Raw genomic sequence first — 69,121 nt, 5'->3', positions numbered from 1 at the left:
TCCCTCCTCTTCTCCCTGAGCTACCTCCATCCCTCCATCCCTCCATCCCTCCACCCCTCCATCCCTCCACCCCTCCATCCCTCCACCCCTCCATCCCCCTCCTCCTCCCACTCACCCCATCTCCCTCTTTCTCTTTAACTCCCTAAGTTCTCTTTTTATCTTCTTTTCACCTCCCACTTTCTTCTCCCTCAGTTTCTCTACCATTCCTCCCCTTCGTTCTCTGCTCTCTCTCCCTCTCTCTCCCTCTCTCTTCCTCTCTCTCCTCTCTCTTCCTCTCCCCCCTCCTTCTCCCCCCCCCTCTGAGGGAGTATTTGCTTAGCTACAGAGCTCAGAGGCAGCCAAATGCTCACAACCAGTGTCCAAGTCAAATAAAGATGGCTATAAATTTTTGAAAGACGCAATGAATAATTTCTGTTATTGTGTGTGTGTGTGTGTGTGTGTGTGTGTGTGTGTGTGTTGTGTGTGTGTGTTGTCTCCATCTCCATCTCGTGTCACAACTGTGTAACTGTGCCCCTTTCTACACACCTGTGGCTGGACCGTCGGCAGTTGGTCGACCACCTGACATGTCACAGCCAATCGCATTCAACCAGGAAGCGCGGCTGTGATGTCATCGCGGCGCCCGGCTGGATCGGATTGGCTGGTCTCTGGATCGGCATCACCGCTTCGAAGTCTCCCTCCAAGACCCAAAGACGTAAGTCGAGTGTTCTGGATCTTCTGCTGTCAGACGAATGTGCTTCGTGCATTTTCGCGGCGCCGGTGGATGATGGTGGCGAGGAGGCGAGAGGCTGGTGACGGTGAGAACGCTCCCTGTCCGCCCGGCTTCGCCTCCTTCCACTCAACACCTCCGCCGTGCGCACTTGTGAGCGCCACTTGCCTTCAGTCGATAGAGGCGCATGACGACAGCTGCCGCGGCTACAAATAGCGGCGCGAACGTTAGCAGCTCTGTCCAACACGTCTGGACGGAGCGGATGGAGGACGCAGGTAGACGCGCTCACGGGGTGTGAGGCCGACTCGGGGCCGTGAGGGCTAAAACAGGGGTTAAGAACAACATTTCAGGCAACAGGTGTCAGCTGACTACGACCTAAACATTCACATCAGGCACAAACAGGCGCTTTAACAGAGTCAGGTTTGTTCTTAAATGGACGCGGTCGCTGCGTTTCCTCGACAGACGGTGAGTCTCTGACCTCTGACCTTGGACCTGGGCCACTTCTGTTACCCTGGTAACTGAAATTGGGCAGAGAGCGAGGCAGACATGTTAGCGCCGGCTTCGTCCAATTAAAGTCTGATTCCTGATTCCAACCATGAGGTCAAATACCCGTTAGCATGAATGCTGCTGTGGGTTTAGCCCCAATCTGCCACAGGATCGACTCGGTGGTGTTAATTTTATCTGCGAGGCTGTTAGATGTTTATACGCTGCCTCTGTTTCCGCCCACTCTCTTTACCTGTGACTCAGCAAAGGCCTGAAATAGCGTTTCCGCGCCGTCTCTGAAGGCGTCAGCGGCTCTCCTGCATCAAAAAGGCTCCTTTTCTGGTGAATTTCCACAGAAGGCTCCACCGTCTCCACCTGTTACGGCCGCCCTGGAAGGGAGCCGGAGCGAGGAAGGACGGGAAGTGTGTGTGTGTGTGTGTGTGGGGGGGGGTTCTATCAAAGCTGATCAAAAATCAGCTCGGCGCTTAAGTAAAGAGGTTAATGTCACCACTGGGGCTGATGAAACTTTAGCTGTTTCCAGCGCTCAGAAACTATAACCTTCGCCGTTTCCTCTATTTTGCACCCTCAGCACTCCCTCATTTGCTGTAATGAGGAGTCGTACACACACACACACACACACACACACACGCGTGCGCGCGGAGTGTTAATTTGACTTGCCAGGAAGGAAATAGTGTGATTCGCATGAGTAGGTCCCTGGACATGAATCCAAAGACAGTGGGGAGCATGCAGAGCAATCAAGTGATAAAGCTTATTATCTGCCAGGAGCTATATTCTAAGACTTATTATCTACCAGGAGTTAAATGACTTTCAGGTCCTCGAAGGCCCGATGGCCTGGTTTGACTTGGGAGCCACTGTTGGGGGGGGGGCAGGAAAAACCAGAGGCCACCAGCGTGTTATGGGCAACCAAAGATCATCGCCGGTGTGAAGAGTGATCACTCTCCTCAGAGATAAGAGACATCGTCCAGAATTAGAACGGCGGCTCCTTTCATCAGGTCGTGTTTGCTTTAGTGCTCGTTTGGGAAGAATCACGTCCATTCCTCGGGATTTATTTTTGGACCGCGTTTTTATAAATATCACTTATGGAATTAACAAGCTGGTGCCTCCACAGCTCCCAGAATAAACAGTGCAAATGAGCAGACGGGGCCGCGGCGTTACCCCGCTTCCCTCCTCAAACATCCAATATTGACCCAGCTAATCCAGGGGGGGTCTTTAATGGACCGTCCTCCTGTGTGAACGCCACACCTCTGCACAGGGCGGCGAGTCTTCGGGGTCGCGACCTCTGCGGAGCCAGACACAAAACTACGACAGGATCGAGCGGTTGATTAAGATTCGTCTTTATTATGAAGTGCCACAAAATGCTTTGTGTTCATTGTGCTTACATTGTCTGAATTCTGGCTCAAAAAAAACCCGGGAGGGCGTCTCGCCGCAGCGGAGAGCCGGGCCTCCCGAGGTAAGGTGTGTCAGGTATCGCTTACTCAGCAGTAAAAACGTCTCAGTCCGAAGGGTCCGTCACAAACCCTTCCAATAGTTCTCATAGGTTAACGTCATTTAACTCGGAGATACAAAAACAGAAGAGGTCAAGCTAATACAAGTTGGTTTTTTGAAATCATTATTCTCTTTAAATTCTCCTCTACCTGAATTCTAGTTAGTTTCATTGTGCTACGTTCTTTAAGATGACTAATGGAAGTGCTAGAGAGAACAGACCCGGAGCTCGCCTGGAGACGCGCTCGGAACCACGCGCTCGGAACCACGCGCTCGGAACCACGCGCTCGGATCCACGCGCTCGGATCCACGCAGCAGAACCGGCGACAATCGTGATGCAGCAGCCTTAAAGCGAGGAACCGTCATAACCGTGTTATTGATCATTTATAGGTGAGTAAAGGTTGGGTCTACGGCAGCGGTGCCACTCTTGTGCTTTTAGTCCGTGTTCTTGTGCTCAAACTTATTCTGATATGTACCTAAAGTGGTTTGGGAGGGGGGGGGGGGGGGGGGGGGGGGGGGGGGGGGGGGTGCTGATAGGACCAGACAAAAGCCCAAATTTAAGATGATTTCCTTTAAGCTCTGTGACGAATCATCTAATCAAACTCCAAATAATCGCCGCGCTAATTCAGTCTACACATCAAGGGGGCGATAAGGCTCCCAAACTAACCTCCCCCCCACCCCCAACCCCCCACCCCTCCCCAAACTCTAACTCCCACTTTTTAGAAAACATTTCAAAGATGTTTAGAAGAAGAAATGACTTCCAGATCGTATCGTCTTTTCGACAAATGTTCCTTTATAACGACGGTGGAATTCAGATCTCGCCGCCTTTGACGGCTCCGCCGCTTAAACCCCCACCCCCCCACACCCTCTCACACCTCCCCCCCACCCCCAAATTCATCTCTGAGGCGCAAAGGAAATCTGGTGAATGGTCTGTTTATCGGTCCCGGCTGTACTTTGTCCCTCTAAGTGTTTAATATCTGACTAATCTCTGGCCTGAGGAAGCCGCCGCGTCACATCTGAATGTGAGACACACACCTTGGCGACGCTCTGCGTGTGTGTGCGGAGCTATTGTGAACACGCGCCGCACGTAAACAATCCCCCTTTCGACGGTGGTCGGGTGTCCGCGGGCCGTCTCTCAGGAAGCTCCGTGGATCTGCAGAGAAGGTTCCTCAGCTGCGGAGAGCTGGGTTCAGCATCCCTGAAGTCCAAGTAGGAACCGTCTAGAAGCCAATTAGCAGCAGCTAATTGCAGGCGCCGCGTTATTACTCGTGCAGTTAGCCTAGCGCGGCCTGGGCAGGTTCCAAATGGGCCAGCTACTGAATATTTCAGGTGTCATCTGGGAGACAGTAAAAACGAAGCCGCGCACAGACGGTCAGGCAACAGTGCACGTTTCCTCTGTGGGTTAAGAGTGCACGCTCGAGCCGGCTGGAAGAACGGTTGAAAAACACGATGCACCCGGAGCAGTTTGGTTTTCTACTGTTGTGGAAGTCGTTCATTGTGCAGATTTTTATCATATTTCTTTTTTTTTGCCTGTCCTACGGCTCCACTAAGGTCATTAAAATGACCCGTTTGTACCAAATGGGACGGATGTGTTCAACAAGTGCCATTTTAAAGTCCCAGACCTGTAACTAATCCGCCGAGCTCTCACCGATGGACATTTTTTAGCATTAGCGCGTGTTCTTTATGCTAGCGTTAGAGTCCATGGCGACCACTCAGGCCTCACACCCTGCAGCCGGCTGATCCCAGCCTCTCTAGCCTACGTCCTACATTAGGTCTACTCACTAAGAGGCAGGCAGTGCATAACAAGAGGAAAGATGGGGCTCTTTATTTCTGTTTCTCTAACACTACGTTGGCATGTTCCCTGATGTCGGTAATACTATTATTTTCTGTTTATGACTATAGGTGAAGTAACGCATACCTGATTCGTAACTGCTATACAGTAGTAGGTAATACTTCATAACTTCATCATAAAATACCATGCATTAGGTGATTATTGCTTTTAAAGAGTCTACGGAGGCTCCAAGAGGAAAAAAATATTGCCCTCGGGTTCTATTTATAGGATTTTTGGGAACGAAAAAAGCTTCTTCTCTTTTTTTTTTTAGGATGTTGGCATAGATTTCTTTCTCTTTTTTGCATGCAAAAATGTCCAATAAGAAAAGAAACAAAAGGTAAACAAGGTTAATAAGAAAAATAGTACTAAAAAAGAGAAATATGCTTTGGCCTGTTGTGATAGAAAGAGGTTGGCAAACGTCCGTTCGTATGTACAGAAAAGAAAGTGCAACGAATGAGTGAGAAGGGTTCTCCTCCTCGTTATCAAATACATAAATAATAAATAAATAAATACATTTTACCTCATTACTGGAGAGAATCTGGTCACTTTGTGCAGCAGAACACCTTAGAATCAGCGTTATTACTATCTTTAACTATTATTCCCCCTAAAAAAGAAAAAGAAAGAAAGAACTCGAAGGAACTCGATTTGTTTCGCTGGGTTTCAGTGCAGGGAGGAACTAACTGGCGTCTTTGCCTTCGTCCTCTTCGGCGTTCCAAAATATCCGGCGTCCGGGAGGAAGCCGCGTCCGTGCTCGTGGTTCCGGTCCGGGGACGAGGACGAGGACGAGGACGTCTTTCAGGAAGTGCATGCGTGGATCGTTTTAAATCCTCAGGTGGGAAAATCTCAAGGAGAAGAAAAGCAAACAAACAAAACCCAGTTGTGCTATCTTCATCATCTTCATCATCTTCATCGGCCTCATCACCACACGCGTAGGCATCGAGGGAGGAGCGGGTGGGAGGCGCGTGGGGGGGGGGGGGGGCAGGTTGTTGAGCAAAAATAGATTGTTTGTGTCTACATCTTTTAAGGGAAATGGTATCTTATGTGTTCAGTTTGTTGTGTTGCTCTGCGGGGGGGTGGAGGGGTGGGGTGGGGGGGGGGGGGTCATGCATCCAGGGGCCCGAGAGGGGAAAAGGGGCTTTTGAAGCAGGCCGACTCGTAGTGCTTGTTCAGGTAGCTCTTGAGAGCGAAGGTCTTGTTGCAGCGTTTACACTTGAAGTGTTTGAAGGCCGAGTGCGTCTGCATGTGGGCGCGCAGGTTCGAGCGGTCGGCGAAGGCCTTGCCGCAGTGGGCGCAGCCGAACGGCTTCTCGCCCGTGTGCGAGCGCATGTGGCCCTGCAGCAGCCACGGCCGGCTGAACGCCTTCCCGCACACGTCGCACTTGTGCTTGAGGTCGTGGGTCAGCAGGTGCATGGCCATGGCGGGCATGGACACGTACACCTTCCCGCAGGTGGGGCACTTCTTGGCCAGCTTGCTGTCCAGCGAGCGGTGCGTCTGTTTGTGCCGGCTCAGGTTGGAAGACGTGGCGTAGGTTTTGCCGCACTCGTTGCAGGTGTGCCTCTGGGCGGCGCGGGGGCTGCTGAGGGCTTTCCTCCTGGAGCGCCCGTCGGTGATGAAGAAGGCGTCGACCGTGTAGCCCTCGCTCACCGCCGTGTCGCCGTTGATGTAGCCGTCGGCGATCTCCGAGCCGGGGCTGTCGGGGGACTCCGAGTCGGGGGCGCCGTAGTCGCTGTGGATGCCGTCGTAGAGGGGGTCGGGCGATGGCACCTTGATGCCGCCGTCGCTCTCGGCGTCGTACGCCACCGGGCTGATGTAATCGCTGATGTAAGCGGCTGCGAGGGGAACACAACAGGTGTGAGGGGAGGATGCACAAAAGTGGAGCGGAGCAGCACAACACGCGTCGCTACTAGAGCAGCAGCCTCGCACAGAACCGGGCTGGTGTCACCTCTGACCCGGGGCCACACTGGGAACCCCCACGTGTTGCACCCGTGTGCAACAACCTCCTTCCCGCCCAAGTCAGCCCAATCTCCAGCAAGACGACATATCTGATGATTAAAAGACCCCACAGCCGGGGAGCGGGTCCGAATGGTTGCTGGGAACACCACGCGCGTCCTCCCCCCCCCCCCCCCCCCCCTTCCCCCGCAACAGGGGAGCCGTCTGACAGCGTCTGCGGATCGATGAGGACGGCAGGGCCGGAGCAAGAAATCAGGAAGTCTTCAGTCTGACAATAAGAGCGGGAATTCAGCAGGCGGACAAGCATTAAACATCACGGAAGCGCTTACGCGACGCTGTTAACAGCCGCGCGGATAAACGGCTCTCCGAGGATGCGCGCGGGCTGTTTTTCCCCGCTTCTCCATCCCTCTCCAGTGGATTTATCTCTTAACATAAATATTCCAAACAGCGGGATCAGTCAGCCGCTAACTTGGTCTTAACTGCGCGTGTGGGATGGGACGCAGCTCCGCGGCGAGGCAGGCAGGACGGATGGAAACAGCAACCCAGACAACGTGCGCGCTCGCTGCTGGCGCGCGCGTTCTGCGCGCGTTCTAATGAGCTGCCAGTTGTCAGAGCAGAAGCGTCGCGGCAGTTATCCGCCCCGAGTCCGTCACCCCGTGCAAGACAAGTGCGCGTCCAGAGAGCGACTCGATTCCTGGAAGGCTGCGGCGGAGACGCTCCCTCAGCGGGAGACGCACGCGCACGGGCCGCGCCCGGACTCCAGAGAAGTTGATTAAAGCGTGAAGAAGGAGCAGGCTCCTCTGATCCGTTCAGGTCGCTGCACCGGGAGGCTCAGCTGCGTGTTTTCCAGCTCCTGCACGCGTCCGCATAGCTGATGAAGAGCGAATCCATCACAGGAGCCGCTCCTCGCCTCTCTGAAGAGGCGGTTTCACGCGTTCCTGTGGCATTTAAAGAATAAGTCAGTTTGTTTTCAGGGATCATTAAATCTGGGGACCGTATGGATCATATATGCTCCAAAACGAAGCCTCGGGGGGTGAAATCCGTGCCGTTATCATTCATCTTATCTTCCCCAGCAGTTCGGAATAAGATGCAGCAGCAGCGGGCCAGACATGACACCGCCGATCTGTCTACATATGATAACAGCCGCTACACATCTGCAGCCGGGTCCCAGCTGAATATACGCCGCCGTCACGCACGACGCACAGTAACACGGGTGGCACGGACCCATAAATTATTCCAGGAGCGGGGAGGCTGCTGTGGGTAAAGCCTCCGCCGAGGCGCTGGGGATGGGGAGGGAAAAGGTTGCCGGGACGGGCTGATGCGGAGATCACGTGTCAGACCGCGCACGGCTCGTTAAACGTCAGAAATCGAGCTTGGTTTCTTCTTTACGAGTTTAGGACGCGCGTCGAATGCGCGCAACGCCGCGTCGGCGACAGGCGGCGGTTACACCGAGGAAGCAGGTGTTCCTCCCGCAACATGTGCGGCAGAGTTTTTCCAGATGTGTCACGTGGCCTCACAGCGGGCCAGAGGTGGAAGTCGAGCGCGCCTAAAATAAAAAGTCAGGGAAGAGAGAGCGAAGCCACGTTCCCGGTGACCCGCGGGGAGAGATCAGAAGGGGAAAGGGCTTATTTGTCCAGCCAAGTGGCAACTGGGACTGTTTCTAACAGAGAACTTAGCTCCTCGCGGGCGCCATCCTCCCCTTTGCCCCAACTCCACTCCTGGTTTGGGGTATTTGGGAGAAGAAGAAGAAGAAACATCCCCGCGGACTGATGTAACCTGCTGGATTCGGCTGATTTCTCCGGTGACCTTTGTGCTCCGCCTGCACCTCCACTCCCGCAAAGGATCTCAAAATCAAGACCCCCCCCCCCCCCCCCCCCCCCCCCCCCCATCCCACCCCCCACCCGAATTGGGGGGGGCAGGGTAGCTGAGCAGGCTGTGGTGGTTATAGCACTCCATCAGGCTTCCTTTGCGTCCCTCTTGCGGTCTTTTAAAAGTGGAGCCGCTCGCGTCGCGCAGGACTGCTTAGTGCGCAGATTTGAAGCTTTTATGAGCAGCGCGCGGCGGCCGTGCGCTGCGATCACCGCGAGGCTACTTATTCAGCCCGTTCAGCTCGTGCATCAGCCGCGACAGGCGCCAAACGCGCCGCTGACGCACCGCGACGGATGAAAACAACGCACACGTTGCGCGTCCGTTTTCAAGAGTGACCTCAGCGAGGGAATCCCGTCCACGGAACCCGTCCGCGTGTCGCCTGAGCCACCTGTTAGTGCCGCATGCGCGTGCGGGATGACCTACCTTTGTCATGGAGCCGCAGGCTGAGGTCTGCCCGGTGCCGGTAGGCGTTCTCCATGTCCGCCCCGGCGGAGAACTCATCGAGCTTCACCTTTTTCACTAAAAAAGACCTCGGCATGGTGCACGGACACACTCACACACAAACACTGTCACAAACACAGCGACACGCGCTCGCAAACGCAGCCGATCGCCGGCGGCCTGGCCAGCGTGCTGACTCGCCCCGTTCCGCACCCAACAGGACGGACGGACCCACCGGGAGCGAGGCGCTCTCCGGGTTCAGGAGCCTCGGATGGATCCGTGGAAGAGTTGAAGGCGATCAATGTCGTCGGGGATTCGTGTCCCCCCCCCGCGCGTCCCCCCGCGTGTCCCTGCTTTTAGTCCTCGTGTGGAAGCGGAGGAGAAATGCAAGTTCAGCACCGGACAGCTCCCTCCTGGACCTCCTCCGTGTCTCCGCGCAACAAGCAGCGCAGACCAGAGGCGGCGAGAGGCTCCCTCTCCTCCCCCCGGAGAAGAGACAGAGGAGGACGGTGCAAAGAAAACACAAGTGAGGGGATATTTAGGGGGGGGGGGGGGGCTCGCTTTTTTTTAAAAAAGAAAGAAAAATATACGTCCGTCCTTCAGAAATGATCCTTTATTTCCAACTTGCTCAGGTCCGTAAAAGAAAAGACCCCCCGCGGCCGAATGCATCAACAGCGCCCCCCCTCTCTCTCTCTTGCTCGCTCGCTCTCAATCTCTCTCTCTCTCTCTCTCTCTCTCTCTCTCTCTCTCTCTCTCTTTCTCTGCAGCTTCCTCGAGCTGTTCCCGCGAGTGTGCCGTCTCGCGATCAGCTGATGGCATTTATATGGAGGGGTGGTGGTGGGGGGGGGGGGGGTGGAAGAGAGAGAGAGAGAGATGGGTAGAGAGGGAGAGAGGGAGAGATGGGTAGAGAGAGTGCTTAATTTAATCCATCCCACATCCCCGGGGAGCGGCGACTGGTCTGGATGATTTATTGAAGCTGTTATCACCTCCTTTCTCTTTTCTTCTCCTGTCTTTCATTCTCCTCTTCCCCGTGTTTGAGCGGCCCGTGCACGCGCGAGGGCGCGCCTCCCTTTTCCGCCGCTAATTGATTTTATTTTTCTGCACCGTAAACGTCATTTATGCTCGCCCAGATTTCCTTTTCGTTCTCAGGCTTTTGCCTCGCGTAAGTATTCCACCTGTGTGTGTTTCCCATCCAGATCTGAGTCTTGTAATTATCATTAATGTGGCCCTGAAGGCAAATGGATGCGGACCAAATGGACTGTTTCACATTGAGAGCTGGATTAATGAGAGCAGAGCCATATTTGCTCCAGGGTCACGCCAGGTTCATTGATAAGTTTTAGTGGGAGATGGAGGATTGTTTCTGCTCAGGAGATGACGTCAGGACAAAGCTAGCTACCTTTGATGCAACCATAGGTCTGCACACACTGATTTCCACTTAAACGTGCACGACATGCCTCATGAAATGACCCCGACTTGATTCCTGCAGGGGGGGGGGGGGGCAGGGCAACTCATGGTTGTTGGCACAGATGCTGAAAGGTCTGGTCGTGGGATGAGGCCCAGAACCCCCCGAGCAACTCTTTTTTGCCTTTTAAACCCTGATACTGAGACTTTAAACTGTGGAAATAAAAATATATATGGACGCAGATGACAATTTATTACCCACAATTCAGTGCACATCGGTGACGAGGCCTGTTACAGTTACAGTTTTACAGTAACAAGATCCCCAGTTGTGTGAATGCGCTTGTATCTAAGTAAGAATATTGTTGCAGTATGTGTGCACAGTATGGTATACATGTGCTGTGCGTGTGTGTGTGTGTGTGTGTGTGTGTGTGTGTGTGTGTGTGTGTGTGTGTGTGTGTGTGTGTGTGTGTGTGTGTGTGTGTGTGTGTGTGTGTGTGTTGCCATACCGGCCCATCTGCTGTCCTTAATCAGAGGAAGAGCAGATGAGTTCAGTCACCTGGAGACTGGCTCAGGGAGGTCCAATTACACACACACACACCACACACACACACGCACACATTCATTCACATACAACATACAGCCTCTCCAGCAACAGCCAGTGGACTGAAGCGTCATCAACAACAGATTTGACCGCCTCGCTAACAGGCGCATATGGACAGAAACAGACATTCTTCTCAAACAAAGACGACCAAAAATAGCGTCCCAGAGTGGAGGAGACTGCTCGTTCCTGCTCGTTCCTATTTTAAAACGCACAAATTAATGAATTTGAACTGGTGACAGAGCAGATTCGGCATTCAAGCTGCCGCGGCGACGGTTTTCGTCGCCATCACGCCGAGGATGTGAGCGTGATGTCCAAAGATAGAGCCTCCACGGCCGAGAGCGGAGCGCTCTGGGGCTGTGGCGCCACCCTCACACGGTGGCGACGGCGCCTCTCAGAGGACGCCGTTTCCAGAATGCGGCTGCTCTGATGGATGCGATGATCTGTGGCTCCCGGGGCTCCGTGTCAGACCCACACGTGTTGTGCCATGAACACGGAGCTGGTCTGTGTACATGCGCGAGAGCCCGGGTTCATCAGACAGCTGCTCCAACTATGAACACACACGCACGCAGACGTTATCACACACCACTCCACGATCACACGCTGCCTCTTCCAGCTGATGTAGCTGTGATTTAACCCTGTAAACGCGTAGCAGCGCCGATGGTTGGCCTTGTTGACGGTTTAGGGTCAGTTTCCTCTCAGCGGGAGGTCAAATACAGGTTCTTCTCGCTCCCGAGGCCGAGCTTTTCACAACAGTCCTGTCCTGGAGCTCCTGTCAACACACACACACACACACACACACACACACACACACACACACACACACACAAACGTGCTCCGAGCACGGCCGCACCTGCAGCTGGATCCAGGTAGGTGGCGCTGAAGCGTGCGACGAGCACGTGCAGCACTAGTTGAGCATGTTTGATCATTGATGATGCTTGAGGGGGTGAAAAGTGCGGCCAAACCTTCGTATTGTCGTGAAAATAAACCTTTTTTTCTGATTCTCTCCGTCCAAACCTGCATTTCTTTCCCACCTAAACTCTCCCTGACCCACGCTTCCGCTTTGAGACCCCCCCCCTCTCATTTTTCTCTTTCTATCTGGGGGTAATTGTGTGAATCAGGAGAGATTGCATTTCCTCCGACAGCTGAGTGGCGAGCTGGCAGGGTAACAAATGACCTGATAACCAGCGACTCTGATCCTCCTCAATGCAGAAATAAGAGCAAAAAAAAAATCGTTTCCGCCTCTGACAGACCCATCCCGCGTTGTCGGAACTGATAAAGAGACACATGATTTGGGGGGGGGGGGGGGTGGGGGGGGGGAGAAAAATGACAGAAAGAAAGGAAACAGGTTTCAAATGGGACCTCAGAAGCTGGACTGGACAGATATTTACACCTGAGCCGATGTGTCGTTACCACGGGAACAAGCAGGCATCAGAAAAGTTATAATGTCGTAGAATCAGTGGATGAGACAAAGAGCTCGTCAGTCAACTGTTTTAATTATGTGTCCTTCCAACAAAACACTTAAAAATCACCCCGAAAGCTAATGCTAACGCTAACACCGATAGTTCAGTATGGTGATAATTCCAGAAGAGGAACCCAACGCAGGACAACGCTTATTGACCCTGGAGTGGTCAGAAATATAGATAATGGACAGTTAAATGAAAACACACACACACACACACACACACACACACGATGGAAGAGACCTGAATCATTCAGTGATCCAGTAGTTTTCCTCTCTCTCTGAATCTTTCCAATATTATCACACTTTCATTCTTTTATTCCATCCACACCACTATTGTATTTAATCTATCTCTGGGAGACACACACACACACACACACACACGCAAACACATACCTACCTATGATCACATGATACACACACATACCTACCTATGATCACAAAGAGCACCATATGACACACACACACACATATACCTACCTATGACCACAAAGAGCACCACGTGACACACACACACACACACACACACACACACATACAGCCGCAGGTGTGTGTGTGTGTGTGTGTGTGCGTGCTTTCATCTGACACTATCCTCCAGGATCAACGCCGGAGGCCACCAGGTTCAAGCCTTCGTGGTTTAAACGGCCTCTGCGGGGAGGGGGGGGTCCCAAAACCGCAACAGGAAGTGAGGTCATCTCCGGGAGCTAAGAGAGCCGGAACACTCCCATCAAAGAGAGTCAGAGGAGATGAAAGCCGCGGAGGTCACAGACGCAGCACAGACACAGACGCAGCACGCGTGTAGTGGCGGACGACACATCGCCGTCGACAAACGCCAGCCCGGAAACGTTCTAGACGCCGTCGGACCGCCGCCCGTCCTGGCGTTCTACTTTAGATGCAGCTAATTATGAGGTGACCATATGATCGCACATATGGCGGCTTTTAATTGCGCGTCTTTGTTCCGCGGCGGAACGTCGGCCTTTGTTCCCGCTCTCCAGCCTCCCGGTCAATGGAAAACCAGGAGAAACAACCGGAAGAGGCAGGAAAACAGGGCTCACCTGGACGCCAACGCCGTCAGCTGGGCTTCTTCTTCTCTTATTATCTCCCCGATTGCTCGCCTTCCGCGTCGCTCTCTGATGTCCGATGTTGGAAGCAGAAGAAGAAAACGTGGCCAGTTTGAAAAGTGCAGCGACGCTAATTGAGAACCGGGAAGCTAACGGTAGCTCGGACCGCCGGAAGAGCCCGGAACAGGTCGGCGGGCCGAAGGTCACGACAGCGCAATAGCAGAGCTGGAGCTGATGACACGTTTGAGGATCAAAGGAGGTCAAGGGTCGCCTTTGATCTATATGTTCTGTGTGTGTGGGGGGGGGTGTGGGTGTGTGTGTGTTTGTGAGTGTGTGTGTGTCCCTCCACCCCTCCATCCCTCAACCCCTCCACCCCTCCACTCCTCCACCCCTCCACCCCTCCATCCCTCCATCCCTCCATCCCTCAACCCCTCCACCCCTCCACCCCTCCATCCCTCAACCCCTCCACCCCTCCACCCCTCCACCCCCTCCACCCCTCCACCCCTCCATCCCTCCACCCCTCCACCCCTCCATCCCTCAACCCCTCCACCCCTCCACCCCTCCATCTCTCCACCCCTCCACCCCTCCATCTCTCCACCCCTCCATCTCTCCACCCCTCCACCCCTCCACTCCTCCACTCCTCCACCCCTCCCCCCTCCATCTCTCCATCCCTCCACCCCTCCATCTCTCCACCCCTCCATCCTCCATCCCTCCACCCCTCCACCCCTCCATCTCTCCACCCCTCCATCCCTCCACCCCTCCACCCCTCCATCTCTCCATCCCTCCACCCCTCCATCTCTCCACCCCTCCATCCCTCCACCTCTTCATCCCTCCACCCCTCCATCCCTCCACCTCTCCACCCCTCCACCCCTCCACCCCTCCACCCCTCCACTCCTCCACCCCTCCATCCCTCCACCCCTCCACCCCTCCATCTCTCCACCCCCCTCCATCCCTCCACCCCTCCACCCCTCCACCCCTCCATCCCTCCACCCCTCCATCTCTCCTCCCTCCACCCCTCCATCTCTCCATCCCTCCACCCCTCCACCCCTCCATCTCTCCATCCCTCCACCCCTCCATCTCTCCACCCCTCCACCCCTCCATCTCTCCATCCCTCCACCCCTCCATCTCTCCACCCCTCCACCCCTCCACCTCTCCATCCCTCCACCCCTCCCCCCCTCCATCCCTCCACCCCTCTACTCCTCCACCCCTCTACTCCTCCACCCCTCCACCCTGTCAGCAGTAGTATCAGACCATAATAGAGGGGCCGCAGCTACACTGTTTATAAGATCACTCCCCCCCCCCCCCCCCCCCCCCCAGCCCCCGACAGGAAAGATGGAGAAATTATTTTATCGCTCGGGGCCTGAAAGTTATCATTCGGAGGAATTCGTCGAGCGGCAGCTTTGTGAGTTGGGGGGGCGTGCGTACAGAAGTGGTGTGTTTACGTTTGGATCCGGACGTTTGGATCCGGACGTTGGCGTGTGGTCACGACCTCGGCCTCGACCGCCCGACCCCGCGCTGACCTTCCAGTCTGGCTCCGCCGGGGAGCAGAGGGTCCTGTTGGCCGAGCGCCTCGACGCGCTCCGGTCCAGGAGCGGAGCGACGCTGAGCTCTTGGAACGTCTCTGAAGAGACGCAGCCACCTGGAATTACGGGTCAGCTGTTCCCGATCCCACTGATCCACCAAAGAACGTCCGAGTCCGGGCGGCTAACATTTAGCTTGTCATCGCAGCGTGCTAGCATCAGCAGGAGGTTCTTTTTCCATCTGTGAGCTTTCAATGATTCAGCTCCGTCAGCCGACACCATCGCGCGTGTTTTGGGGGGATTCCGCAGCAGACGGGACGCTCTGCTCCGACCGGAGGCCTTAATTGGATCAGAACCTGAGCGAGAGCTTTAATTGGCTGTTGGTCCTGTCTGTTAGCAGAAGGAAGCGTTGGCTGGGAGCCAGGCCTCCCGCTCCGCTGCACATGCTCATTAATCTGAGCTACGCTGAGTTCTGCCCCCACATACGGAACCGGGCCGGCGCCACGGCTCGGCTGTGAACCTTAACCTAGTTACGGTGCGTTGGTCCACTCATGACGATGAGCGAGCAGGTTTTAACTTTTAAACTCGGCGCTCCTCTGGTTCATGCTGCTGGATCCCAGAGGCAGGAACACGGTCTGGCCCCCCAAGGACCGTTGTCTTTGGTGCTGTCACATGATGGTCCACACACACACACACACACACACACACACAGGTAGTAGCTAAACCCTCGGTTCCTCGTTAGTTGCCGAGGGTAACCGGATCTACCAGAAAGAGCCGCTCCACTGATGCCCTTTGTTTTTATATCCCCGTTAGCGAAAGTTGATGTTGCCATTATGAGTGTTGGCGCTAACACGGCGTAGCATTCAGCGTTAAACATCACGGTTAGCTTGACGGATCTTTGGGATTAGATGTGTATTAGCTGGTAAAAAGGGAGAATTATTTTATCATTCAGTATCGCTTCATCGCTATAGCAACCTCTCTCGCGCCGTATTCATCTCATCAGACTTGTCAAATCTCCATTTTTAATCTTGGTGCAGCTCTGAAGTCTTTTTGTGTGCGTGTGTGTTTCTGACGTGCACCCGCCCGCTAAATCTCACAACATGTCACAACCTTCTGTCTCAGGTTTAGCGCGTTAGCTCGCCTCGGGGCGGACACGTTTCGGCGCCGCGGCGGGTTGTGTGAGGCTGCTCTGGTTAATGTTTCCCCCGGAAAAGAGAGTTCTGATCAAACGGAGGCAGACGGCGCCTCATCAGGGGCGAGATGGCGCCGTCTTCTCGCCTCCGCCACTGAAAAAGTCCACAATTGTTAAGTCGGCTGAACTGTGCTTGAACTTGGAAGCTTGGAACTGAGCTCCACAACCTGCTAGCTATGTGCTGTTGCTTAGCATAAAAGCACTTCGCTGAAATTCATTAAAAATAATCATTCTTACGTTCATTTAGCCTTTAGCCGTATTAGCTTAAGCGCAAAAAGAGTAACATTTTTAACCGAAACAAGCAGTAGAAAGTAAATTTTCGCCCCGTTGCTGTTATAATCGAGCGTTTATTCCCGTTTTCGTGAGGGAAAGCTGATAAACTGTCTTCCAAAGTGTCTCACTTCGTAATTGTTGAAGACTTGTAGCGTGCGACGGCGCGGCGCTGCGGCGCCCTGCTACGGTGCCACGCTCTCCGCCCGACGCCATCTAAAACCTGCGCTCCGAACTAGAAACCCGCTGCGACGAACCAATGGAAGCGGAGCTTCTGCCGACGCTTCTTTCCCCCGATGTTTGTAATTCTGCCGCCCGCGGCCTCCAGCGAACATCTGGCCGCTTTATTGTTCCTTTAATGTTCCTTTCATTGTATTTAAATCAGCCCGGTCACTGATGACTGACTGCAGGGGAGAGAACACAATAGACACGTATGGACCTTCTGCTGCGCGCACACACACACACACACACACACAACACACACACACACACACACACACACACACACACAAGCTTACCCCATGTGGAGCTGTAAGGAGGTCTGCTGAATGGAGTTGTTGGGATTAACATGTAAACAATAGTGTGGAAAATCGCACTCGCATGTGCAAGAGCAGCTCCTCCTGTGTGTGTGTGTGGGGGGGGGGGTCAGTGCCATCAAAGCATCGTCTCCACAAAGGTTCTCCTCGCTCCACGCCGCCGCTGAGGTTGTTTCCTGGATTGAGCAGAGGAGGAAACGACCTTGGAGAAGGGCGTCCAGAGGTCTGATCCTGGAGGAAGTCCCGCCTTCCGGAGGCACATCCCGTCTTCCTGCCCGACCTTAAAGCCCCCCCCCCCCCCCCCCCCCCCCCAGACCTAAGTCACACTAGCAAACTGACGAGCTCCCGCTGTCGAGGTCGCCCTCCTCCGGTTGGATTAAAACCGTTCCAAGTTCCAAACTTTCCATCGTGCTGTTTCAGTCTCCTGCCTATTTCGCTCATTTATCCTCGAGGCCTCCAAAGACAGAATCTATCATTTCGCTTAATTAGATTGTGATTTCAAGGATATCAGATGCTGCAAAGCCGCCAGATTATAGTGGTATCAATAGGTTTTACCCGCCATAATTTACTCTCAGACACTTTAAAAGCAGAAACTTCGTCTCCGTCCGCTTATCTCGCCTGTGTGCGTCATTAAAAGCTAATGTATTACAAATTAAAAGGCCCACGGCAGCTGCCCGTGCGTGGATCCGCACCTCCGAGCACGTAACACACACCGCAGGAACACGGGTGCGTGATGTCGGCTGTAATTACGGAACAAGTACGTGTGTGTGTGTGTGTGTGTGTGTGTGTGTGTGTGGTGTGTGTGTGTGTGTGTGTGTGTGTGTGTGTCTGAGTGCTTTTGGGCAGACCCCCTCTGCATCGCAACATGCTCGTGCACACACACATGCACACACTCGCATCCTCCAGATGGTGCAGGTGACACGCGCGCGCGCGTGCAGAAGCAGACATGCAGCGAACGTAAGATGCAAATGATTCCAGATTAGTGACGGGATTTGATTAATTGCACGCGATAGAGGGAGGCTGCGTATCGATGGTGAAAATGTGTGAGGGAAGACAGTTAGCCGCGTGCTAGTGGGGGGGGGGGGGGGGGGGGCACGTGGAGGCTTTACGCCATTGCTGTGTTATGATTCGAGCGTGAATAAATAGGATAAAGTGCGGGAAGTTACCGGAGGCAGGTGAGGAGGAGGGGGCGGGGTCTGGAGAGCCGGGGGTAATTAAGCTAGTTGTTGTCCAAGGTCAACAGAAGCGCCTCTCAAACTCACCTTCTTTAGTTTAATCAAGAGGAAAAACAATGATAAAGTGGGGAAACGCTGAAAACAGGTTAGCATCTTTTGGATTGCATTACTAGCAGAGATGTCCTGTTTTAGCTGCACCGTGGCCTGTTTCACCCCCCAGCAGCAGCGACCGCCCAGCCTCCACCACCACCCCCCCCACCACCTCCACCCCTGTGTTGATGTTAAGTACTGAAATGTTCTGTTGTCTAGAGCCGGAGCTCCTTCAACTGCTACTTTTGGTGGCTACTAAGCTAGCAGCTATCAAGGTGCAGCCTGTTGTTAGCTGCAGGAGAGCAGCTCGGTGATGAAGACTCCCTCAAAAGGTGGTGCAGGATTCCTGTCTCCTGTGCTGACTGCAGACACATCTCCCCTTTTAGGGAGCCTAACCCCCCTCCCAGTTTGTATCAAGAATGTCAGACGCAGTCGAGCTGCACGAGGGCCGAGAATCTGAAGGATTACACGAGGAGCGCTGCCGTGGAGAAACGCAACTCTAATCGCGTCTTCTCCCGAAACTTCGTCTCTCCACGATTCGCTCCTCTGACAACCCACACAAACGTGCACGGAGGAAGAATTTGGTGCTCTCTGTTTGCGGGGCTGAGTAAATGGGTCCCTCCAGGCCCGGCTGTGTGGCCGCAGAGACAATGGGGTATTTTGCTGCTCCCTCCAGCCATTTAGGCAGCTATTTCAAAAGCAGTGGCAGCCACTTTAGCCGCGGTCCCACATGTGGATGCAGGCAGCTGCGGATAGACAGGCCAATTACACTGGATCTTTCACACACACACACACACCCCGACACACACGGGCGTCTCGTCGCGCGGCGATTTTCGGCTCCCCGGGAGGGCGAGACGCACGTCTGCCCCTCGCCTCGGCTATCCTCCGCCATCTAGCGCGCTAATCGGCGCCGGCGCTATCAGCAATAATTAGCACGTGTTATCCGCCAACATCCGAAAGCTAATTTTAATCAGCTCGCCCCGTCTCTCCCACTTGTCTACTTTTCCCTTTAATCGTTCGGGCGCCACCCCGGCACCTCCGCGGGAGGATGCAGTTTAATCCGCCGCTTCGTAAACCCCTACTTTCCCCCCGAGTCACCGGGAGGATATCAGAGATCGACTAGCGTACCACTTAAAAGATAAAGATAGTTCTGGAGCTGGCAGGACCTTTTTGGTGTGCATCTGTGGGTGGTTCGGAGGCTCCTCTGAACTCCTGCTGTTAGTCTGTGAGGAACCGAACAGCCCTGCAGCCCGATAATGACTCTGCTGAATGGCTGCGTGATTATACCTCTTTCACTGAAGTGTTTGTCTTTTTTCCCCTTTTCTGCATTTGCTTCTTTGGCCATTGATGCCCCCCGGAGAATTGAGGTTGTTGAGGGGCTTTAAAACGGTCGCGGAACAGGCGAGCGGCCTGGTTTTTCTGAGCTTTCCTCGCAGTCGCAGCCTCTGCTTCGTCATCCTGTTTAACGTTGTATCAAACGACGGCTCCTAATCTGTTAATCTGAAACGGCTCGGTGTGATTAGCAGCTGCAGGAAACTGTTATTTTTAGCTTTGACACCTTTTAAAAGTGACCACAATTCAAGTGTTCACTCGAAACCGTTTTTAGCTAGCATACATTTGATGAAATAGCCGCCGTGGTGACCACATGTACACAGTGGTTACATGTACACCAGTATTGTGTTAGTGGTTATCAGTCCCGTTGGACAGTCGCACATGAGCTAGCGCATAACTAGCTTAGGAGAAAATGTGGAATTCTCCACGTGACGACCTTCCGTACCTGGATTTTGTGCGTCCGATGGCTGCATCAGACTAATGCATGCTGCCACACACTCCGCTAAACCCCTGGTGCCTCCAGTAACCTTCTCTCTGGTGTGTGTTTTCAGTCCTCGGCTAATTTGGGCCCCTATACGCGCAGGTATCAGTGCTCGCAGACACACACACACACGAGTTACAAACCTTACACACACACACGTGTTCGGTGCACACATACGCACAAATGCCATCCTCTAACACCCCCAAACGCATTCATAATACGTGCGCCGGCATTATTATTAACTACTACTAATCTTTTAGCATCGCATTATCAGCTGCTAATATATTCTGGGATGCTATTAGCATCTAACACTAATGCTAGGGCGCTATTAATGCTTAATGCTGATGCAGTAACAGTGAGAGTCCTGAGCCAGCCCGCCCATCCAGGATTATCAGAAGCTTCATAATCCCTTGTTAGCTAGCAGCGGAGGCATGCATCACACCTTCGAGCTAATCTGAGCTCCGTGTGACAGCTATACACCCCGGCTCATCACGCCCTGACACAGGCGCACGGACGGAGCGGGAACATAACAGAGCAAAACTACGGAACGAAGGGACAAAACTGTAAAGTATAAGAATCGCTATTAGCTGTTTTATGGGCGCCGGAGGGGCGAGGAGGCGATTTCAGCACATAACTACAATAATACAATTTCCTGGATGTTCGTAGCATTAAGAGGTTCGACCGCCTCGGGGAAATCGAACTACAGATTCAGTGGACGGACAGTTATTGCTGTTTTTCCATCTCTGTTACAACTCAAGTAAGGCTCAGATGGGCAACATGGCGACGCGCTAAAAGCGCTAAATGCTACGTTTGGAGACACCATAAAGAAAGGGAGGATTCCGTTTAAATCCCTCTCCTGAACTCAGCGTCACGTTAAAAATGTCCCCCGATCCCAAACTTTCTCCATAGAATTACTGCTGGGGGGGGGGGCGTTTCAAATTGCCCTGATCCCTGGGGGGGCGGGGCTTGGAAGGCCACGCTGGCTAAAGACTGAACACCGATTTTAAGAATAAAGTTACGATATTGGGAGCAAATTGCGAGAAAATTTGTAAAATCACAGAAAATAACGTTTTAACAAGGAGCACAACAGTCATGGGGGGGGGGCAGGGGGGGGGCGGCCCCCGGTTATCTGAGTGCGATAACAAAACAGTGGACGGGGGGGTGAGACGCACGATAGGCAGGGCGGGAGAACGAGGGGGCACAGAGGGGTGATAGAGATGAGAGGAGGAGCAGGAGGTGAAGGGGGGGGGTAGCGAGGGGGGGGGCAGCAGGGGGGTAGATAATGTACTGTAGGCTGATTAATGTCAAAGGCGCTGAGTCCTGAATACTTATGAAGCAGATGTCAATGGAGCTTTAGCCCGCAAGGTTACGCAGAGGGAAGGGTGTGATAGTGGGGGGGGGAGGTGGGGGGGGGGGGGGTGAAACAAAGCAAAAGATCTCGACAGGGAGGGGGCAGAGGGTTTGAGGACTGCTCCAAAGTTTTCCGTCTCCAGTCCGGCTTGAGGTCTTCAGATGCCCGAGAACACGGGTGTCACTCAGAGGTCCCCCCCCCCCCCCCAAACCCCCCAGGAGGGACAGGATCCCAGAACCGGGAATCAGGAACAATGGCGAGGACGTGAGGCGTGCAGGTGTGGCGTCTGTCGCCTGACTGAGTCTCCGCCTGTCAGACAACAAAGGACCTTACAGGCTGTTTTTATTGATGACTGAACAACGGCCTCTGACCTTTGACCCCCCAGAGGCAGCCTTGACCTCAGGTTTGACCTCCTGGGACAGCAGTAATGACACTGGGATACGTCTAATGACCCTCAGGCAGAGGAAAGCCCCCCCCCCTCCAATGGAAGGTCAAGAGCAGAAACGGGCTCGTCTCGTCCTGGGGTCGCAGAGGTCACGTGGAGGCCCCGGTTCAGGACTTCCAGGGTTCCAGGTACGGCAGGAACGCCGCTCCAGGTGCGGCGTGGTCGACCTGGAGCGGCGTGGTCGAGCTGGAGCGGCGTTGAAACGTGCGTCTGTGGTCATCGCTATTCCTCCCTCATCTCCCCCCTCCTCATATCTGCCGTCCTCTCCGCTAATCTCTCTCTATTAGGAGTCTGTTTCCAGGTCTGTGGACTGCCGACACGTCCCGCTCTCCAGAGCCTTATCAAGAAACTGATAAACACACACGCACACACACACACACACACACACACACGAGTGGATGCAGTTGTGTTGCATGTCTGCGCCACAAATGCACGTCTGTACAGGTGCATGACGCGTTTCTCTCTCCTGTGGCTACGGAGGTGTGCAGCCATGCACGCGCACGTGTGTGTGTGTGTGTGTGTGTGTGTGTGTGTGTGTGTGTGTGTGTGTGCGAGGGTGCACTGTGCCTATATGTTATCAGCGGCGTCCCAGCGTGCTCGCCGAGGGCCAGTCTATTTAGTGTTCATAACAAAGCCTTTTACTGAGGCTCCAATCAGGATTAAACCCTTATCAGCACACACAGACCACAGGACACAGCCAGTGTGTGTGTGTGTGTGTGTGTGTGTGTGTGTGTGTGTGTGTGTGTGTCAATGATGGGGGGGGATTATTTGCACGTGTATGTATTGTAGATTGTGTGTATCTCTGCGCATAATTTGACCACATGAGCTCCTGAGCAAATGTGTTTATGTGGGAATGTGTGTTTGGGATCAATCGTGTGTGTGTGTGTGTGTGTGTGTGTTACCGTGTGATGTATAGAGGGACAGAGAGGATGTCACACAATCACGTCACACAGGTGAGCTTCCTGCGTCACACAGGTGAACTTCCTGCGTCCCACAGGTGAGCTTCCTGTGTGACACAGGTGAACTTCCTGTGTCCCACAGGTGAACTTCCTGTTTCACACAGGTGAGCTTCCTGCGGCGCCCAGGCCGTCGGGACGCTGGACTGGTGGTTGGGTTTTCTGGGGCAGAGCTCAAAGATAATAGATGGTATCTACTGTACATCCCATCATGACTGATAACGCAGCGTCTGATTATGCAGATCCCCCTCATTAATATTCATGAGCGGCGGCGCCGCGGGGGCGGAGCCTGCGAGCAGACACAACAATGAGCCTGCAAAATTAACGTAAACTGAATCTATGAATAAAAATGGGGGGCCACAGAGGATTATTTACCCCCCCCCCCCCCCACACACACAACACACACACACACACACACCTGCCTGGTTGGTGCCTCTACTGTACAAAGATGGCGCCTGAAATACGTCACGTTTCCTGTATGTAATCACGCATGTTCTATACATTTAATGGAATAAACGGGTAAATAGAACATCCATAACTAATAATAACCTGTAATAACTGAAACTCCGCTCCCTCGTCAAACCATCCAAGCTTTTTTACTGCTTTTATGCTACACGAGCTAACGCTAACGCTAACGCTAAATCAAAAACCTCCGAGTTGCCGACTGATTATTGAAATGCAACGCTGGAGCGGCCTTATTATGGTCTGTAGATCAGCGGCGGACTGATTCTGTCAATAACAAACCTTTTTTTTCCCTCCCTCCACAACAAAGGCGGAACCTTCGGCGGGAAACGAGGACGAAGATTGGGCGTGACGCCCTCCGTCCGAAACGCTGTAAAAACAGTGGAAATTGGCCGGGCCATCATCGACGGCGGGGAAGCGAACCCATGAATAAACATCCCGGTCCTCAGAGGATCATTAACACCTGTCCGCCCCGCTCGCCGCTACAACTGTATGCTAATGCCGTTAGCGACCCGCCGGCGCTTCTAAACGCGCGGTGATTAAATGCGGGTGGATGGCGAAGACGCACGGACGGAGATCAAAGGGCTGCAGGAGCGGCGGCGCACGAATGGCGGCGTCATATTAAAGATTGATGAGGTGAAGGCGCGAATAAACGCGACACGATCCCGTCTGACACGCGCCAAAGGTGGGTGAGGCGGGATGTCCGGGGACGACCGGAGGCGCCGTGCTCGCGTCACCTCTGGAGGGTTAAAGACGGCGAACAACACGTGAGAGGTTATTTTTAGACGGAGCAACAACGGGGGAAGTTCTAAAGGTCCTAAACTTGGTTTTGCTGTGTTTTTTTGACGATGAAACTTTAATGGTTGATGCTCAAAACGCACTTGAGTGGTTTCTGTTTCTGCTCTGAGGAGCTTCTGAAGTCAGAGATAGAAAGTAGCCCGAACTATTCAAGTGTGTGTGCGTGTGCGTGTGTTTCATCTAATGAGCATCTGTCAGTGCAGACCTGATAATACCAGGGGGGGTTTAAGGGCCGTGTTTGCCGGCGCTCCGAGGCTGCAGTGAGGTCAACATCTGGGCTCCAGAACAACTGTCTCACCTGTCTCATCGCCGCTGTCAGGGGTGATCAAGACCCGTCCAGCGCGGGACGGGACGCACGCCCCTGCGGGACGCAGGAAGTGGTGGGTCACGTGGAGAAGCTTAAATCCAGCAGGTGTCGTTTACGTCTCCAACCCTCAAAGTCAGGGTAGATACAGGCTTTATTGCCCCCTGTGGGGGAGATTTGGCTGAGACTCCACCAGCTCCAGCCTTTAGTTACACTGGAACACACACACACACACACACACAGTAACATGTAATTACAATAAATCCAATGCAAAATATACTATACTATACTATTTATATACTATAAATACACAATACACACAATTAATATACAATAAAAAGGATGAAATAAAACAAAAACTAATGTTTGTTGGAGGTTAGAGCAAATTCTCAGACCTGCATGCGTGTGTGCATGTGTGAGTGCGTGTGTGTGCGCAGAGAAACACACTTTGGTTTGTTTGTGATTATGTGTTTAAATGTGGCCGTTCATGTTTCAACTGTCCCATTAGTGAATAAAGATGCACAATAGCAGGAAGAGCACAGACACTCTGTTCTCCCCCCCCGTGTGCGTGTGTGTGTGCGTGTGTGTGTGTGCGTGTGCGTGTGTGCGTGTGTGTGTGTCAGAGGAAGGTCACCTCGTGTGTACGGTTCAGTGGAACAGCATCGGTCGACTGTGCACAAGGAGCCGAGCACCAGCAGACTCTCAAGGACAACAAAGTGCTTATCTAGGAGGAAAAAAGAAGGCTATAGAGGTCTGATCACACACACACACACACACACATGCACACACACACGCACGCACACTCACACACACAGACACACACACTGTTCAGCACGATCACGATCATGAATGTAAACTACTAAACGATCTCACCTTTTCATTCTGGCTTCTGCACTCACACATTTACTGTAAAATGTCTGTTTCCAAGCGTCTGTTACAGCAGGAAGTGTCCCCTCGTCCCCGTGTCCCCTCGTCCCCACCTCCCCTCATCCCCGTGTCCCTTCGTCCCCGTGTCCCCTCGTCCCCACCTCCCCTCATCCCCGTGTCCCCTCGTCCCCGTGTCCCACACACTCTCACACACACACACTTTCTCTCTCTCTCTCTCACACACACACACTCTCACACACACACACTCCCTCTCTCTCTCTCACACACACACACACCACACACACACACACACACACTTTCTCTCTCTCTCTCACACACACACACACTCTCACACACACACACTTTCTCTCTCACACACACACACTTTCTCTCTCTCTCACACACACACACACACACACACTCTCACACACACACACTCCCTCTCTCTCTCTCACACACACACACACACACTCCCTCTCTCTCTCACACACACACAGACTCACACACAATATCAAAGACAGGGGCTGAGGCTTGTTCCAGCATCACATTTGTCTTCCTCCATATTTCACTTTTCTGTATCAAGTAAAGTTGATTTCAAATAATTGTTAACGAGAAAAGGAAACCTGGGGGTTCTGTCTCCCCCCTCTGGCAGTGACAGGAATTACACCACGGTCATTTAACCCCATCGTAATAATTCCTCATTTCTTTGAAAACCGCAACTGTTATTGGAGCAAACCCATTTTAACGATGACCACTGCCAACCCACATGGTCCCACACACCCCAGATGTGAGACCATGTGGGTCAGAACCGGTCCCACACCTGACCCGCTATCCAAGCTTTACTTTGCCCACCAGTAGCTCCTGAATCCCAGCACAGAGGCTTTCAGACAGACGCATTAGCCCCCCCTGTTTTCTCACTGAGTGTCACATAATGACTTTCTACTCGCACAAACAACCCTGTTTGGTCCAGTGACTGGTTCTGGTTCTGTCCGTCCCTCTGTCTGTCCTCCACTCCTCTGCTTCGCTGCCATCAGTGCTTCAGCTGTTGTTTCTCATTATAGAAACCACATTATTGGGTTTCTTATTATTTCAAGCTGCTCCGAGCAACCGGTACGCCAGTCTGCTGTGTGTGTGTGTGTGTGTGTGCGTGTGTGTGTGTGTGTGTGTGTGTGTGTGTGTGTACAGTAGCTGCCAAATGGAGCCTTGATTTGCCTCCAACCTTCTCTCTCTCCACTCAGGTGTTTGCTCTGTTGTTTCCTCTCATTATAAAAACCATTCCACCGCCTTCTCCCTTCTCTTCTCCCTATCTCTTCCTTGTTTTCTTCTCCTCCCTTCCTCTCTCCTCTCTCCTCCTCCTCCTCTCGTTACCTTTCCCTCTCATTATCCGACAGCTTGGAGCAACCAGTCAGCCATATGTGAATGAAAACTGTCACCTCTCGCCGTTAGCTCGCGTTATGCAGAGCTCGCTCTTTGCCTTAAACTCTGCCCCAAACCTTTGGCTATTTTTGTTTTTATAAGAATAAAACTAATTAACGGAGCAGCTCAGAGGCGGCGTTCAGCCATATGTGAATCTGTCCCATAACTCTGGCTGGTTTTGCGCCCGGGTTTGCTTTAAAACACACGCGGTCGTGTTTTTCTCGGTGTTAATTAGCCAACGAGCTCACCAGCAGCCGTGTGTGTGTGTGTGTGTGTGTGTGTGTGTGTGTGTGTGTGTGTGTGTGTGTGTGTGTGCAGGACTATCGGCTCCTGAATCACTTACGTGACAGACATGTTTATGCACCTATGATGTCACATTCGACATGTTATACTCTGGTATTACGTTAAAGTGGCTAGGTAGAGGTAGCATTTAGGGTCGAAACTGAGCGTCTGACAGCGATTAGCTTGTGACACTAGCATGTGCGTGATGTGGCGCCACCCGCTGGCCACCAACGTGTGGGGATGTATCGGAAAGACCTCTGCGGCGGCTTCTTTAAAGGAAGCTCACCTTCGGCGCTAATTGGACGGCTCGTCCTCGGACGGGCGCTCAGGTGGAACATGTCATTCAGTCCGGTTCCGCTCAGGTTAACGAGATGAATCTATTTCGCAAACGAGCGAGTCAGCGTTCTTCGTAAAAGTCCTCTCCGCAAAGATGACAACCCTATTACTCACTTCCTGTGTCCCACAGGGTCAAGCGTGACTCGATCCAATCAGAGCGCGTGCCAATTAGACGCCTGAACTGGCATTTAATTACGGCTCTGAAGAGCCTGACGAGCCTTTAATTAGCGGGACATTAACGGAGCTGATTGTTCATTAACAGCGGAGCATATTTAAGGAGATAAGACGTGATTGTTCGGGACGCTGGTGAAGAGTCCGAGAGAAAGGCTGAGCAGAATTAGATGACCTGCTACAGGAGGCGAGCTAACGTCGGATAACGATGCTAACAACGGCCGCGTCGGGTATATCAGCTGCTCCATTGGTCAATATAGCTAATCGGTACTAAGCTAATCTGCTTTGATGCTTTTATCTACCCCACAGCTAGTGGTTTCAGCCCTGGAAGCTGAACCTTCTGTTTTGGTGGAATATGTCCTGATCCTCATCGGACACTGAGGTGTAATTCAAGGATTGCGGTCTCATTCTGTCCAGCAGGGGGCGCACCGCTGCAGTCGGACTGAAGGTCGGGGCTTGATCGTCCTGATCCATCTTGACCCGCGTTCATCTGCTGTAGATGTTCCCTCGGGAAGGAGCGTTCCAACAGTTCTGGCTCCTCATTTCACGCTTCATTTGCCAACACACTCTCCCAAAACACTGAGTGTGCATCACAATACGTGCGTGCGCGTGTGTGTGTGTGTGTGTGTGATGAGGGTCGTCTCCATATTCATAATCCCTCTCTCTCTCTGCCTCTGAGTGTGTGTGTGTGTGCGTGTGTGTGTGTGTGTGTTGTGTGTGTGTGGCCGAAAAACATAAAAACCCAAATTAACGGAACATAGATGGACAGTAACACACACATCCTCACATTTCTACCTTATGGGGACCTCCAGAAACGTGATGCACCCCCCATCCCCTGGGCTAAAGCCCAGTTCGAACCAGGTCCCAAACATACATTTAAAGTTGTGAGGACCGGCCAAAATGTCCTCCCTTTGCTAGTAGAATGAGTATTTTGTTACTCAATATGTAGGAAGTACACGAGCACACACACACACACACACACACACACACACACACCCCCACGCTGGAGGAGGTGTTGTGTTACTGCGAACATCAAGGCAATTACCTTCTTCTCTCCCTCTATTGCATGAATATGGCTGGCAGACATGCAGTAAACGCACATTATGTGTCTGTCAGAGGAGGTTCGGCCGTTACTGCCGCTCGTAAAGCCCCCCCACCTCCATATCTGGCCTGCTCCGCAGCTACAGGGCAGAGCCAAGCCGGCGCTCCTCTTCATTGTTCCACCAAAGCGTTCCCACGGAGGGATGATGGAGTCCGACAGGACGCCGTCGTGATCCCGCCGACGTCCTCGTGCGCAGATTTAGGCGAAATTATACCCAGCGCGCTCCCAGGGGAGACACCATATTTACACGTTCATTCAAAGTCATCGGAGATTAGTTTGGACGGTGCATAGGGAAGGGTGTGTGTGTGTGTGTGTGTGTGTGGTGTGTGTGTGTGTGTGTGTGTGTGTGTGTGTGTGTGTGTGTGTGTGTGGGAGGGAGGTAAATTGGCTTTTGGAGGCGAGCTGAAGACAAAATATCAGGTCTGAGACGCTGGTCAGAAGATGAACACAAAAGGGATGGGAGTGATGAGTACTCACACACACTCACACACGCACACACACACACACACACACACACACACACACACACACACCCCCACGCTGGAGGAGGTGTTGTGTTACTGCGAACATCAAGGCAATTACCTTCTTCTCTCCCTCTATTGCATGAATATGGCTGGCAGACATGCAGTAAACGCACATTATGTGTCTGTCAGAGGAGGTTCGGCCGTTACTGCCGCTCGTAAAGCCCCCCCACCTCCATATCTGGCCTGCTCCGCAGCTACAGGGCAGAGCCAAGCCGGCACTCCTCTTCATTGTTCCACCAAAGCGTTCCCACGGAGGGATGATGGAGTCCGACAGGACGCCGTCGTGATCCCGCCGACGTCCTCGTGCGCAGATTTAGGCGAAATTATACCCAGCGCGCTCCCAGGGGAGACACCATATTTACACGTTCATTCAAAGTCATCGGAGATTAGTTTGGACGGTGCATAGGGAAGGGTGTGTGTGTGTGTGTGTGTGTGGTGTGTGTGTGTGTGTGTGGTGTGTGTGTGTGTGGTGTGTGTGTGTGGGAGGGAGGTAAATTGGCTTTTGGAGGCGAGCTGAAGACAAAATATCAGGTCTGAGACGCTGGTCAGAAGATGAACACAAAAAGGGATGGGAGTGATGAGTACACACACACACACACACACACACACACACACACACACACACACACACATACACGCCGTGGCCTTTTTTGGCCAGGTGAGATTGGTTCCATATTTCCTGTAGCAGGTTCAGGGGTCACGTCTGGAGACATTTCCTTCCCCTCCCTCCTCTGAGGGCCGTGGGGAGGACGCGTCTTCATCTTCTGTCCTCGTCCAACGTCCTCCTCGTCCTCCACACGTGTCCCGATGACACACTCGCTAGCGCGGTTAGCTTTAAAGTAGCCTTGGAATGCCCTCCGCGTCCGTTCCTGCGCGCAGCCTTTGCAAAAGTGACTCGGAGATAAGCAGATGCATGGGAGTCACTGCGTGCAGCCGCCGTGCACGGCTGACGTGCACGGCTGACGTGCACGGCTGACGAGCACGTGATGCTGCTGCTGAAAGGTGCTTCCAGGAAAATGTCGGACAGCGATCAGACCAGCTTCCCTGCTTCATTAGCTCCCCAAAGCTAAACTAGCATATTCTGAGCTACAGTATAAACAGATCAAAGCTTCTTCCGAACTGTCTTTGATTCAGACATTTTCAGCGTTGAGCTCAGACAGAGGGAACGGTCAGCGCTGACGGTCAGGACAGACGGTCCCACAGAAGTCCTCCTAATCAAAGGGCCGAAGCGGACTTTCTAATCCCACCCCGGCCCGGCGGAGATAGCGGAGGAGCCAGGTGGGGAGGGGGGGGGACAAGACAGGTGAGAGGGGGAGATAGGAGTGGACGGGAGAGTGGAGAGGAGGACGAGGACAGAGGGGAGACCCATTAAAGGACAATCATTGTCTATCAACATGAAGAATTACCTTTCTGTGTCCCTTTTGATGACACACACGCGCGCACAGGCGTGCACAGGCGTGCGCACGTGCAGCAACAGGAGCAGGTTGACCTGCAGGGGAGCTCTGATGGGATCTTCAGTGGGATTAACAGGGATTTAGCCTGGTGTAATGATATCTGAATGACTTGATTAGCTATCTGATAACACTCCGTTTGACCTCCACAGTCCAATAACAGCCAGTAACTCATCCTGCTGCACCCAGAGGAGACAACAAACAACAACAAAGGGGCTCCACCAAACCGGGGGGGGGGGGGGGCAGCTTTGGCATGATCTGCTCTGACAACCAGAGACGGAAGAAGAAGAATGACCACAGAAGAATGACCACAGTGAGACATTAGTGACTTATCAAAGACGCTGAGTGAGCATCCGTGGCCCCGTTGTTGCGTAATATTTATATAAAATATATGAAGCATGCATATTTAATGAGTCCCCCTCTTCAGAACAATCAGGCGGAGCTGTGCGGGTTCCACCAGTCCGGTAGAATCTGACTCCTCGGTCCGATATTTTGGGGTATTACAGACCCGGGGAGTGTTCCCTCAGGCGGTGACGCAACATTTAGGACGTTCGTGCTGCCACGAGCGTGTGGACGGAGGCAGAGTTGGGCCCGGCGCCTGCTGCTCCACTGGGTCGGGAGCAGAAATAGGAAAGTTCTGCCGCTGCCTCAGCAGCTCTGGAAGCGGACCATCAATCAGCGGCGCGGCCTGTTTCTCCGGCTCGACAGTTGGGCGCAGGATTAGTTTTATTTATTTATTTAACTTTAACTAAAGAGAAGCTGAGCCAGGTGAGTGATGCAATGAGAATTCTGCTAGGTGAGTTCCCCAGATTATGACTGTGCGAAGGGAACGGGCCTCTTCCTGCATGGTGTGTTTCACCGGGAGGGAAGGGGCAGCACGGGGGCAGCAGGGGGGGCAGCAGGCTCCGTGATTTAACCAGGCAGCGTTCCTCGCCAAGGGTGCGGAAACTTACAGGCAGAGCTTCAGCAAAGATTAGAAATGAAGAGAAGCGAGGGCCGTGACTCACTGGCTGAGCTGCAACGCTCTTCCTTAAAATGTGCGCCAAGTTCCCCCAGTTCAAATTTGTCATGAGTTCCCAGCAGATAATGATGATTAATGATGGCTGTGTTCCCTTATCAGTAATCGAGTTTTATGAATCCGGGCTCGGTTGTGACGAAAACAAAGGTCACCGCAGTCAGCTGCGTGGAGCTCTGGCGCCCTCTCGTGGTCACAAGTCGCACCTGCAGCACTTCGATTTAAATTGGCCGATTTCTTCACATGTCTGGAATAGATTCACCCCACATAGGCTGTGTACATGAAGTGCTCGTTCTGAGATGCCGAGAGGTTCATCCACAATGAGCCTGTAACATGAGGGTCAGTCTGTGAGCTCATTTAATATGAGAGCAGGGATGGAAATTCCGCCCTGCAACTGCAGAAATGCTGCTATGATGAAGGTTGTGATGTTTTTTTTAGTTCAACAGGTGACGCGAGTGCTGATTTTTTTTTACAGAGAAGCTTCCTAAGCATCCGTTCTAAAGCTTTCATTTTCAGTTTTGCATAATACGGGTTATTAAAATGAGCATTCACGGGTCCTCAGTCATTAAATTAGTTGAAAAAAATAGCCCGAAAAACAGCACAGCCAGGAAAAGATCCCGGATTCCTGCTGTGTGTGATTAATGAGACGTGCTCACAGCAGACAGAGAGAGAGCTTCATGCATCAGGTAAAACATCATATTTACATTTGACACACGAAAATTATGCCTTTTGGTGACTCTTGGTCTGCATAGATTTGCATAGTTTAAACAGAAGTTCCTTCACACCAAGGACACAACGTTGAGGATAATCACCAGAAAAAGCTTCCTTCCGTTTCCTGTATTTATTTATTTATTCATACTTGTGCATTTCATTGTCTTACTGAATTTACTTAGTAAGATTGATTTTTTTTAACTGAAGGTCAAACGAGATGGGTTTTTTTTAATGATATTCGGGCCAAGAAAAATGTGATAAAGGGGATAAATATTGTACACAAACAACTTGAGAGACCGAGAACTACTGCCACCAGTTAGGCCACATTTGCGCACTGCTTCACTGATTTTTGCACAAAATCTCGAACTTGCACCATCTGTCGATGCTTGACGTGCTGCATCATTCAATTTAATCAAGATGAACTTCATATAATAATGACAAATTGTTTTTAAGAGGATTTATTTGTTCTGGTTTCTGTCAGTGGGGCGATGCTGCCGCCTTGTGTTCAAAGGCAGAACTACACCGAGTTTTACACACAATCTTATTGAAGCTCTTTATTAAAATATATTATAAACACATACTTTAAGTTTATATTTAACTGGTACAAAAAATACAAAAAGAAACAATGAAGAAGTGTTTGTGTTGATGTGTCTAGTGTCACTTGTCTCCTCTCAGCTGGGAAAAACAACAAATGATCCCATGAGATAATTAATAACAGTTTGACTCATAACCGGGATTAATCTGGTTGCCTCTCAAATTCATCATGTAGCAATCCGAGACATCGTCTGTGTGTGTGAGTGTGTGTGTGTGTGAGAGAGAGAGAGAGAGAGAGAGAGAGAGAGGTGAGGGTGAGTCACGGGGAGATCTTTTAAAATATGTCATTCATTTTTCACCACCGACACACCCCATAAATAAACTATAGTTAGAGACTCTGCTGGATCTTAACAGCAAACAAACGTGAATGTTTCATGGCTGAAGTTGTTGCTTGAGTTTTGGCATTTGCAGAGGCCTGTTGATGAAGCGTGCACCTGAACGCACCACGGAGCTCTTCCAGCTGTTGCTGCTCAGAACCGTCTTAAAAAAAAGCAGGAAAAAAAACCCATTCCCCTTGTGCGACAGCCTCTTATGAAGGGAATAAACACAACACTCAAAGGTAAAGCTTTGGATTCTTTCAAATAAAAGATAAAAACCCCGAGCAGAGATAGGGAGAAGAAAGGTGACGCGAGGGGAAAAGTCAGGATTTAATCCTCTGCTTTCATCGAAAGCCAACTTTAAATGCATGAAGACGTGGAGGGGGCGCCAGATCTCAGGCTCCCCAACCTCTGGGGCGGTAGAAAACCCGACCTCGGAACACTTCTGCCCCGTCCTGGACCCTCCGAGTAGCGGTGTCTTCCGGGTTGAGGCTGTGAAGGGAGGGATGAGTCCAGTGATGCTGCCGGTCACATCGGCAGCCTCCCCCAGCTCTCCCTCTCCCTCCCTCACACACACTCTCTCTCCCTCCCTCCCTCACACACACACACACTCTCTCTCTCTCTCCCTCCCTCCCTCACACACACACACACACACTCTCTCTCTCTCCCCCAGCGCGGCGGAGAGCGAACACACACCGCATAGCTGCGCTGCCGACTCGACTGCGGCTCCACGGCTCTTTCCAAATGGATGTCCGTCGCATCCGGTAAGATCTCTGGGAGGACCCGCCGCCCTCGAACGCCGCTTCTTCTTCTTCTTCTTGTGTTTTTTTTTTGGTATCTGTTCCGTCTCGCGGACAGGACCTCGCTTCCCCCATCGTTAGCCCGCTAAGCTAGCTAGCTGGCTAACTTAGCTGAGATACTTTGAACCGCATCGACGTCAGATTTCTCCCACGTAGCGAGCCCACGGTGGACCGGCCTCGACTCTAGGTAAGGCGGCTGTGTGTGGGTGGGGGGGCTCCCTGAAATATGCTGGTTGTTTTTAGCCGCTGGCAGCCTCTCGGGTTGTCTAATGGCAGCAGCCTGGCGCTACGGTCTTGTTGACAGAAGCAGCGGAGCAACGGTGGATGCGACTCCCGTTACCCGCACTAAATTGCTGTTTTCTCCGCGGTGGCAAATAAGACGCCGCCCGCTCTTTCGCGACGATTCTGGTAGACGTCAAATGAATAAAATCCCGCCTCTCCTCCGCGGGGGGGAAACACCGAATGGACTTTTAAAGAGCTCTCGTTTTAGCCTCCGTGGTGACTTGTCGTGAACGCGCCGCCGCGGCCACTTTCCCCGCACGCTCCGCGCAGATGATGGCTGACTTGTCCCGGGGAACCGAAAAAGGGCTGCCAGTGTCTAAAGTTGGCAGCCACACGGTGTGTTAGCGCCTCTCCGCGGGACGTTTCCTACTCTTTAGCTGAACCGAACCCTCGCCGGTGCGTGGACCGAGGTCAGGACGGTGCGTGCGGGACCGACGCCGCCGGTGCGGACAGCCACCGCATTTCTGACGTTGCCAGCGGAATTTCCCCGGGGTTTGATTCCAGCATCTGAGGTCAGTCCGTGCGCGTGTGCAGGAAGAGCTGGAAGGAGGAGGACGAACGTGCACGGTGTTTTAGGCGGTTCCGGATTGACCAGGGAACCGACCTTGGGTCCAGTTCTGTGTGTGTGTGTGTGTGTGCGTGCGTGCGTGCTCTGGACGATCATGTGCAGGAGTGAGGTGTGCAATTGCCGCCTGGATATCAGGTCCTGGCTTTTCACAGAACCGATCTTTTGGACCCTATAGAGACGATGACGTTGCAGCACGTGCTTCCTGCAGGTGTTGTGCAACGCCTGCTCAGACGTGCACGTTGGCGTGCTCGGAACCACGGGCGCGAGCTCCGACCGCCGCGTCTCAACTCGGCCCGCTTGCTGAGGGCAGAACCGTCCGAGCTTCCAAAGGAAATGAATCATGTTCCTCATTTCAAGGCCGTGGCGTGGACATGATGCGTTTCCTGTCCTGTGTTTCTGCGCACGTGATGAGACAGAACTCCACGCTGGAGGCATTCCCGACCTGCTCGGTGATCATGGGCCGGGTCAGGAGCTGAGACAGAACCAGGTTTCCTTGATGTCCAACCTTTGTGATAAGGGCGGTCTCTCTGTCGGCCCCAGTAGCCGGGGCTCATTTATGGCCCCGAGCCGCTCCAGAACAATAGCGCTATTCTGGCCCGCGTGTCCGGAGGGAGGCGGCAGCACTCGACGGCACCGCCGATCTGTATTCCAGCAAGACCCGGTCTGGGATTGGGTTTCCACGGCCACCTGGAGCTGCGAGCACAGGAATGCCATTGTTGATCCTCTCCGACCATGAATGGATCCGACGCTCGGAATGGACGTAGGAAGGAGGAAAAGGCTGGAATGATCCAATAATCTAACGGAAACTCTGGAGTGGAGGAGCCATTGATCGGGGGGATGGGGGGGGGATCCCAGATCTCCTCTAACCAGCGTGTCAAACGTGAGGCTGAGTCTAATGACTACTCTGATCCTAGTCTGATAATCGGATTATGCGTTGCACAACTGGTTGGGCTTCAGTTTAGGGAGCTCGCCGCTCGCCGCCATGTGCCGGACAGGAAGTTCCTGCCGAGCAAACGGCGTGAATATGTAGGACGGGAGCCTGCGGGCGTGAATACGGCTCCGGATCAGACCGGTCGGCGTGTGCACGTCAGCGGAGGGAACGGTTTTCCTGCTGGAAATCCCTCCGCCGTGTCTTTATCCCGCTGCGCGGCATTCCGATTTAAACGGGCCTGTGCGTTGAATCCGTGGCCACGGAGCCGAGGTGCTTCCCCCGATGGGACGTCTCTCCATTGGTCTCTGGGTGGTTTCAGACCCGATCCTGGTTGGAGGTACAGAACTTTGCTCCGCAGCCTCATCACACTCGGTTCCACACGTTCCGCTCCTTCCGTTGGTGCGGGGATGAAGGACATTTGCCAGAATATGTTTAAAATAAACACGTCGGAATGGTTTGGAGGGTGCGGAGGTCGCGTGCGTTTCGGAGGAGGACGACAGCGCTCCGGCCCCGGTGTCCTTCGGCTCTCCGTTGGGTCACATTAGGGATAGAGTTCCACAGAAGTGGGTCAGCCGGCGCCACGGGGGAGACTTGCGAGCTAGCTTCCCTCTCCTGAGGCTGGACGCAGCTCAAGGCTGACGCAGACGCTCCGACTCCGGTCCCGTTGGCTCCGAGTGTTATCCCAGCCTCGCGTCACGTTGCCGTATCTTCGCCCCTGAAGCCGCGGCCCCCGCTAATGTTCTCCGGCTCCGCCGGAGCGCCGTCTGCCACAGCTGCTCTGCCTCAGCCACGCCGCTCCCGCTGGCCTCACGATAAGAATCCGGGATCTAGAACTCGGCGGAGGTTCGTTTTGGCTTCCAGCTGCAGTATTTTCCGCTTGGGAAGGAGCGGATTCCATGAGGATGAGTGTTTCTGTTGTTCTCCGGACGCCCGTGCTAAGAGGAGCCAGGCCTCCCGGTGGTGGAGCGCTGGGTTCCATGATTGAACCGGGAAGATTCACCTCCACCCTCAGCAGGAAGGATCCGTCCCTTCATCCCTTCCAGAGCCTCTCCTCCTCCTCGGCGGCGTTCCGCCACATTCCTGCTGTCCGTAAACAGCATCGGAGCTATTCATTAGCAACAGTAGTTGACTGGAGACAATAATCAATGGTCGCTCTGAAAATTGCTGAGTCGGGGCAGGTTTCCAGCGTAATGATCCCCACCAAAGGAGGCGTTCCGTAATGTCCCAGTTTGGGATCAATAAAGTATCTTTCTATTAACCTTCCGCCTTCATTCGGGGAACCGCGTCCACATGGCGTTCCGGGCTTATTTGACTGTAAAGAGCGTTATTGACCCCGCAGTTAACTTTTGTCTTGTTTTCCCATCATCAGTTTTGTTTAATGATTGGTGGACCAGCATTCCACACACACCCACCCACACACACACACACACACACACACACACACACAGCTTTGTATGATCACTTTCACCCAAACAGATTCCAGCTTCCTTTAAGCTCAATATTGAATCTTTCTGTTGAATCCAACGTTGATTTAACCGGCTTCTGTCTCTGCCTCCGCTGAGATACGACCCCTCCTAAATTTTTACCACCCAAGTTCTGCAGCTGATGGGCCCAGATAACAACGGAGCTGCGGCTACATTAACGCGACTATGAGAGCGACACTAGCATACCAGGATGTATAAATAGACATAAGTAAATCCAGCATTAATTAGCTTTTACTTACAACGGTTGATCCAACTCGCCCTAAATCAAACATGAATAATCTAAATAAAATACACAGTCCTGCTGGCTGGGCAGTGTGACAGTCCCCCCCCCCCCCCCCCAAGTACAGCGCTCCGTGTGCGTATGCTACCAAACATCTGTAGTCGCCATTATTTATTCAGCGTTATTTGCTACCAGTGTTAGCGTGTCTGAAGGGTGTCGTATTGACGCTCCTCTTGTCGTATCAGCAGCTACTCGAGCCTGATGAACTGTGGTGTGTTTTCAGTTTGTGCACGTGGCCGGCGTGTCGGGATGTGGGTTGGCGTGGGTACGGCGGGCAGACGGCGCGAGGCCGCCTGTGAGTCTACAGCAACGTTCCATATGCTTCAGCTAGCATGCTGCTCTCTGCTTCTGATGCTGGTGCCGACTGGCTGACCCAGTCCCAGTCCGTGAAAGCCTGTTCTAAGGGTGTGTGGGTGTCTGGGGGCGGTGATTCCATCAAGTGGTGACCGGCTTTATGGATCAGACGTCTTCAATATTTATAATATCGAGCCAGCTTACAGAATATGACATAATAACCTGCCAAGTAATATCTGTTTTAATGGCTTGTTATTGTGCTTCTTCACATGGAAAATGACTATAATTGTTGTTATGGTTAATGGATATGTGCAATAAAAATGACTTTTGGCCATTAGAAATAGAACGCTGTGGTCCGGTAGTAATGTATGTTTACAGCTCAGTTCTTCCACACATGGCTAGGGTTCTGATACCCCCCCCCCCCCCCCCCCCCCCCAGCTCAGGGTTCTGTCATTGCCTGGAGGCCCTCGGCACACAGCGGTGCGTTCACTGACTGCTTTTTCCCGTAAACATGGGCACCGGCCCGAGCAGAAGGAGGTCAGAGGTTACTCTACCGAGAGAGAAAGCAAACGTTGTCGGGCAGGATGGAAGTGTCTTTCTTCGACTGTGTAACCGCAGGACGCACATGCAGGAAGTCGGGCGGTGCACGTGGGAGCGTCACCTGCGCCCCAGCAGCCCCCTGCTCTGCTCCTCTTGTTCACTTAACTGTCTGTAAACAGGAAGCAGGGCGCCTTTTTCTCTGTGGGACTCTTTTCATCTGCCTGTCCCCTGGTACTGTCCCTTCCTCTTCCTCCCTCTCTTCTGTATATCAAGAAACTACCCCCCCCCCCCCCCCCCAATGGTGCCGTGTGAGCGCTTCCATCCAGGTTAAACTTGACTTTCCTCCCTCTATTTTTACAATTCCTGATTTCCTCCCTTTGTTTTTCCATCAAACCCGTCAGAAACGGTCGTCTGCCCGCAGGTGAGATGGTTGCTGTCATCTGCCCCCCCCCCCCCCACCCCCACCCCCCTGCCAGAGACACAAGGTGTTTTGAGGAGGCGAGAGGTTGACAGGAGCGTGGAAGGATGTGGGCTGGAAGACCGTCTGGCACAGAAATGGCAGTCTGTTTGTTGTTACGCTCAGAGATGTCATCTTTGGACTCCCTCTGTTCCAACATATGCTACGAACAGAGTCGGGTAACACGGGTAAACGGCTGAAAGCCCTCGTGGCGTGGAACAGCGCTCCCCTGCTCTCCGAGGCAGCTTCAGAAAGTCCACAGAAAGAGCGGAACGGCGAGGTTTTAGCGCTTAGCCGCGGCTAGTTGCTCGTGCCGAGCTCTGGGAATCACGGAGAGCCGACGTGACTGTCTGTTAGCTTTACTCAGCCCATATTTCTCTCTTAATTGCCCAGAGTAAAGGTCATTTCTGAGGCTTTGGACGTGTCCGCCAAGCTGTTTGTGCTTCTTGGGTCAAACGGAGACAGGCAAGAGGTGTGTGATAGGGAAGCTGATTTGAATGCTAGCATTCAAATGCGAGCCATCGCCTAGGAGATAGTGTTGCAATATTTAAACGTGCATTAGCCTGTACAAACCCTGAACCTGTTCTGGCGACGCAAAGCTGGCGCTCTGCTGCATTTAATCACGAACGTGCGACGTGGTTCTTCCCTTCTTTTTTGTCCTCTTTTCCTTTTTTGTGGCATCTGTGTTTTCTCAGCATTTAGCTAAAGCGTCGGCACTGCCAGGTTATTTTTCTGGCATCGGCGTGCGTGCGAGTGCAGGGGAGGTTCGTGCCGCGGCTCCTCGTGTTTTCACGCTCTTGTCACACACAGCACACACACACACACGGGGATGGAACGTGAAATCCCTGCAGATAAAAATGATGACTCGGCTTCATAGTAGGCCAAGGACCAGATTGAAGGATGCACAGTCCCACATCCTCCCCCCCCCCCTCCCCCCTGAGTTATATTCACTGTCATTTTCTCTCTGTGGAATTTTCAAAAATAGCAGATTAATCCAGTGAAACGAGCAGTTCTGAGAACCCATCAGCAGTCTGCAGCCCCGGCCCTCCGGCCCTTCATCCTTCTGTCTTCTGCCGCTCTCTCTCCACTCCTCTCCCGGGCCCGCAGAAGGCTTTTATTACGTTTGACCTTTAGGTGGTAGCAGAAGGAAGGACGGGGCTGGATGGATGGTTTCAGAGACGCAGCGCTGCACCAGCGCTTTATAAATGACAGCCGAAGCCGCCTGTGCCTCCACACAACCTCAACGCGTGTTATTAATAGTCCTGTGTGTTCCGCCGTTCTTATTTTCCTCCATTTACTCACTGAAGGGGCCTTTTTCAACCCACACAGTCAGTTAAGTAAAAGAGACATCGGCTTTCTGGAAATTCAGGGGCTTTTTTTGTCTGTTTCAAACATTTTTCTTATCCCACCTTTTCTCTGTTGTTGCAGGAGCATGTTTGAGTGACGGCTAAAGGAGGAAGTGGGATCTCTGACGCTCCGCCCCCTCTCCTGGTGGAGCCCCCCCGCACGTCCCGCCAGAGACCCGTCATCCGCTCGCACAGGTACACCCATGCTCTCCTCTTCCTCCCCACGTTACACGTTCTCCACCTGTGTGTGTGATGTGCGTGTGGAGATGCTGCTGCAGCGTCATTTACATTTCCATTTCCATGCTAACGAGGGCTGGCACAGACAATAGCTAGCTAAATGGGAGCCAACACCTTGATGAGCCGGTTCCAAAAACAATGGCTCCATTATCAGGATGTAATTTGGATGCACAATTGTTGCCGAGGAGCGACAATATGCAGGATGCAAAAAAAATTTTTAAAAAAACTCCATAAGAATAGAGCCAAGTCTGTCCAGTTAATAATGTTCAGTTTATTTTTGTGTTTGTTTAAAGCAGATTTCACGTAAAGTTTCATTTAATTACTTTTCTCTCTGTGTAAACTATCTTTTAAATACCGTAAACCATGGAACCGCCTGATGATATAGACTGATGATGATGGGTTTTAATCCATCTGTAGCTGTAACCATGGCTACCATACTGGTCTCCAGTGTTGGCTCCGCCCACCACCAAAAAAAACACCAAAGCCTGAAGTCGATTTGGTGCCGCTGAGTTACTTTAAAATAAATGTAGAAAGTAGAAGCCAGTGGAGGATGACTGAAGGCCAGGAAATGAGGCCGAGGTGCCCGAGGCCGATCAACCTTTGTAGAAGTTGGCATGAGGATAATAAAAGTGAGAGAGCACCGGACACACAACCCTGGCGGGTCCAACGCTAGTGTGCGTGTGTGTGTGTGTGTTGTTCAGCACTGGTGTGGCCACAGCGTGCACTCTCCCGTGCGCGCCGCCCTCTCTGCAACTGTCCTGAGAACAGCTGCTGTGACAGTAATGCGTATTGATCCTGGCCAAACAGGCCCGAGTGTTTGGAGCCTGGAATGTTTACTCCGTTTTGAGTGGGTGCCAAGCTCTGCATGGGTAATCCTGTTCTGCCACCACGGGCAGCGCTCTCATGTGCTGCGTCTTTAAAGCTGGAAGCACCTCCAGAGCTGACACGTCTGTGCGTGGAAACACGGACTGTTGTCATGGTTTTCTTCTTCTTCGCTGGGCTCAGGATGTGTTTGGTCAAGGTCATGACCTTGAAGTAACAGCGATTGTGTAGCTTTGCTGCTGCTCTCTTCCGTAATATCGGCCAGACCTTTTGGTTTAGGGGCATTACAGCTGCGCTCACAATCGCTGCTCCCATCAGCGTCGTCTAGGAAACTGTTGAGCTTATCAAGCCGACGGGAGCCAAGGACAGCATGATCTCTGTCCTCTTTATTTTAACAAATAAAGAGTGAAGGATAAACCAGAGAAAGAGGCCTGAGCAAAGCTCTGCATCCTCAAATGTTTTCCCAACGAGCACCGAGAGCGGCTGAATCTGTAAAGGCGGATTAGACTGGAGAGGAGGAGGAGGGGGGGGGGGGGGGGGAGAGGAGAGGAAGGGGGGAGGAGAGGAGAGGAAGGGGGGAGGAGAGGAGAGGAGGAGGGGAGGAGAGGAGAGGAAGGGGGGAGAGGAGAGGAGAGGGAGGAGGGGAGGGGAAGAGAGGGGAGGAGAGGAGAGGAGGGGAGAGGAGAGGGGAAGGGGGGAGGGGAGAGGGGGGGAAGGAGGAGAAGAGGAGGGGAGGAGAGGAGAGGAAGGGGGGAGGAGAGGGAGGGGACAGGAGAGGAGGGGAGGGGGAGGAGGGGAGGGGGAGGAGGGGAGAGGAGGGGAGGGGGAGGAGAGGAGGGGAGGAGAGGAGGGGAGGGGGAGGAGAGGAGGCGAGGAGAGGAGAGGAGAGGAGGAGAGGAGAGGAGGGGGGGGGGGGGGGAGAGGAGAGGAGGGGGAAGGAGGGGAGGAGAGGAGAGGAGAGGGGAGGAGGGGAGTGCAGGGAGACAGGGGGAACTTGTGTTCTTGTAGGGAAGTTGTGATGGCAACCACTCATGAAAGGAGACGACATCAATGGGAGCTGGAGTCAGCGTTGGAGAAAGATCTGTTTAGTGGATCAACATGAAATCGCGGAACTTGTGACACACTCTTGTGCACCCAAGCAGGATCCGGCGTCGTGGAGCAGGGCTCGGACCTCGGGCTCCTCCAGCCACGCTCGATTAGAGACCGTGAGCAGAGCGGCTGCATGAGCTGGATGTCATGTGATCTCCGTCTCGCATCACGCCGCTGCTTTCTGCTTTTCTATACGCTGACCGGCCACTATATTAGGCACAGCTAGTAACAGCTTTGACCCCCTTTTTGCCTTCAGAGCTGCTTTACTTCAGAGATGTTGGTCCATATTGATACGATAGAATCAGGCAGCCGCTGCACATCCATGATGTGAGTCTCCCTTTCCAGCAGATCCCAACGGTGCTATCGGATTAAGCTCTGGTGACTGTGGAGGCCGTTAAAGAGCAGTCAATCTATCATCATGTTCCAGAAGATATGAGGTCTTTGATGGTGCATTATTCTGCTGGACGTAGCCATCGCTGTGGTCATAAAGGGGTGAAATGATCATTAACGACACTCAAGTAGGTTGCAGCATTCAAATGATGCTCAACTGGTCCTAAAGGGCCCCCACCGGCCTGAACCAGTGATACCAGGCAGGATGGGTCCATGCTTCCATGTTGCTACGGCCCATTCTGACCCGACCATCTGAGACTCGCCAGGCAAGGTTTTTCCAATCTTCTATTGCTGTGTTTTGATGAGCCTTTCTTTGTGTAGCCCTTCTTTCAACACAAGTTGCCTAGGCAACGTGCCTAAATACATTGGGTTGGTGGACAGTTGCACCCAATGTGGTGGCCTTGGGTGTATATGGGTGTATATGAATACTCTGTGGGTGAGAATTCATTTTTCCTTTTGCTTTATATCCTGGAAAATTCAGCAGAATTGAGGCGGAATCTCACAGCTTTGGAACCAATGTGGCTTTTCCAAGAATCCACGTTGATCTCTGTAATCAACAGCTCACACAGGATATGCTAAAGCGGCGTTCTCTGGGGGGGGGGGGGGGGGGGGGGGGGTTATTTGACTATACAGGAGAAGGTTAACAACATTCTGCCAAGAATGTAACTAAACAGCTTAAATTGAAAGCAAATTGGTTACAGACAGCAAAGCTGAGGAGCGGCAGAGTCGTAAACGCAACATAAGAGACAATCTGTGGTCCGAACTGGAAAACCGTTAAAAGCAGGAAGAACCCAGACGTGAGTCAGCGCCGCAGGAGGAAGCGCTCAGATTTCCAGTAAAGTAGAGAAAACTGGAATTTGTGATCCACCGCAAAGAATTTCTATTAATAAACACAATCAGTTCTTCCTCAAAATGGAGGTGGGACCCGGACGGACCTCAAGTCAGGACCCTTTACGGGCATCAAAAGAGCTGGTAAAGGGTCCAAAAAAGGTTTTCATATCTGTGGCCAACATTAATTAACATATTTATTTGTTTGCTTTTGAGCTGCGTGAATAATCGTCATCACGGAGGAGTGTGCTAAGCATTCTCAGGCGCTCGTAACCTGACAGAACTGGACAAACTAGCATGGCACCGCAGGCAGCTATGGAGCTATTGTGCTCCTCACGCACTAAAGTGGTGGGAGGGACAAAGTCTGAGAGCAAACTGTTCATTCAGCATTCGCTGTGCCACTAGAATCCTATCAAGGTGGACTTTAGGAGTGCTGCTCTGCAGTTTTCCACCCTCCATGAGCTGAGCTCAGGTAAGCTAGCTATGCACAAACAGGGTTTTCTCCTCTCCTCCTCCCAGGGGCATGAGGGGAATCGCTCTGGCCAAATTAATTTTCTCCCTCTTGCCTGTGCCGCTGCAACCAGAGGCATCATTGAGGCAGATAAACGGGCCAAAGACAGGAGGAAGAGGGCTGGAGGAGAGAAGGAGAGGGGAGTAGAGGAATAATAATGCCGCCGACGTTGGGCTCCGACAGCCTGCTGGAGACCAGCGCTATCACAGCCACAGGAGGCCGGAGTGTTCATGGTATTAGGGAAAGATGTGCACTTGTTCACTTGACGGTGGTTCCTCGCTGACACTAGCAACCACTGGGGGCATATTTGTGAGACCATTTAATCGTTTCTCTGAGGTCGCCGTTGGAAATCTAGTGTTTTAATCTCAGATAAGCGCTGAGACCTGGGTGGAAGGATAAATACTCCTCGTTTACAGATTACCACTGGCCTCCACCACATTTAATTTCCTGCCACCACTCTTTTCCACTCCGTCTGACACCCACTCGTGCCAAATATTTGCCTGAGATATACAATTAAATATGTATCAGTAGAGACACCGAGAGGGAACTTGGCTGTTGCTGGTGGAGGAGGCGAGAGAGAGAGTATGAAAATGAAAGCTGCACCTCACCCCGTGCTTCCCTCTGTCTTATCGCCTTCCAGGATGAGGAGGTTCGCCTACTGTAAAGTGGTCCTGGCCACCTCGCTGGTCTGGGTGATGCTGGATATGTTCATCCTGCTCTACTTCAGCGAGTGCAACAAGTGTGACAACATAAAGGAGCGAGGACTGCCCGGGAGAGAGGGTGAGTGGGGAGATGAGACGGGAATACACCGCCTCGGCCTCCTCTCATTGTGTGTGTGTGTGTGTGTTGCCATGATAGACGTCCTCACCAGGCCACGAGATGGGCCCGGCGAAGGAGGGAAGCCCGTCGTTATCCCGAAGGAGAACCAAGAGAAGATGAAGGAAATGTTTAAGATCAACCAGTTCAACCTCATGGCCTCCGAGATGATCGCTCTCAATCGATCCCTGCCTGACGTCCGCCTGGAAGGGTGAGTGGATCCTGCCGTTAGCTGGCGCTGCTTGCATTAGCATCGCCTCAAAATGGCCGCCGGTAGCTGCCACAGCGGGGATAAACGGGAACCACAAGCCCGCGTGGCCTGTACAATGATCAAACTCGTCATTGTCACTCTATAAAACCCTTTTTGGTTCGTTCTTCTAGCTCAGTAAACGTTTCCGGGCGTGTCGAGGATCGCGACACGACGCCACAGGAGATCCTGACAGCAGATTAGGTTGGGTTGTCTTTGCGTACCTGTGGAGGGCGGAGAGTGCACATACATTTCACAATAATGGCACAAATTATGCTGAACCCAGAGCTTTGTCCATAGAGGAAGACACTCCCGCAGGAGGAAGAAGTGTGTGTGGAGAGATTGGGAGGTGAGAGAGCGTCATTGGAGCTCGAGGGCAGTAATAGATCACTGTGACCCGGAGGCAGAGGTCATCCAGCCACCCCACAACCCCTGTCCTTCAGAAGGATACTCAGCACCCATCACAGTGTGTGTGTGAGTGTGTGTGTGTGTGTGGTCATTTATGTCGTGTTTTAATACAGTTCTGTGCTTGAAAGAAGAAGCTTGGTAACATAGGAGAGGACGCGAGTTTCAAGGTTTTAATCCAATTTTACCCATCGGAACAGGAAGTTGGTGAAGGCCTCGTATCGGTAGTTTGTGGGGGGGGGGGTTCAGTTATCGATATTATTTTAAGCAGGTGAAAGTTGGTTGCATCAGAATCCAGGAAGAGTGGGCAAAGCACCACATTGGTCACGATTAGTTCAGGCAGGTGGAAACCAGGCCCGCCTCTCCCAGCACCTTCCTGCTGTGTTCCACCAGGGGAAACATGCACGGATCAGGTAGGGAGATTGACGGACAGGTGCACATGCACGTGAGGCAGGCGGGAAAGAAAGAGGACATTGATCCGTGAAATGGGTTTGAGTCTGAGCGGGAGCTGATTACTGGGTGTGTTTTCACTCAGCATTCCCTCCGTCTATCTGCTTTTCCAATTAGGAGATAAGACAGAGTCAATAACTCTGTGTTTGTGTGTGTGTGTGTGTGTGTGTGTGTGTGACAGGTTTAGAAGAACACAGAATGGAAGAATTAATTCTTTACAGCAATGTCATCATTAAAGTCGCAGCCTAATAATCACATTTGTCCTTAAAACAGACAATATCCTGATAAAGTTGTTAAAATGGCTGGAGAAAATGACCAAATCTCAATTATTCTCTTGGAAACCAAACTTCCGAAGTCTTTGCGGAGGCTTTTCCTACTTAGCTCTTCTGCAAAGTCATGTTGCTGCATCATATATATTTTAGCGGAAGGGTGTCCTCAAAGTCGTTCTTCCTAAGTTTGGGCACAAGAACAGACTGAATGGGGGTCCTGCCACACTGGGGCGCCCAGCAGGAGCTGATGAAGATGGGACGAGAGGTGTGGTGTGAGACCCTTCAATGCACCGTAATGTGGTTCCTTTGCCTCATTTGGGTCGGTACGGTTTCAGCGGTCCCACGTGACATCACCAGACACGCACACTGGTGTCGGGCAGCGACCTTTCGGAAAATCAGCAGTCACACGTTGACTAAATGTTGGAAAAATGTACTTCCAGAGTGTATTATTAGTGTGCTCGGAGGAGAGGTTGTGTGTGTGTGTGTGTGTGTGTGTGTGTGTGTGTGTGTGTGTGTGGGTTGGTTCATGTTGTCTTTGCATGTCCCTGTTTCTACACTCTTCTCCTTTGGAACCATGTGTGTGTGTGTGTGTGTGTGTGTGTGTGTGTGTGGGTTGGTTCATGTTGTCTTTGCTGGTCCCTGTTTCTACACTCTTCTCCTCTGGAACCGTGTGTGTGTGTGTGTTTTGTGTTGCAATACCAGTGCTGTCTCATTAAACCAGCAGGTCCACCCTTCCCAGCCGTCCACACGATCCCCCTGGCAGGACAAGCCGGCCCATTTGTGCCGCTGCTGCTGCCAGATGTTGCTTCAGCAGCCCGACTCATGGGATAAGTGGAGCTTGCAGCCACTCCTGTGTCTGAAGTCATCCTCCCCAGAATCATGAGTCAGCGCCGCAGGTTTCCCTCGCCACGGTCTCTCGGAGGGCCGCTTTCTTTTTCTGCTCCTTGAAGCGGAACACAGAAAACCTCGAGCAAGTGCCTGTTTGAGTGTCAGGGTCTGCGTTCTTGCAGGGAGTCCTCGTGCACGCTCGGTGACCTTCCTTCCTCACTGACAGTCCCCCTCCAGACGCAGCTGCAGGATGGAGCGCGACCTCCTTTGTTGCTGCTGCATTCCTTTTGTCAGGATCGGACAGGAAGTAGGTGGAGGGGTGGGAGATATGCTGGTTGTCTTCAGTGTTGATTGAGAGGAGGAGGAGGTAACGAGCTGGTCACGTGGACGGTTTGACGCACAAACAAGGTTAGGAAACGTAAAAGAAGTTGGAATCTTTGGATTTCGGACACGAGGGTTCCGTGACTGACGTCCAAGCGAGCGCTCTGTGGAACTGTCGTCTCCGTTAGCGACGGGTCGGTGGTGTACAGCGCGAGTGAGAGATCATCCGTTCAGTCTTCGTCCCTGCTGTAACTGGATGCTCTGATGCTTTGGGATAACCCTTAAATCCCAGACGCAGCCGTCCCTCCCTCTGTTCCCTCTGTCTGCACCCGCACAGGAGCCGTTTCTGCTGCGCTAACAGGCTAACAGATGTTGCAGCGTTGCTCTGAATTGGTAGAAACGCTTTTATTTTGTCTTTCTGCTGGTTTTCTAATAAGAACAGGTGGATTATGGGTCAGGGAGGTTCATGCGACTCTCCTAACTGTGGGAATTTTGTCTGGTTATGTCAGAGCAGCATTGTTTCCGCAAATGTTCTCCACACGATGCGCTTTAGTTCCAGCGTTCTTCCCCAAAAATGTGTCCATAGTTTCATCGGCATGAATCAATCATCTGTTAGAGCCGCCTTATTTCCAGCAATGGGTCCAGTTTAAAGCTGTTTCCTATATGCGTTTGGCAGCAGAGACGGAGCTGGAAAGTCTCCCAGATTCTGGTTTTATGTCACCGTTTGTGCAAGCCCAGAGAAAACATCAGTGTTCCTCTCTGGAAACTTTAAAGCAGTTTTCTGACTCTACTTGCGTTGTTTTACATCATAAAACTGCGCTGCATCGGATGACTCCTGCTACACGATGCTCGGCCACGTGCACGTCCATAATTGGCCTCCACAGTCTCCCCTCGTGACTTGTGTCTGTCTCTTTAAATGAAGGCTTGTTGTGCGTCCTTGACATGGCTACGATAATGACTAGCACCCTAATTAGCATCACTAATCAACTGCCATCGTGCTGACCGGCTGTTTCTGCCTATCTGTCTGCCTTCATCTGTATTTAGGCTGCTCTCTCGCTCATTATTCCCCCTCGCTTTCAACTCCAATTAGAATTGTGATATTTTTTTCTCTCAAATTCATGAAAGATGATGTGATATGTGGCTGCTGGGCTTATTGCCCCCTCACGCCAGCTCGCTCACCAGGAATGTGCCTTTTCCCCTCTCTGAAGGTGTAAGAACAAGCTGTATCCAGATAACCTTCCCCGCACCAGCGTCGTCATCGTGTTCCACAACGAGGCGTGGAGCACGCTGCTGCGGACCGTGCACTCGGTCATCGACCGCTCTCCGCACACGCTTCTGGAGGAGATTATCCTGGTGGACGACGCCAGCGAGCGAGGTACACACTCACCCGCAGACGCGCACGCCGCCTAATTCCTCCAGTGTTCGGACCTCTTGTCTGAGGGCTTAGCCTATTTTTTGGAGCCGCTATATGATTTGACTGGGTTTGTGGGCCGACGCTGATGCCCAGCAACCACTCAGCTGCATGTGTGTGTGTGTGCGTGTGCGTGTGCGTGCAGTGCTAATCCCTGTTTGGGGGAGATTAGGTCTTTAATTCACCAGCCGTAGGGATTATAGTCTGTTATTACCCTCAATCTCTCCCAACCGCCACCACCCAGCAGGACCTCACCACGGAGGCAAGAAGTCATAGGAGGGTGTGTGTGTGTGTGTGTGAGTGTGGGTGTGTGTGTGTTTGCAGAGTCAGCGTGCATGCTAAGATGCATTCGCAGTGCTAAAGCAAACACTGAGGCGTGAACACTGTGTGTGTTTTAGCCTGTTTGCTGAGATAATTGTCTCTTTCTCACCTTCTCTGCTCTTAGACTTCTTAAAGAGGCCGTTGGAGCAGTACGTCAGAAGGCTGGAGGTCCCGGTCCGAGTGGTGAGGATGGACCAGCGGTCGGGGCTCATCCGGGCCCGCCTCAAGGGAGCGTCCCTCTCCACTGGCCAGGTGTGTGTGTGTGTGTGTGTGTGTGTGTGTGCTCTACATATGGCGTGTGAGCTGCTGGGTGGTCTGATCATGTCCCCCCGTGGGTTCTTTAGGTCATAACCTTCCTGGATGCTCACTGTGAGTGCACGACAGGGTGGCTTGAACCTCTGCTGGCCCGCATCAAAAAAGACAGGTAAGACACAGCAGTTACCTGTGACTGACTCCGCCCCCCCCCCTCCCCAGGGCAAGAGTGCATGGCCAATTATGTGTGTGTGCAGGAAAACGGTGGTGTGCCCCATCATCGACGTGATCAGCGACGATACGTTTGAGTACATGGCGGGATCCGACATGACGTACGGAGGCTTCAACTGGAAGCTGAACTTCCGCTGGTACCCGGTGCCCCAGAGAGAGATGGACCGCCGGAAAGGCGACCGCACGCTGCCCGTCAGGTGGGTCCGATGTGCCGGGGGGGGGAGGGGGGGTCGTGCGTGACTCCGCCCTCGGAGCTTATTCCTGTCCGTCAACCATCTCCTGCTGGTGCCTCAGGTTGTCCTTGACACCGTTTCCAAGGTCACACATATAAATACGGCGGATGAGAGCGGAGCGCTGGTCTTTTTTCACAGGCTGTTCTCGAGGGTGTCCAGGAAGTGGCCTGAAAACCAGGAATTAAGAAGCTCTTTAATGGAACGACGTGATTTACGTATAAAATCCTCGACAGGTTGAGCGAAAGCGGCGTTGTGGCGCTGAATCCTGGGAAAAACAAACTGCAACCGCGTGGTCTTTGTCACAGGAGCAGCGCAGGTCAGACGCGGAGCGCTGCTCCCGGTGCTCCGCTTTGTTTCCGATAATCAACCGCGTTACCCAGAATGCTCGGCGATGGCGAGAATCCCGATGCGAAGCAGGAAACTCTTGTGAGGGGGAGAAACGAGGCAGAGGTTAACCAGCAGAGGAAGCAAAATAAAAACAGGAAGTGGGTGACGGACGGCGCGAGATGATTCATGTCTCAAACCGTCGCTCTCTGCCCCCCCTTCCCCCAGGACCCCCACCATGGCAGGCGGACTCTTCTCCATCGACCGGGACTATTTCCAGGAGATCGGCACGTATGACGCAGGCATGGACATCTGGGGAGGGGAGAACCTGGAGATCTCGTTCAGAGTGAGTGAAGACGCCCGCAGGAGCGTCCAAGAAAAACACACACACACAGGAACACACACACACACACACACACGTGCGTCACACCGGTTAGTCCTGACTACATAATTAGCCTGTCAGGCGTCATCAGACTCAGACAGTCGTCCACTCGTCCCTCCTCCCCCCAGCTCAGGTGTGTCACTAACTCTCTGTCCTCAGATTTGGCAGTGCGGGGGCACTTTGGAGATCGTCACGTGCTCTCACGTGGGCCACGTCTTCCGAAAGGCCACGCCCTACACCTTTCCCGGAGGGACGGGACAGATCATCAACAAAAACAACCGGCGCCTGGCGGAAGTCTGGATGGACGAATTCAAAAACTTCTTTTATATCATTTCTCCCGGTGAGTGGAGCCGGTGGAGCAGGACTTTGACTGTCTCCCTCTGGTGCGTCAGGGCTTCCGGGCCTCGTACTCCTCTTTATTAGCAGGCTACACCACCTCTCCGTGTGTGGCGCAGCTTTGATGCGCTCCCCCCCTCGGTCGTACTCGCCCTGCAGGGGGAGCAGCTAGCCAGATCAAAGCTAACCAAGAGGCACCGTCGTGATCTGAGCTGCACTATTGAGCGATTATTCATTTAGATGGGATCAAACCCTTCCTGTCTGCTGCTGTCGCTCACATATTTGACATAAGATATGAACAAAACTGGGCTCTATAAGCTTTAAATGCTAAAGAGTGCCGTTAGCTGCCCGTGGAGCCTCTCGGGGTCTTTTTCCTGCCGTTTCCTCTCCGTTCCGTCACTAATCTCCCTCCTCCACAGTTAAATACACCCTCAGCGTGTACAAATATGTAGACGAGCATGCGCTCGGGCGTGCAGGCTAATCTCTGCGCCAGTCCTGATCTGTCCATTAACCTGCCGACAGTGTGAAGCTGCACCGGCGGTGCGGGACGGTCGGGGGGGGGGGGCAGGTAATTTCACGCCTCTGAGGCTGGGCTCATGCACACGCCCACATCCGTGCACACACTGTGGGAGAGGAGACACGACTGAAAGTAAATAAAATAGTGAGCTGATTTTGTTTTAGGCCAGAACGAGAGAAAATGAAGAGTGAGTCGGCTACAACTGAGGAACTTTAACCTTCGGGTTTCCAGAGGAGGGGGGGGGGGTGTCCCGTGAACCTGCCGCCTGTTTAAACGTGCTGAGCAAGCAGAACAAGAAAAGGGCCTTTATCTATGCACAGCACCTCCCTGAACCCGGGTCGTCAGGAATCCAGGCACCTGCTGCACCGTCTGGAGACGCCGCTGCGCTCCTTCAGGCTAACCTTTGCTAGCTTACCGCTATTTAGCTGCTGTGAGCTCCGTTTCTCACTTTTCCCTCAGCAGAAGTGAGAGAAAACATCTGTTCCTTTGCTCATCTAAATCTGTAAAACGAGTTTCAAGTGTGGCTCGTTGGGTCTTTTGTGTGTAGGTGTGACCAAAGTGGACTACGGGGACATCGCGACCCGGACGGCTCTGAGGCAGAAGCTTCAGTGTAAGCCCTTCAGTTGGTACTTGGAGAGCATCTACCCTGACTCTCAGATCCCCAGGCACTATTACTCCCTGGGAGAGGTATGCACACACACACACACACGCACACACACACACACCTGACCTCAAACAGAGGCGTGTGTGATTCACTGCATCTGAGATGAAATCAGAGCAGACACGAGGAAGCGCAGGAAGGTTCTGTTTAGGCGCCATCTTAACATCCCCCTGTGGTTTATCTTTAGATCCGTAACGTGGAGACCAACCAGTGCCTGGACAACATGGCCCGTAAGGAGAACGAGAAAGTGGGTATTTTCAACTGCCACGGCATGGGAGGCAACCAGGTACCAGGAGGGCAGAAACACACACACTCGCTGCTCCGGAGACGGGTTTCCTGTTTGTGACGGCGTTAAATCTTCCCAGGTTTTCTCCTACACGGCTAATAAGGAGATCAGGACGGACGACTTGTGTCTGGACGTGTCCAAACTGAACGGGCCGGTCATGATGCTCAAGTGTCACCATCTGAAAGGCAACCAGCTGTGGGACTACGACCCCGTGGTGAGTGTTGACGCTAGCGCTAAAGCTAACTCTCCTGGTTCTCCTGTTGAGCCGGTCCGCCATCCTCTCACACACTCTGACTCTGCGTGTGTGTGTGTGTGTGTGTGTGTGCAGAAGCTGACCCTGATCCATGTCAACAGTAACCAGTGTCTGGACAAGGCCAGCGAGGAGGACAGTCAGGTGCCCAGCATCAGAGACTGCACACACTCGCGCTCCCAGCAGTGGCTCCTCCGTAACGTCACACTACCAGAGGTCTTCTGACCGCACAACACACTCATAAACACACGCTTTCACACACCGTGGCCCAGGATAGGACCACCAACATGGGCACCCGGACAGACGAGACTTCCTGTGAGAGGATTTGGACGGAGCGGACGGTACAACCCCCTGTCGCGGAGGTGTTTGGGCGCAGAAAAAGACTTCCTCCCGGAGGACATGGCTGCTGTATTCTCTTTGATGTTTTTTTTTTTTTAAACTGAGATTTAAACTTCCGACAGAGACTCACTCCTGGCTGTGGAAGGAGACGTTCTATTGAAGCGGGGACTTCTGCACTCACAGTTGTCCGAGACACAAGCGGTCCAAAAAGCCCCTGAACTCATCACGTAACGTTTACTGACTGCTCCTCTGTGGCCGCGTGTGCGCTCATCATTCGCGTGCGTGTACTGAGATGAATGTATGCTTCGGGAAAGGGGCTGAATCCTTTTTATTTTTATTTAATTTTGTAATGGCTGATGAAAACGGACTCAAGTGAAGAAGAGTGTGTGCGTGCTTGTCTGTAGTGTGTGTGTGTGTGTGTGTGTCAGAGTCCTCCCCTCCGTCGTGCAGCAGTTTATGTCTCCCCCTGGTGGCAGCCCTCGGCACGTCCCGCACACCCAGGGGACTAACCTTAAAAAGTAGCGGAGATGACGTCGCGGCGTCCGCCATCGACACTTAGCGGTAGAGAAATCAGATGTTTGTGATATCTTGAGATTTGTATGTCCAGTTTTTACATGGTTTTGTGTGTTTTTACAGTCCCGTGTGAGCGCCATGGAGCAGGAACCGCGGTCCCTGCGCCTGTCGTGAAGATGTTTATTAGAGAGCTAACACACGCAGGACGCTATAACCCATGTCCACTGCCTACCGAGGTGTCCAGCTCCCATGATGCACTGCACAGACATATAGGAAAAGGGCCACAGTAGCCTAATACTGTACTCCATCTTCTAATATCGTCTTTGACCTCTTGAAAACAAAAGACACTCCAAGGGCTTCTTTCCTCCGGCGGTGTGTGTGAGTGGACGGGTCGGGGGGGGGGGGGGGTCCAACAGCTGGCGGTGCTGGTTCCTCCACATCCGCCCTCTGCCGGGGGAACCGCCGCAGCGTTGGCGGAGGAAGGGAAGTCCGGATCAGAGCGACATATCGCACGTGCAGCGTTCCATATCTCACCTTTCAGCCATCATCACGCTTTGTTAGCGGCTCTGGGTTTTTTTTATCATTCCTGCGGAGGCAGAGCAGATTATTTCCTCTATTTTGGCTTCCTCCAGTGGAGGAGGTGTTTACAGAGATGACGGGATCAGAGCGATCTGTGAGGAACCTTTGTTGTTATTGACATGTCCAGGCTTCCACAATGAGCTGATCCAAATGTAGAAAATAAAGGCAAAAAGGTTTACAGAACAAGAACCGGGGGCGTGTTGGGCCTCTTTATTTACACTATTATTGAATTATTGACTGAGGTTTCTGAGCAGAAACGTGACATCTGGTCAGTCTGGGGGGGGCTTTGGTCCTGATGGTGCAGGTGAGATTATTGTGGATCATTCTAACGCCGCTGAATTAGAGGATTAGAGTTTATCAGACTTTGTTGTTAAAAAAGACTCATTTTTCTCTCTCAGCGTCTCGCATCTGGTAAATTGGCTGAATGCAGCAGTAATATCTTCCAACCGCAGACATATTTGTCTCGTCGTCTGTCCTCGATTCGCTCTGCCCGTGAAATGAGTCGTTAAGGAGCTCGAAGTCTTTGATCTGCGGTATCAAAGCAGAAAATCACAGCACAACCTTCTAACGGCCGCAGGGAGAGACGGAATCACACGTTCTGGAGGAGCGTCAACTCCTGTTTTATTGATCTTTTTGAAATCTGCTCCATGTTATTATTTACAGAAATTCAAATCCCTCCCCTCTGGATGACTGGAACCATCCGGACACCAGGATTCAGGACTGGGTTTAACCTTTTGACCTGAAGGCGAGAGACCTGCACCTTCTCATGACCTTTCTGTGACCTTCTCAGTGTGGTCACGTGACTGAACAGTTTTTTTTAAAGTGCCAGTTGGCTTTTAAAGCAATTGTGATCACCTGAAATATGCTGATTCGTCATCATGGGAGAAAAGGAAGTGGTCCGTGGAGCGTTTCCTGTCTGCGCCGCCCCCCCGTGGGCGCGTCTCAGCTACCAGCAGCTGTTCCGAGCTGGCGTTCTCCCCTCCGTCTGTGCCGACACGTCAACAAGCTGTAAATCCTTCACACCGTCTGACTCATCCTCAAAACACGGGCGCGCTTCCCTCCGTCCAGGAAAACTTTATTTTCACCAGATCAGGAGAGGCCCAAAAAACGCTACAGTCTTTTTTTATGTCTCACTAGTACCAAATCTTTTAAAAAATACAGTAATTAACAGGTGTTAAATGAACTACTCGGCTTTGCCAGCTAACACAGTAGCCGCGTACAACAGTAATTATGCATCGCATGATAAACCCCCCCCCCCCGTTCCACTGGGGTAAGAAAAGTGCTCAGGTTAAAGTGGGAGTGAGTCAGTGCAAAGGTGGATAAACTCAGTAAAAATAGAATGTCCATTTCTAGCTGTGAGGTTAAAAGTTTCTGAAAAACAGCCTTTGGACGTAAACATTGTTAAACGCTCAGGGTTCCGCTTGTTACAATGGCGCCCCCTGGTGGGCGAGGCGGGAAGTCGCGGGTCAGAAACGACGCTGCGGATGAGGAAATGACGTCACGATTAGTTAAACTAGTGCAAAAACATTGGAACATCGTACAAAAGTCGACCCCGGTGCTGAGATTTTGAAGAGGGTGTGGTGAGGCGTTGGCGTGCACGCCGCCTACGGCAGTAGAGCGAGCGTGGCGTGCTGGATCCACACGGTCTGAGCTGGTGTGTCGAGTGAGCGCCGTGCCGCTGGCTCTCTTCGGAGGAGCCCCGACTCCTTCGGGAGGAAGGGGGAGGAGCTTCGGGAGTTTCGCCGGGACGCTCCATCCCCGGTTCTCACTCGCTGGGGTTCTTCAGGACGGACGGGGTAGATTCTGTAAAAGTCCTGAGAGCACAGGAAGATGGCGGTGATGACGGCGGGATCTGGGGGGGGGGGGGGTCATTTCACACCTGTCGCCCACCTGAGCGGGTGGAGCGGCCAGCTGGGCTGCACGGGGGTGGGGGCGGCCGAGCTGGGGCTCGTCAGCATGGCGCTGTAGATGTTGGCCGCCACCACCAGGATGCAGAGCAGAATGGGCCCGATGATGGCGCCCTCCAGGCCCAGGTAATACGCGCCGCCTGCCACGGCCAGACCCGTCAGGTAAGGGTGACCCCCCCTGGGACGGCGAGGAGAGGGAGCCGCGGTTATCTCCAGGCACGATGGCGTCTGGTTTTTTTTAAAAATCTGAACAGGCCTACCCCGAGATGTCGGAGTAGATCGCCGTATCCACGAAGTAGGTCGGCAGAACGTGGCAGATGAGCAGCAGCACGGCCTTGACGCCTTCGCCCTGCACCAGCCACAGGTCGCACGCCGCCGGCACCGCCGCCCAGTACGTCCCCAGGAACGGCACGGCGCCCAGGATGGCGGCCAGAGCTAAACGACCCCGACCGTGGGGTTAAAAAAAAAAAGAAAGAAAGAGGGCGACGGAGGAGCAACGCTCACCAGATGGAATGAAGATGATGTTGATGCCGAAGACGGTGTGAGTGAGCCAAGTGTAGAGGCCGTAGAAGCCCGCCATCTTCAGCGAGGCGTCAAACACCCCCCTTTAAGAGAACCAGAACCGACACCTTCAGACGGGTCGGAGCACTCGTGTGTGTGCGTGTGTGTGTGTGTGTACCTGATGGCCTCCTCGACAGACTGGCCAACAATATTGGAGGAGGGTCCCGGCTGGGAGAGGGGCGTCAGGCTGATCACCCATTTGACCGGTTTGTAGTACTCGCCGCTGGAGCTCAGCAGGTAGAAAAGGGTGGTTAGAAAAATGACCTAAAAATGAAACAGGTCCGTTTGGTTTTTCCAGGTGATGCCGTTTGGGGGGGGGGGAAGCTGCCGCGCTGGTTTCCTACCAGACTCAGGGCGAAGTTGAGCAGAGCCGTGCCGCTGTGGAACAGGACGGAGACCAGCGTGGTGGTGGTGGAGAAGAGGAGCCCCACGTTCCTGCTCATCACCACCCACAGAGACTCCAGGATCTACAGGAGGACGGCAGCACCTCATTAGTGGACCTCACCCTGTCCTCCGGGGCCGCAATCCAGCCGGGTTTTCCATCCTCCCGGCCGTAAAACAGCTTTCAACCTTGACCTGGTGGGTCAGAAAACCTGGCTGGATTGCGGTCCCCAAGGCCTGGGTTTCAACCCCCCCCCCCGGTAAACTAGCATGCAGCGCCGACCTCACCGAGAGCAGAGTCTCAATGTTCTCCTGCAGGAAGGAGGCCATGTCCTTCCAGTCCATGATGTCGTCCAGCCAGCTGTGTTGCCTCTGCATCATCTTCGGGCCACGCGGGCGTCCGGAGTGGGTCACGTTCTGGAGGGCGCATTAATGCACTGTGAGTTTGATACGTGCAGGCAGATCCGTTGGGGGGGGGGGGGGGGGGGGCACGTGCTCTACCTTGACGAACCAGGAGTGGTACAGTCTGTCCCACAGCTCCAGGACCTGCTTCTCGATCACCGCCGTCTGGTTCACCTTGTCCCCTAAAATCTTATGCAGCTGCGCACAACAAGAAGGGATTCAATGCTGCCGCTCTTTAACGGGGGGGGGTGGGGGGGCAAAGACCGGCGGCGTCCGTTACCCGCTGCGTGATCCACTCTCTGCCGTGCTGGTAAACATTAGTGGCGGCGGAATTCAGCGCCCTTTGCACCACGCAGGCCTCTGGGAGCCAACTGGAGGAGTGGGGGAAAAAGCGTGGTTATGCGTGCTGCCTCCACAAGAGGGCGCCAAAGAGGACGTGTCATACTTGGCCCATTCGGGATGGTTGGACACGGTCTCGTTGATCAGGTTACTGGTGACGTTGATGATGTGAGCACTTTCATGGTGGACCTGCGGGGGGGGGGGGGGCACAACTGTATAAGAACAAAGCTCAGCGCATCTGGAATGGTGACCGGCGCCACTTACCATGGCGGTGAGCAGCAGAGCCATGAGGATGGTCCCCGTGACCAGGAGGAAGATGATGAAGATGCTGATGATTTTATCCAGAGATCGCTCCAGCCAGACAACGATCTACGGGGGAAAAGGGGGGGGGGGGATGACATCGGTGTGAATGAGGTCAGACCCATGGAGAAACCTGGGTCCAGGGTCCGGACGCACGTGTGCGTGCATCGTTGTGTTTGAATAAAAACTGTGCACGTGAAAAAGGAAAAGGGAGTCAACTCAGGTTTCTCAATGCTCCAAAACTGCTGCGGCCTCCGTTTGTACGTGTTAATGTGGCCCAAACGCCACAACTGGAGGCCCCTCCCACCACGCCAGGCCGCAGCAGTTTAGTCATTTATACACGGTGGAATGATGATTAACGCATGTATTTACAACCAACACTGTGATATTAGTTAGCTTTCCCATCAATGTTTACACTTTCACTCACCATATTATTATTATACCCACTTCATGGGTGATAAAATATTTCCATCACGTTGCTACGGTTACCCAGAAGGCTCAAAAACTTCTGAATCATTATCACTCAATTTTTAAATCTCTGGACAGCCAACGGGAATAAAATTCCATTTTGTCCCATCAGTCCTCTCAACACTAGATGGCGCCAAATCTGAAACTTTGAAGGGTTCACGGCAGCCGAGTGAAAATGGAAACACTTTACAAATAAAAAATAATAATAAAAAAAACAGCGTTTGAAAAGCCCGAAGAAAACATGAAGGAAAGAAGACAGAAAATACTCTTTATGTTTAAAACAGCAGGTCAAATAAAAACTCTTTGTAGTCCGAGCCAACAAAAGTGAAAAGTGGAATTTTGGAGACATTTGAGAAAATAATCCCCACAATTAAAGCCTCTTTTGACGAACCTACACAGAGAAGCTCAGCTCAGCTCTCCATGCAGCAACAAACACACGATCCCAAACAGCCGGACAGGGGAAGATACAGGTGAGGCGGCCGTGGGGGGGGGGGTAGAGATAAGCCCCGCCTCCCCACCTGTAGCTTCCTGTTGCAGTGGGAGCCAGAAGCAGGACAACAGGAAGGGACCAGACAGATGGCAGGATGAGAGTGAATGAGACAAGTGCCACTCCAAGCTACTATAAAGTGTGTTCAAGCCTTCACTCTCTCTCACACACACACACACACACACGCACACACACTCTCAGCACTCTGCTCCTCCAAGTCATTACCTGCTTGTTAAGCCAATGCCAGAGCTTGGGGAGGAGACAAAGAGACATTGGGCAGATTATTTTTGGAAACGTCATTTCATACACCCGTGTGTGAGGGGACGGTTTTGGCGCGTGTGAGGCGGCGGCCTGGCTCCGCACGCCGCCTCGCTGTGATCATAGCAGGAAGTGTGTTTTCAAGGGGGCCATGAGTGCACTTACCGCTCATTTACATAGACCTTGATGAAAAAATATCCATCTTTTTGGCCTCTGAGATTTAATAACAACCCGTTTTGAGGAGGAAGAAGAAAACTACCGGATGCTCCGTGCACGCGGAGGCCGGTCAGAGGTACCTTGGTGTCAACACGCAGCAGGAACTGAGCCAAGCCTTTGATGGGTCCCGGCAGGAGAGCCCCCTCCCGTTCCCGTCCCAGCCGCTCCAGCACCGACCACCAGGTGGCGACAGTCCGCTCCGCAAAGCTTTTCAGGCCAAAGCGGACCACCAGCTTCTTCAGCACCCACACTAAAACAACAAATGGCTCAGACCACAGCACGTGCCTGTGTGTGTGTGCGCGCGTGTGTGTGTGTGTGTGTTACCAGCCACGGGGATGGGCAGCAGCTGCAGGATCCAGAGGTTGAGCCAAATCTGAACCAGTACGATCGCCCAGAGCAGCAAAACGAAGTAGATGTTACTGGCGCTGCGGGAGCTCCTCTCTCTCTGGAACAGCCCGGCTGGGAGCGAGCGGGAGCTCCGGGGGCGCAGGGGCGTCGCGCCATCTGAATATCGAGCAATATTGAGTCATAACCGCCGTCGTGTTACGCGCTGCGACGGTGTCGTACAGGTTTGAGGTGTCTGACCTGCTGCGGCCGTCTCATCGGACTCGCTTTGTGGTTGGAGGTGGCTACAGGAAATGGCCATGTAAATGGTGTTAGCGGCGAACGACAGCACCTGACTCGACAGCTCTCCTGGGAAGGACAAGCGCACGGTCACCGCACGTGCAACAGCAGCGCGTTGGGACCGTTTGTGCGCACGTTTGCCACAGCTCAAACCTTTGGACCACTTTGCTTTAGATGGACGCTGATAAATATGAGCACTAAGAGCACAAATGTCAGGGCTGCGACTATTGACCTACTTTTAGCATCAGGTTAGCTTAGCATGGGGAAACAAGCTCTTATGTGGGGGGGGGGGGGGTGTAAGTCCACGTTTTTACCTTTTCCAGGTGCGGGTGGTTTCTCTTGGGAACCAACAATGATGAGTGTGACTACAATCACAAACACGGGCACTCTCCAGGAGCCAGTGAGAGACACTAAACACACATCCAGAAACAGCATCAGCTGGGCTTTGTTCACTCAAAACCACTCAAACTCCTTCGTAACCTGTGTATCTTTTTAGCAGATGTACAAAATGGGGACGATTTCTGCTAAAAATACTAACGGCGTCTCCGTCCCGCGGCTCCGCTCAACATGCGAGGACACGTCCCACCAAGACACGCAGGGAGACGGGGACAGGGCGCGTCCAAGCAGGCTTCCCCACAAACACTCACCGATGTAGAAGAGCAGGACGGCCCAGACCGGGAGAGCCAGAGCTCGCAGGTAGCGCTCCGTGTGGGGGCTCCACTTCAAGCAAACCACCAGCAGGAAGCCAAATACCACCGTGCACACCTGAGGGGGCAGAAAGGGCAGAAAGGGCAGAAGTAGACGGGATGTCGGGTTACTGGGCCGTCAGGTTTGCTGCTGAGTAGCAAAGAGCAAAGCAAGAGTACGTCTGCGTGGGGATTTTTAATCTGTCATTTCTGTATTATCTACAAATGTCACAGGAAGAGCGACACTCGCTGTTGTCATGGTAACAGTGTTATCGCACCAATCCAGCCGCTACTGATGGCATCAAATGGTTTCACCAGAGATAATCTGGTTCCTTTCCACTCACTCAGAAACAGGGTGAGAACATTTAACCCTAATTAAAACAGACAACGAGCCTGGTTGTACTCAGCCGCCTTGGGCGGTTCAGTAAAAGTGGGATATTTAAAGATCACATTTACTGGACAGTGGATACAGGTTTAATAACAAACCTGAAGGAAAAACACTGACAATGAGACAGTATTCTTCTTTAAAATGATATCCCAGTTCATATCTTTCCCCAAAACAAAACAGACCTAAATGATCATAAGCACTGGAAAATGTGGTGAACCTGAACCTCATTTAACCTCGACTTTGGGCTCCAGCATGTTCCAGCGTGCATCACCTCGGGGGGGGGACACTTGTCCCTGTCCCTTCACTCACCCACACTGTGTGGAAACAGTCCAGCACGGCCCCGATGATCCAGCACACGTGTCCGATCACCACCTGTATGCCAATGAGGCTCCAGGTCAGGTAGAGGAAGTAAACCAGAGGCGCCCCCGCCCCGATAACCAGCAGCACGGTCAGCTTCTCCAGCACCAGTTTACCCATCGCCTCCACCCCATAGTTTACACACCACACTGGCACCAACAGAGTCCCCAGGACGATGGGCGTCCCAGTTTCCTGCAAGCCGCTGAGCCATGAGCGGCCGAGCCGGGCCAGGGAGTGCTTGAAGGGATGGAGGAAGGTTCCGCAGAGGACGGCCCAGAGCAGCGGGCGGAGGAAGGCCTCCAGGATGAAGTAGACCAGCACGGCAGCCCCGCAGCAGATCGCCACGAAGATCATGGCCCCGGTGTTGTAGAAGGCCTGCTTGATGTTTTTGTCGAACTTGAGGGACGACGGGTGGGTCAGCAGCTGGTTCACCATCCCGACGGCCGGCTGGACGCTCTCGGAGAAGGAGACGTAGTGAGGCCGCTCGGGGCGAGGGCTCGGCGGCGGAGAGGCGGCGGCGCGGTCCGGCGGAGCGTCTTCCTCGTCTGCCATGTTTCCAGATTCCACCGCGGTCCACCCTCGGATCCACCCATACGTTGCCCGGATCCACCCACCACCATAGAGGGAAGGAGTCGCGAGAACGGAAGTCCAGCTTGTTCGGTCATGTGATTAATAGGCCGCCTTTAAATAGTATCCGGATGGAAACGGAGTGACGTTTGAACTCAATATTTCTGTAAAAGGGCAACTAATTTGATCTAAATTCGAAAATCCGTAAACTACTGCCACGAGCTGTGATTTATTATTGGACGAAAGTCCAAGCGACACCTCTGTCTTACCTCTGTTCCCATTGGCGTGACATGGAACCGTCACCTGAAGGAGGTAAAAAATGATGTAATTGAAACCGCTTACCCACAAACCTCATGGGAAATGTAGTTTCATTGAGCAAAAATAATAACATTAGGATTGTAGCTCATTACGAGTCGCTATTGTCAATAACGAATTGCAGTAACAACACACATGCAAAAGCTAAATTATGATAAAGTAATCCAATTATATGTTAGTCTAAAAATGTTTTTCTGTTTTAGTTTATGGTGTCCCACAGTGCTCATAACAATATGGACAGCAGACAATAAACAACTCATTAGCATAGCATATGATTACAAAATGTTTGATCAATGAGACATGTTTTATTAAAAGATTTGGTTTTCAACTAAGGTATAACTGTGTCAATGTGGGTTTTTTAATCACAGATCATAAAGCTACAGTAACAGCATCTGGGAGTATTAGCCTGTGTTGTTCTGCATCAAATCAATGGGGGTTCTTCCTCTGCCTGTTATCAGGATAAAAGCCACAATGCTAATAAACTTAAAGAGTCGCTAAATACCAAAACATTAAAAAAGAATGTGTCTTTGAGAACAAAAAAAATACAAAATGGGACAAAAAAAGCTAACAAAATCATCATAGGTGTGTGTGTGTGCGTGTGCGTGTGTGTGTGTATTTAAAACAATATTAATAAATAACCTCCAACACATAACCAAGTGTAGGTTTAAAAGTTTGAATATATAGTTGCTACTGTTATTAAATAGTTATTCATATTTCTGATGCAATGTCTGGTTGTGCAAGGCCCACTGGTACCAGTGGTTTGGATTATTGCTGCTTCGTCATCTTTGCCCTGTTCCATCCGTGGCCTCATGGCGTTCCCATCAGCAAGTAGAAGGTGAGAGCCACAATGAGCAGCAGGCAGAGGGGAGAGTTGAAGGTCTGGTAGGCCGTGGAAGGCATGAAGATGTCCTCATACTTGTAGATGCTTATCATGTGGTCGCTGACCGGCGGGCTGTCGATGTCGTGTCTGGTGATGGAGCCTGTCGCAAAAGATCAGCGGGGGCATAAAAAGCGTTGGGGATAAAAGGCAAGAGAACACAGGGGGCGTAAAGACTGGTGAATCACCTTGGATGGCAGGTCCCCATGCAAACAGGTAGTACCAGGACAGGTGTAGGTCCACCAGCGTCTCCTCTCGGGGGACGTAGAGCGGACGTTTGAAGCGGCAGGTGACCCGGTTGTTCTCGAAAATACCCTCCTCGTCCCTCGCAGGGTTCCTCTTTATTTCCTTCGCCCACTGACCCACGTTGTAAAAGTGGTGTATCCGCACGCGTCCGTTGTCGTCGTGGACGCAGCCCATGACGTCGTCGCCCCCCTGAGGACACGGCCACCCCCCCGGCCGACAGCTCAGTCGGATTTAAAGGTGACACATAAGCGTAAAGGCTCGAGCGGCTCACCATTTTTTTGTCGGAGGAAAAGCCGACGGCCACCCATCCGTCCGTGTCCGCGCTCATCTCGTACTCCACGTCTGTCCCGATCCGACGGTAACTCAGGAAATAGTCGCACGTGTCCGCGTCGCATCCCGGCTTCCCGTATCTGTGGAAAAAATAAAGGAATGTCTGCCTTCATCTAGAGAGAACTGATCCAGATTTTGCTGAGTGAGGCCACATCATGGGCGATAACGCCATCGGGGAGTCGGTGGCCGCCGAGGGACTGACTCCAGCACAGGACCGCTGTCGGGGCGCGACCTCTGACCTTATGCAGCCCTTTGTTACGCCACAATCGCTGACTTTGATCCTGGCGAACGGGTCCACTGGAGGAGCTGTGGGGAAGGGATAACCTGCAGGTGGACAGAAACAGAGTTAATGGCTGGGATTATTTGTTATATTTAGTTTCAGATGTGCGTTAATATTAGCGTCACATCAATATGCCCAAAATTAAGCTCAAGCTTCAGTAAGAACACTAAAATAGCATCATTAGAGGAGAGATCATCAGCGGCATTTAAATCTTATAAAATGGGTCTTAAATTAAGATGACAACCAGAAAACAGCCTGTAAATATGAGACTTTTGTTTACAGGTTTAACTAACGTCAAAAGTTTTTTATTTTTTTTATTTTTGTAATTTAAAGCTAAAAACGATTAAAAACAACAAACCCACAGTTAGAGAGTTGTGTAAAGGATGTGGTGATGGTCATGTTAAACACTTCAAAGGGGTGTGTGTGTGTGTGTGGTGTGGGTGTGGGTGTGGGTGTGTGTGTGGTGTGTGTGTGTGTGGTGTGTGTGTGGTGTGTGTGTGTGTGTGTGTGTGTGTGTGTGTGTGTGTGTGTGTCAGCTGTGACTGCAGGGAGCTGGCCTGGGTACTGACAGGCCTGTTGGTTTGTTACACAGTTAACATGCTTCTGTTTGTCATCAACCGTTTAAATCCTGTTTTATTTCCTTGCTAAAATGCTAAAAACTATCCTACTTCAGATCCACAACATGCTCACCGTCGTCAGGCAGGTATCTGGACTCCAGGAACTCGGAGGCGAAGGTGCTGTAGGAGTCCTTGTGCGGTTCCTGGTGCCCCGGCTCTCCGTGCTCCCCGTGGCCGCCTCGGAGCGCTCCCTCCTCGGTGGGGCTGGACGCGACCTCCGGGCGTCCGCAGTGGACGAGCAGCACCAGCAGGTGCAGAAGCCTCCGCAGGGGAAGCATCGCCATAAAGGTCCAGAGAAACACAAGAGCGATTTAAAACGACTAGAGCGAGGTGGGTTTAAGGAAAAGCTTCCTCAGAGGTTGAGAATCTCGGCATTTCTGCGGGTTTGCCATCGCAGCTCCGACGGAAAGCATCCCCGCATCCTAATTGCCTGTTTGCTCGTTCATTCCGAGGAAACCGGGGGGATTCTGCACCGATGACAGCGGGATTAGGGGGCTAATCCCAGCCGATACCACCCGGATTTGGAATTCAACCACAAAAATCAGATGAATCACACGGACGTAATCGGCTTGTAAACCCGAATTTGGAAGCGGATCCAGATCTGATGAATGTTTAGATGGTTCCCAGCCGTGCACTGGTCGGGTGGAATGGTATCGTCCGGCCTCCCAGTTCCTCTCCAGTCAATCCCAGCAACAGCCAATCAGGAGCCGCTACGTTCTGCTAATGAGGCCCATCCGAAGGATGATTGTTGGGCATCGGAGGGTAGCAGATAACAACTCTGACTAAATGACCCCCCCCCCCCCACACACACACACACACACACACCCCACACACACACACACACACACACCACACACACACACACACACACACACACACCTTTAATCCCCCTAAACTACAACTGAAAATATCCATTTATATACATTTCAAATGCATTTTTGTCACAAACACAAGCTTCTATTAATTATTTACAGCGTGTAGCACCGTAGTAGGGTGAGAACAACCCTTTGTTTCCACGTGCTGTGCAGATTTGTGTACTTGGATGATTTATGCTGCATTTCTGCTCAATAAACCATAAATTACCGAGTATGACAGGATTTGGTTGTTGGGTTGTAGGGCTGTGTTGTCCTATACAGGGATTCCGCTTGATGGCGCTATAAAGCCACACTTTGAATTTCGGAGGCTCGTTTATTGTCAACTGTTAATTAGCCTGCGGATTTTTACTATTCAGCTGCCAAAACCGTTTAATTTTACACCCAGAAAGAAAAAAACGCGTCATCTACATTTTAAAAAAACGACATTAACCCATTGTGTCCGAGTTACATCACGAAATATTGAGTCTTTTTAACCACGAACGGGGGGGGGTGGGTGGTGTTTAAATTCTGGGTGTCTTTTCATGATGTGCTGTGTCTAAGACTGTTTTTAATCACTCCTGCAATACTTTATATTATATATTTTAAAAAGTCCCGGATGAACGTATTTAAAATATTTGTTACATCACCACATACATGAACATGAAATAATGAGATTTTTATTTTATGTTATTTTAATATTATTAACATACAATTGAAATGATTTTGTTTCCTCTTGACAGGCTGTTGTTCCTAAATATGTCCTCTAGGTGGCGGTAATGTCCCACGGTTGCTCGTCTTCTGAAGGACCAAACCCAAAAGCTGCTAATTACACCTCTCTTCATTAGGCTTCTATATTTTTATGCTTTGTTTTTGTTGATAATTGCTAAAAAGTCATGTTTGTAAAATCAGAATAGTGGAATGTGGGTGACATTTCTGTTGAACTAACAGCAAACACCTTCTTAGGTCACTAAAGTTTTTAACAGAACCTGTTTTGACCATCAATCCGAAAAAGGAATTAAACCCAAATGAAACAAAAAGTGTGTGTGTGTGTGTGTGTGTGTGTGTGTGTTGTGTGTGTGTGTGTGTGTGTGTGTGTGTGTGTGTTGACACATATCGGAGGTTCAGTTTAAAGGCGGGGCCCCCCTCTGTAGGGTGACGACCTAGTTTAAGGGTCGGAAGAGGTTAAGTCGAGTTTAAGGTCACGGTTAAGGTTCACTCATGCATTTGCAACGGCTTTTTTCTTTCTTTGATCCTGTGTGAGCACACGTGCGTGCACATACAGAAGTGCGCGACCTTTAACCTTTCCATTTCCTCAAACCATCACTCTGCACACACTCTTCAACCTGATCAATTGCTCCTCTTGTTCTCCATTTTTCCAATTATCCCACATTTATTATCCTATTATTTCCACTCCTTCCCTGCCCCCCCAATACACACACGCTGACACACACACACACACACACACACACACACATCCCTTCCTTCCCAATTACCATTCCCATGTAGGGGGCAATGCTTCCTGGGTAATGAGGGACTTTGGGCGTACCAATCTTATGTTGATAGCCTTATAGGGCCGCTCATTAACACAAACAGTCAATCTGTGACACCCGCACACAGTTCTCCCCCCCCCCCCGCTTCAGAGAGACGGAGCGACAGAGAGAGAATGAGCGAGGGGCTTTATGAAAACAGCAGGAGAGGGAGAATGAGGCAGGGGAGAGGAAGGGGAAGGTGGCAGATGAGAGGTGAGGAGAGGGAGAGGCAGGCACGAGGGTGGGAGTCTGCTAAATGTCAGCGCCGTGTCTCCTGGGCCCAGGAGACACGGCGCTGACAGGAGGACAATGGCCACCGGATCCATTCAGAAACACGGCAGCTGTGAGCGCGCGCCTGGATACGTCTGCTGCTCAGCCGGCGCTGGTAAAGGCGGACCGGACACACAATATGGGCTCTGTGCAACGGGGCTCCGCAGCAATGCCGGTCAATAAATACCTGCACACCTGAGTGAGTCAAGGTTAGAGCGAGGGAACCAGCGAGTCTCCCCAGCCCGTCAGCGATGCAGTAACCACATGATCCTACTGACGGCCCGTTTCCCCCAAACAGGATGTGTAAACCGCACGTTCGACAGCGCCGCACGCCTTCACGGCCACGAAGAAAGAGGAGAACAGAGGATCCTTCGAAGGTTGTGGGTCACACGTTTCAGGGTCGCCTTGCTTGTGTGACTCAAATGTTACAGCCGACACAAAACAGCCCCCCCCCAACTGTTGGCATCATAAATATGCGACGGCATGGCTGCGGCGGCGGACAGGAGTGTGTCTCCTTTTGTCTTCTGCGTCCGCTCCTCTTCCATCCTCAGCGAGACAGAGGCTAAATCACTTATCGACTCAGCACCTCTAACAACGCCGCGCTATTACCCCCGTCTCTAACCCCCCCCCCTCACATACAAACAGTCATAACGCTGCAGGGTAATCTAGCCGCAGGCCCTGGCGCCCGCAGGGCTTCATCTGGGAGGTGTCACACATCACTTTGCTCACAGACAACAATAAGCCGTGTCGGCATGTTCTCCTGCCTGCAGAGCAAACGCATCTCCACCCTGACCCCCCCGTCTTTGCCGTTGTGCACTTATTGTATTAAACTTGCAGGTCTGTGTGACAGCGAGATGCCAACAAAAGCTCCTCTGTCTTCCCCTCGTTTGCGTACGCGGTCCTGCGCCGTGCCGTTTGTCTGCTGGGGTCCCTGTTTACCGAAGGCTGAAGGCTTCCATTGTGCCGATGAGATGTTTGCTTTTGAGATCAGGCGGCGCCGACGAGGCGTCAATCAGCGCTCATTAAACACCTCCTACTCCCGCAAACACACGGGGACACGCACGCACACGTGAACGCTGCGGACACATGGATCCATCCAGCTCGTAAACACGGAAAAACCTAACTTCTGATGGCGACCGGGCCATCCGGGCTTCGGTTTCCTGTCAGCCGAGCGTCTCTGGAAGCCGGTATTGACAGCTGACTTAACATGCTTGTTGTCAGTGGAATTATCCATTAAGCTGTGACACTGCTCACTCTCCTCAGACAGGCTGCAGCCTTAAGCAGTGATTATGGTGTTGGGCACCAGGGGCCGGGGGCCACACTGTCATTAGTCCGGTTAATCAGAACCTTGCTCCGGGTTAAGCTCCGCGTCCTTCAGAGACGGGCTGATGAGCTGAGAGCTGTGCCCGGCCCGCGCCGCTTCACGCGGGCTAACGCGCCTCCCCTGGCCCCAGCTCGCTCCAGCCAGTAATCTATAACTCTCCCCCAGAGCGCAGAGTGGCGGCTCAGCCTCCCGGACAACACCGACGCGCCACGCATGCTAATGAGACACACTCACACACACCTGTTCACACACACCCACGCTTTCAGATGATGCAGAGTTAGCGATCATCGCGGACTTCCTCTCGGTTTGCTCAGCCTGGACTCTGAACATCACATTTACTTTGTCTTTGACACTGTTTCATGGCTGATTTAGCAGCACCACATTGGATTTGAAGACAGTGAAGGGGGAGGGAGGAGGTCGAGGCTGCCATTACTAAAGCAGCGACCAGTAACAAACAGGTACATCAGGAGGACGACGGCCCCGGCTGGTGTCCTGACCCTCAGCCCGCTCTCATCTGCATCAAAATACTAACTCTGGGCTCAAATCCCCTAATATGTGTCACCAACCCGTACGGCTGCGGTGGTGCTGACATTTTCTGGCTCTGAGCAGCTTCTCCAGCTGAGCTGAAGAGGCCAAGAGTCAAGTGGCTCAAGTCCCCTCGCCCTTAGAGGAGTGTGTGTTACTGCAAGGGTGTGAAGGCTCGGCTGC

The 69,121-nt window shown here is 52.5% G+C and overlaps 4 protein-coding genes across 11 annotated transcripts; 1 reads left to right on the top strand and 3 right to left on the bottom strand.

Annotated features, from left to right (window-relative positions):
- Positions 1-2,527: 2,527 nt before the first annotated feature.
- On the bottom strand, positions 2,528-9,556 carry LOC130532851 (transcriptional repressor scratch 1-like). The gene is made up of 2 exons (XM_057045745.1): positions 8,766-9,556; positions 2,528-6,352 (listed from the first exon to the last, which is right to left on the bottom strand). The coding sequence occupies exons 1-2, from the start codon at positions 8,878-8,880 to the stop codon at positions 5,625-5,627; spliced, it is 843 nt and encodes a 280-aa protein (XP_056901725.1). The 5' UTR covers positions 8,881-9,556; the 3' UTR covers positions 2,528-5,624.
- Positions 9,557-33,602: 24,046 nt separating this feature from the next.
- Positions 33,603-54,019, top strand: galnt1 (UDP-N-acetyl-alpha-D-galactosamine:polypeptide N-acetylgalactosaminyltransferase 1). Of its 5 annotated transcripts, none has more exons than XM_057044494.1 (14): positions 33,603-33,764; positions 40,065-40,177; positions 44,500-44,639; positions 44,718-44,886; positions 48,404-48,570; positions 49,052-49,179; positions 49,272-49,351; positions 49,437-49,607; positions 50,196-50,313; positions 50,509-50,689; positions 51,750-51,889; positions 52,051-52,149; positions 52,229-52,363; positions 52,478-54,019. In XM_057044494.1, exons 3-14 carry the CDS (start codon positions 44,501-44,503, stop codon positions 52,622-52,624), a joined length of 1,674 nt encoding a protein of 557 aa, XP_056900474.1. In that variant the 5' UTR covers positions 33,603-33,764; positions 40,065-40,177; position 44,500; the 3' UTR covers positions 52,625-54,019. The 5 variants fall into 5 exon arrangements, with proteins under 5 accessions (XP_056900474.1, XP_056900473.1, XP_056900476.1 ...); XM_057044493.1 differs by having other exon boundaries at positions 33,638-33,987; XM_057044496.1 differs by lacking the exon at positions 33,603-33,764 and adding an exon at positions 34,574-34,594.
- Positions 54,020-54,426: 407 nt separating this feature from the next.
- Positions 54,427-62,231, bottom strand: tmem245 (transmembrane protein 245). 4 transcript variants are annotated; one of them, XR_008952264.1, is made up of 19 exons: positions 61,157-62,231; positions 60,421-60,538; positions 60,088-60,183; positions 59,735-59,842; positions 59,474-59,653; positions 59,230-59,399; positions 58,901-58,924; positions 57,685-57,789; positions 57,527-57,609; positions 57,362-57,452; positions 57,181-57,279; positions 56,968-57,096; positions 56,643-56,765; positions 56,417-56,562; positions 56,242-56,342; positions 55,998-56,172; positions 55,721-55,915; positions 54,686-55,644; positions 54,427-54,569 (listed from the first exon to the last, which is right to left on the bottom strand). XR_008952264.1 is itself a non-coding variant. In XM_057044491.1 (18 exons), exons 1-18 carry the CDS (start codon positions 61,754-61,756, stop codon positions 55,613-55,615), a joined length of 2,586 nt encoding a protein of 861 aa, XP_056900471.1. In that variant the 5' UTR covers positions 61,757-62,231; the 3' UTR covers positions 54,427-55,612. The 4 variants fall into 4 exon arrangements, 3 of the variants coding, with proteins under 3 accessions (XP_056900471.1, XP_056900470.1, XP_056900472.1); XM_057044491.1 differs by having other exon boundaries at positions 54,427-55,644; positions 55,710-55,915; XM_057044490.1 differs by having other exon boundaries at positions 54,427-55,644.
- Positions 62,232-62,371: 140 nt separating this feature from the next.
- LOC130532133 (DOMON domain-containing protein FRRS1L) lies at positions 62,372-65,101 on the bottom strand. Its single transcript, XM_057044499.1, has 5 exons — positions 64,510-65,101; positions 63,779-63,863; positions 63,481-63,619; positions 63,152-63,398; positions 62,372-63,066 (listed from the first exon to the last, which is right to left on the bottom strand). Exons 1-5 carry the CDS (start codon positions 64,718-64,720, stop codon positions 62,894-62,896), a joined length of 855 nt encoding a protein of 284 aa, XP_056900479.1. The 5' UTR covers positions 64,721-65,101; the 3' UTR covers positions 62,372-62,893.
- Between the last annotated feature and the right edge of the window lie 4,020 nt (positions 65,102-69,121).

This window comes from Takifugu flavidus, chromosome 10 (genome assembly GCF_003711565.1).
Source record: "Takifugu flavidus isolate HTHZ2018 chromosome 10, ASM371156v2, whole genome shotgun sequence".
Classification (NCBI taxonomy): Eukaryota; Metazoa; Chordata; class Actinopteri; order Tetraodontiformes; family Tetraodontidae; genus Takifugu; species Takifugu flavidus.
Note: the sequence above shows the minus strand (reverse complement) of the source record. Positions and strands in the feature narration are given on the sequence as shown.

Excerpts from the sequence above, each read along its gene's own strand:
- LOC130532133 (XM_057044499.1), bottom strand. The coding sequence starts at position 64,720 with ATGGCGATGCTTCCCCTGCGGAGGCTTCTGCACCTGCTGGTGCTGCTC. Across the intron at positions 63,620-63,778 it reads GTAACAAAGGGCTGCATAAG|ATACGGGAAGCCGGGATGCG; the intron begins GTCAGAGGTCGC and ends TTTTTTCCACAG. Across the intron at positions 63,399-63,480 it reads TTTCCTCCGACAAAAAAATG|GGGGGCGACGACGTCATGGG; the intron begins GTGAGCCGCTCG and ends CCGTGTCCTCAG.
- tmem245 (XM_057044490.1), bottom strand. The coding sequence starts at position 61,756 with ATGGCAGACGAGGAAGACGCTCCGCCGGACCGCGCCGCCGCCTCTCCG. Across the intron at positions 57,280-57,361 it reads GAGAGTGGATCACGCAGCGG|CTGCATAAGATTTTAGGGGA; the intron begins GTAACGGACGCC and ends TGTTGTGCGCAG. Across the intron at positions 57,097-57,180 it reads ACCACTCCTGGTTCGTCAAG|AACGTGACCCACTCCGGACG; the intron begins GTAGAGCACGTG and ends TGCGCCCTCCAG.
- galnt1 (XM_057044494.1), top strand. The coding sequence starts at position 44,501 with ATGAGGAGGTTCGCCTACTGTAAAGTGGTCCTGGCCACCTCGCTGGTC. Across the intron at positions 49,608-50,195 it reads GACCGCACGCTGCCCGTCAG|GACCCCCACCATGGCAGGCG; the intron begins GTGGGTCCGATG and ends CCCTTCCCCCAG. Across the intron at positions 52,150-52,228 it reads ACGGCATGGGAGGCAACCAG|GTTTTCTCCTACACGGCTAA; the intron begins GTACCAGGAGGG and ends AAATCTTCCCAG.
- LOC130532851 (XM_057045745.1), bottom strand. The coding sequence starts at position 8,880 with ATGCCGAGGTCTTTTTTAGTGAAAAAGGTGAAGCTCGATGAGTTCTCC. Across the intron at positions 6,353-8,765 it reads CCTGCGGCTCCATGACAAAG|CCGCTTACATCAGCGATTAC; the intron begins GTAGGTCATCCC and ends TTCCCCTCGCAG.